Source organism: Microcaecilia unicolor, chromosome 12, assembly GCF_901765095.1.
Source record: "Microcaecilia unicolor chromosome 12, aMicUni1.1, whole genome shotgun sequence".
NCBI classification, from domain to species: Eukaryota; Metazoa; Chordata; class Amphibia; order Gymnophiona; family Siphonopidae; genus Microcaecilia; species Microcaecilia unicolor.
In genome coordinates, this window is record NC_044042.1 from 12,065,429 (window position 1) to 12,126,376 (window position 60,948).

Below are 60,948 nucleotides of genomic sequence, written 5' to 3' on the forward strand. Positions count from 1 at the left end.
AGAAGAATTCAAATCATAGTTACCTGCTGCTAGGGTCCACCTTAGGGGTCAGCACCCAAGAAAAAGATCTAGGTGTCATTGCAGACAATACACTGAAATATTATGTCGTGTGTGTGGCGTCAGCCAAAAAAGCAAATAGGATGCTAGGAATTCTTAGGAAAGGGATGTTAAATAGGAGCAAGAATATTACAATGCCTCTCTCGCTCCACGGTGTGACCTCACCTTGAGTATTGCATTCAATTCTGGTCACCGAATCTCAAAAAAACATAGAATTAGAAAAGGCTCAAAGATGAGTGACCAAAATGATAAAGGGACTGGAACTCCTCCCATATGAGGAAAGGCTAAAGCGATTAGGGCTCTTCAGCTTGGAAAAGTGATGGCTGAGGGGGGGATATGATTGAGGTTTATAAAATCCTGAGCGGAGCAGAATGGGTAAAAGGAATTGATTTTTTTTTTCATTCTTTCAAAAAACGTTTAGACAAGTTCCTGGAGGAACAGTCTTATAGTCTCCTATTGAGACAGAACTGGCGGAAACTACTGCTTGCCCTGGGATCAGCAGCAAGAAATGCTGCTACGATTTCGGATTTCCCCAGGTACTTGGCCACTACTGGTAGCAGGATACTGGGCTAGGTGAACCACTGGTCTGACCCAGTATGGCTATTCTTATGTAAGCCCTTGATACATGATGTGCATATCCAATTTCCCCTGAGGAAACACTGGAATGTCAAGACCTGCATGTCCGGGGTGGGTGGGGGGAAGAGACTAGGCCAGGATCTGCCTCCCCACAGGGGCGCTGACTGAGCACATAACAGCATGAAAAAAAAAAAAAAAAAAAAAAAAGCTGACTGCACAGGTCAGATTAAAAGATGCTCCACTTTCCCAAACCTGTCCATTTACCAGCTCTGATCGCTCCTTCACTTCCATTGCTCTGTCTGCAATTCATACTGCTGGAAGGTTGCAAAGGCAGTAGGGTAGGGAATCATTTAATTAATCATTGAGCCTGCAAAAAGGTAGGAAACTTCCTGAGCCCCTACGTCTTGCCCCATCCTTGGCCACCTTTAAATCTAGACTGAAAGCCCACCTCTTTAACATTGCTTTTGACTCGTAACCACTCGCCTCCACCTACCCTCCTCTCCTCCTTCCTGTACACATTAATTGATTTGATTACTTTATTTTTTTGTCTATTAGATTATAAGCTCTTTGAGCAGGGACTGTCTTTCTTCTATGTTTGTGCAGCGCTGCGTACGCCTTGTAGCGCTATAGAAATGCTAAATAGTAGTAGTAGTAGTCTGTTGTAACCAGAGCTAATATTGTGATGTCATAATGCCTCAGGCCACCAATAAGAGCCAACCTCATCAGTGATGTCACAATAACTTGATTGTCCTATACTTGGCTCACTTTTATTACATAGCTCTTTGAGCAGGGACTGTCTTTCTTCTATGTTTGTGCAGCGCTGCGTACGCCTTGTAGCGCTATAGAAATGCTAAATAGTAGTAGTAGTAGTAGGAATGAAGGATTCTAATTATGTTCAAATAAAAGTAATACAGTCTACAGGGAGCTGCTCTGTTTGTGCTGTTTGGAATCTCCACTAACTCCAAAGCATCTAATGATGATAGGTATATAAGTCCGAGCTCTTTAACCCTTTCTTGACTAGGATTTCTGGCTCTGTCCCAAAGAAAGGTTCTCTTAAACCCCTGCCAGGCAGGCTGTGCTTTGTGTTTTGCAGGAGCGTACAAGATTTCAATATTTGATTCCAGACCTCCTTATAAGTCTCACTTTTCCCAATGTTACACAAGGACAACTAAAGCAGACAGGGTACAGTACAGATAACATTTTAAGGAAAATCACATCGCTCTCTCTCTCACAGTGGTTCTGTCTTTCATAGCAGTAGGCAGCGCTGTTTCTTACGGTGTTTTCTGACTTGCAGTGCAGCCCGCGTTGCCATTTCGAATACTTCCCGAACTCCATCCTTGGTCTTCGCCGAGCACTCGAGGTAGCCGAAGGCATTAATTCTATTAGACATATCTCTGCCTTCCTCTGGTTTCACTGGCTCCTAGAATTAAAGCACATTATAAGTTTGGCTTATGACTGTCCTACTGCTTGGGGTTCGCAGTGACGCGATTGGTCCTGGTCCTGTTCTCAGGGCTACAGACTTCCATAGATCACAGCAGCCACCAAGTTTGTTTTTTTTTGTTACATTTGTACCCCGCGCTTTCCCACTCATGGCAGGCTCAATGCGGCTTACATGGGGCAATGGAGGGTTAAGTGACTTGCCCAGAGTCACAAGGAGCTGCCTGTGCCTGAAGTGGGAATCAAACTCAGTTCCTCAGGACCAAAGTCCACCACCCTAACCACTAGGCCACTCCTCCACTGTTGCTACTATTTGAGATTCTACATGGAATGTTGCTATTCCACTAGCAACATTCCATGTAGAAGTCAGCCCTTGCAGATCACCAATGTGGCCGCGCAGGCTTCTGCTTCTGTGAGTCTGACGTCCTGCACGTGCAGGACGTCAGACTCACAGAAAGAGAAGCCTGCGCAGCCTTCTACGTGGAATGTTGCTAGTGGAATAGCAACATTCCATGTAGAATCTCCAATAGTAGCAACATTCCATGTAGAAGTCGGCCCTTGCAGATCACCAATGTGGCCGCACAGGCTTCTACATGGAATGTTGCTAGTGGAATAGCAACATTCCATGTAGAATCTCCAATAGTATCTATTTTATTTTTGTTACATTTGTACCCTGTGCTTTCCCACTCATGGCAGGCTCAATGTGGCTTACATGGGGCAATGGAGGGTTAAGTGACTTGCCCAGAGTCACAAGGAGCTGCCTGTGCCTGAAGTGGGAATCCAACTCAGTTCCTCAGTTCCCCAGGACCAAAGTCCACCACCCTAACCACTAGGCCACTCCTCCACTCCAAGTTGACCTCCTTTGCTCATTACGCCCTCAAGAAGGAGGACCAAGATTGCATAAGCATGGAAACCAAATGACCCCCTTTACCTCGCAAAGTACCACAACTTTTGCTCCAGCTTTTACATTAGTCTCAAAGAATAAAAGGCCGAGGGATGCTGTTTTTGGCCTCTAACATTTTTACCTACACGTATTGAGGTCAATTTTCAGTAAAATGTGTTGGTAGTAATTGGAAATGTCAAATCAAGATGTTTCTGATTATTCTTATTATTATTTAGTGGTGTTATAGCCGTAGCTACTAACATAGTAAATGACGGCAGATAAAGACCTGTATGGTCCATCCACTCTGCCTAACAAGATAAACTCATTTTACATGGTATGTGATACTTTATATGTATACCCAAGTTTGATTTGTCCTTGCCATTCTCAGGGCACAGACCGTAGAAGTCTGCCCAGCACTGTTCTTGTACTAAAAGTTCTGAAGATTCTGGAATCCTAAAGAGTTACAAGGTTCCGGAATCCCAATTAGTAGCAACATTCCATGTAGAACCCCAAAGAGTAACATAGTAAATGATGGCAGATAAAGACCTGAACGGTCCATCCAGTCTGCCCAACAAGATAAACTCATTTACATGGTATGTGATACTTTATATGTATACCCGAGTTTGATTTGTCCCTGCCTTTCTCAGGGCACAGACCATAGAAGTCTGCCCAGCACTGTTCTTGTACTAAAAGTTCTGAAGATTCTGGAATCCTAAAGAGTTACAAGGTTCCGGAATCCCAATTAGTAGCAACATTCCATGTAGAACCCCAAAGAGTAACATAGTAAATGACGGCAGATAAAGACCTGAACGGTCCATCCAGTCTGCCCAACAAGATAAACTCATTTTACATGGTATGTGATACTTTATATGTATACCCGAGTTTGATTTGTCCCTGCCTTTCTCAGGGCACAGACCATAGAAGTCTGCCCAGCACTGTTCTTGTACTAAAAGTTCTGAAGATTCTGGAATCCTAAAGAGTTACAAGGTTCCGGAATCCCAATTAGTAGCAACATTCCATGTAGAACCCCAAAGAGTAACATAGTAAATGACGGCAGATAAAGACCTGAACGGTCCATCCAGTCTGCCCAACAAGATAAACTCATTTTACATGGTATGTGATACTTTATACCCGAGTTTGATTTGTCCTTGCCTTTCTCAGGGCACAGACCGTAGAAGTCTGGCCAGCACTCTTCTTGTACTAAGTTCTGAAGCTAACGTCGAAGCCTCTTAAAATTTACAGTCCAGCCCATCCATATCTATTCAGTCATGATCAGGGCGTAGACCGTAGAAGTCTGCCCAGCACCGGTTTCACTTCCCAATTACTGGCATTGAAGTGTTAGTAGAAATTAGACCCTTGATATTAAGCTGGCAGATATATATTTTTTTGAATGGCAGACACAAAAAGTGGCAGTACCAGAGAGTGGCTGCTGTGGAATTATCCAGACAGAGCAGCGAGGTGCTGGCGCTAGAGGGAGAGCAGGACTATTCAGCCACTGCGTGGAGCAGGCGTGCAACAGTCAGCTCTGCCGGTCCCCTGCCCCAGAACAGGAAGTAAAGTTAGAGGGGGAAGGGGGCCAGCAGAGTCGACAGCAGCGCGTCTGCTCCACACACTCCCTTGCTGACAGCCCTCACTGCCCCACCCTTGGTATGCTACTGTGAAGCAGTCGGCCTCAGTGTGATCCTGGATTGCAGAGTATCCACGGTAATAGATATGCAGGTGCAGACTGACCATTCGGGCAACCAGGCAGTGCCCGAGGGCCCAGAAGCTCTGTCCGGATGCCCACCGCACACTACAGCCCTTTCCGGTCCTACCTTTAAAGGTGCGGGGGGGGGGGACATGTTATTTTCTGCCTGTTGTGCTGCCCGCTATTCCCCCTGCCCGGCACCGCTGTACATTAAAACTAACGGCCGAGACTGTCGAGACCCGTGAGACTACCGCGGGAAGACTTGGCCATCATTTTGAAAACACGGCAGCGCCGGCAGGAAGGGGAATAGTGGCAGCACAGCGGGCAGGAAAAAACATGCTCTCCCCCCACCCACAGAGACCACTACCCTTCAGGTAGGACCGGAGCAGAGGGAGTGTCGGCTGCAGTGTGTTAATATATGGCCTGGCTTTAAGGCTACCACTGGAATAGTGATGGCCAAAGCTATGCAGCCTAAAACAACTGAAAAAGTACTGACTAGGCCAAACAACAAGTAAATGATTTAATATTTGAGAATCTGCAAAAAGCAGGTCTGAACAATGAGTCCTGCCACAAATTGGTACAATTTTTAAATCAAATACAGCACCTGTAATGAAAGAATGATGGATCAGATGAATAAAATGGAGCTTATAATTTTGGTATACAATGATACAGAGGTAATACAGAGTTCATGAGATGGTATGAAAAGTATGAAAGGTATGAAAAGTATTGCAGCCGGAAGATGTGAAACTGTTATCTCAACGCTTCCCAAAACATGTTGATAATTAGCAGTAGCTGAGAACGGAAGGAGGTGGGCACATCAGACAGCAGACCGCGTGGGAAAGTATGATCTCAGAAAGTGAGAAAGATTAGGAGCAAGGTTTCTCACCATTCACTTCTATGGAGAGGTTTGTGTATAAAAGAGGGGAGATTTTGCCTTAGTTTGGAACTCCTCCCCAACGCTTCTCTCAGACGGCAGGGCGCTGTGCAGATAAACCCAGAATCTGATGTCTGTATTTGTATCAACTTGAAGACTTGTGTTTGGGTAAGAAATAAAATGTACCTATCTATCTAAACCTATCTCTGTCTCTATTTTTATTGATTCTATCTTCTCTTTACCTAACATTTAGCCTACAAGGTAGATCACATACAAGTGACACTCAGTTTTGGACAGAAAGCAGTAGTTATGGGAATTAGTTTTCAATTACGGCTCCTAATGCCACCCCCTTGTGATTGGGTGACAATGGAGGTTAGAGAAACTATACAGAACCTGATATATGAAATAAGTACCTTTAGTCCCCCGTGTGACGGAGTCAGAAAGAGGTCTATAAGAGGAGGGAATTAAAACAAGTGGTAGGGGGGCAGCAGTGCAGCGGTAGTGGGTATTGGGCAGTGGCCGGGCGGAGGGCCCAGACCACCCTCAGTGCCCAGGGGCCCAGACCACCCTCAGTCCGCCCATGTAGATATGAGACATATTTACATATGAGAAGGGAGGTGTGGTAGCCATGTTAGTCCACTTTTAAAGGTAATCAATAGAAATAAAACATGGAAAAGAAAATAAGATGATACCTTTTTTATTGCACATAATACATTTCTTGATTAGCTTTCGAAGGCTGCCCTTCTTCGTCAGATCAGAAATAAGCAAATGTGGTAGATGACAGTATATATAAGTGAAACATCAAAGCATTTCAGTGACAGTCTAACAGGGTGGGAGTCAGTGGCGTTCCTAGGGTGGCTGACACCCGGGGCGGATCACCGATGCCCCCCCCCCACCCCCGGGTGCAGTGTGCCCCCCCCCCACCTCCGGCGAAAGGACACCCCCCCCCCCCCCGGTACATTTTTACCTGCTGGGGCAGTGCTGTGCGTCTGTCGGCTTCGCTCGTTCCCTGCTCCCTCTGCCCCGGAACAGGAAGTAACCTGTTCCGGGGCAGAGGGAGCAGGGAAAGAGCGGAGCCGACAGGCGCATGGCACCCCCCCCAGTGCCGTGCACCTGGGGCGGACCGCCCCTCCCCCCTTGGTACGCCACTGGTGGGAGTGGATAGGTGAGAGGAGGGTGACAAACAGAGCAATACAACTTTATGGTTTATAATGGGCTAGAAAACCCAGATCCTTGTTAAGTCCTGTCTGTTGGGTGTCATGAGAAGGGAAATGCCTGTAGGTATCTCACACATATTCCTTCGGGATAGTCTGCAAACCAGATTGGTTGAGGCAGCCCCCACCCAGCAGCTTGAGAAGAACCAATATGGACTTGGTCCTCGGCCCCTCCTGCTTGTTTCTATATATTTTATATAAACCAAACAAGCAAAAATTCACTAACATAGGCTGTCAGTGCAGCACAGCATCTCAAGGTCGTGGTTTTTACACGCAGTTTTTCTTGAGAGGATTCTGGCTTGTGCTTCACTTGCAAATTTTCTGGGAATAAGGTGTTTGTTTACCAACCTGAAAAAAAAAAAAAAGTTTCTTCCCTCTGATGCATTAGCCTAAGCCTCCTCTGCATGAAAACATTAACCCCTGATACTCAAAAACCATTTAACCGGCCAGGAACGGCACCTGGCTGGTTAAATGGTTCTTAGCCGGCTCTGTCGGCTGAATATTAGTGCTTTTGTCGTGTGACATAGCTGGTCTGCGCCAATATTCAGCGTGTGGCTGGCTATGTTTAGTGGCCAAAAATGGCCAATAGGTGGAATATCTTTGGTCGGTTTGAACTTAACCGGCCAGCGCTGAATATCGGCTTGGCCGGTTAAGTTCATTAAAAAAAAAAAACGGTCAAAACTAAACCGGATCCTCAACACTGGTCACTGGAAACGGACCGGAATTGAGTATCCGGGCTCAGCGTCAACCGCAGGAGTTAATTAGGAGAACTCCCGTGATCTGAATATCAGGCCATAAACATTCAAAGCACTGGGACTGCTACCCACCTGCTTCATCTTTGTCAGCTCCCGTCTGGTGTGTTCATCGTTCCTCAAATCCTTCTTGTTTCCAACCAGTATGATCGGCACATTGGGACAAAAGTGCTTCACCTCTGGAGTCCACTTTTCGGGAATGTTCTCTGCAAAAGACGAAGTGCAAGCGAAAGCCCATTACACTTTGGCAACAAATGTAGGGATGCTGCAGGGAAACGGTGGCATAGGAAGCGCAAGCTGGGAATGCCAGCATGCTCCAGCAGTGGCGTCGCGAGGGCAGCTGACACCCGGGGCGGGTCGCCGCTGCGCACCCCCACCCCGGGTGCAGCGCACCCTCCCCCCTCCGGAGCACAACCCCCCCCCCCCAAGAACATACCTGGAACGCGGTGAGGGGCGGGCGGGAGAGCCAATCCGCCGAGTGCACGCCGCTGGGGGGGTGTCGGCGCCTCGCTGGTTCCCTGCTCTCCCTGCTGGGGGGGAAATTAATAGGCTAGCGTAGACTCTTTTTTCTACACTTGGGAGGTTCCTGCTGGGCACATGGGACTCAGTTCTATAAATGGTGCCCAAATTCGGACGCCACAGAAAAAGCATGCTAAGCGTTATTCTACAAATGGTGCTCAAAGTTGGTCGTCGTTTAGAATAGCGCCAGTTTTAGGTGCGAGGATTTACACCGACTGAACCCTGGTATGAATCCTCACGCCGATCTCCCGAATTATATAACACTGCGCAAATCCTAGAAATGCCCCTGCCCCACCCATGCCCTTTCCATGGCCACGCCCCCTTTCCAGATCCACAGGGAAAAATTGACGCGAACATACTTGTAGGACAGTGACTATAAATATGTGCGCATAAATTCCAATTATTGCCAGTAATTGTTAGCGCCCAATTAGTTGTGTTAATTGACTTGTAAAGCAATTCTGCACGCAATTTTGAGTGCTATATATAGAATTGGTGGGGGGGGGGGGTAATTCTGTATAGTTGAGCGTTGGGATGATGTGCGTTGAGAATGAATTTTATTTCGACAAAAGTCCACACTCACATGCCTAGCAAGGCGCAAGCACTTATGCGAGTTAAATGGCTGGTGTAAATGCTCACGCCTAACTTCAAGGGGCATAACTGCAAGTATGTAAGTGCCAGGCAAGCCCCCGAGCCACCCATGCCCCCCAGGCCCATGCACCCTTGCAGTCTGCACTACAGAAGGTTTGCATCCATTTTGCAGAATACCGACTAAAAGCAATTATGTGAATAACTGCTAATTAGGATCAATTAGTACCAATTAGACACCAATTAGCCTCTAATTATTCAATTAAGTTATGCACGTAACTAACCTTATTTTATAACTTGGGAGTGCAAGTTTATAGAGGAGGGGGATATGCATTATTTTCTAGAGCGGGGTTCTCAACCCGGTCCTCAGAACACACCTAGCCAGTCAGGTTTTCAGGATATCCACAATGAATATGTATGAAAGATTTGCATATAATGGAGGCGGTGTATGCAAATCAAGTTCATGTATATTCATTACGGATATCCTGAAAACCTGACTGGCAAGGTGTGTTCTGAGGACCGGGTTGAGAACCCCGCTCTAGAAAATAATGCATATCCCCCTCCTCTATAAACTTCAAGGGGCATAACTGCAAGTATGTAAGTGCCAGGCAAGCCCCCGAGCCACCCATGCCCCCCAGGCCCACGCACCCTTGCAGTCTGCACTACAGAAGGTTTGCATCCATTTTGCAGAATACCGACTAAAAGCAATTATGTGAATAACTGCTAATTAGGATCAATTAGTACCAATTAGACACCAATTAGCCTCTAATTATTCAATTAAGTTATGCACGTAACTAACCTTATTTTATAACTTGGGAGTGCAAGTTTATAGAGGAGGGGGATATGCATTATTTTCTAGAGCGGGGTTCTCAACCCGGTCCTCAGAACACACCTTGCCAGTCAGGTTTTCAGGATATCCACAATGAATATGTATGAAAGATTTGCATATAATGGAGGCGGTGTATGCAAATCAAGTTCATGTATATTCATTGCGGATATCCTGAAAACCTGACTGGCAAGGGGTACTCCAGGACTGGACTTGGGAAACACTTTTCTAGAGAAAGCCTAGCGTGAGCAGAAGTTACCAGCTTCTTCTTCTTTTTTTTTTTTTGACACAGATTGAACAAGTCCTAGTTTTCTGCCCAGTGCATGCAGGGAACTGTAGTTCCCATTTCTCATAAGGCAATCACAAGTCTGTGTCATTAAAAAAACAAAAGAATGGATCCAATTGAAAATCCTATTCCAAAAGCATCTGAGGGGGACAAAATTTTTAAAAAACACACACATACTAGGGGCGTAGCCAGACCTCGATGGGGAGGGGGTCCAGAGACCAAAGTGGGGAGGGGGGGACATTTTGGCCCGCCTCTCCACCACTACTACTACTTAGCATTTCTATAGCGCTACTAGACGTACACAGCGCTGTACACTTGAACATGAAGAGTCCCTGCTCGACGGAGCTTACAATCTAATTAGGACAGACAAACAGGACAAATAAGAGATAGGGAATTACTAAGGTGGGGGTGATAAAATAAGGGTACTGAACAAGTGAGTAAGGGTTAGGAGTTAAAAGCAGCATCAAAAAGGTGGGTTTTTAGCCTAGATTTGAAGACGGCCAGAGATGGAGCTTGACGGACCGGCTCAGGAAGTCTATTCCAGGCATATGGTGCAGCAAGAGGAGTGGCCTAGTGGTTAGTGTGGTGGACTTTGGTCCTGGGGAACTGGGTTCGATTCCCACTTCAGGCACAGGCAGCTCCTTGTGACTCTGGGCAAGTCACTTAACCCTCCATTGCCCCATGTAAGCCGCATTGAGCCTGCCATGAGTGGGAAAGCGCAGGGTACAAATGTAACAAAAATAAAATAGATACTATTGGAGATTCTACATGGAATGTTGCTACTATTGGAGATTCTACATGGAATGTTGCTATTCCACTAGCAACATTCCATGTAGAAGGCTGCGCAGGCTTCTGTTTCTGTGAGTCTGACGTCCTGCACGTATGTGCAGGACGTCAGACTCACAGAAGCAGAAGCCTGTGCGGCCACATTGGTGATCTGCAAGGGCCGACTTCTACATGGAATGTTGCTAGTGGAATAGCAACATTCCATGTAGAATCTCAAATAGTAGCAACAGTGGAGGAGTGGCCTAGTGGTTAGGGTGGTGGACTTTGGTCCTGAGGAACTGAGTTCGATTCCCACTGCAGCTCCTTGTGACTCTGGGCAAGTCACTTAACCCTCCAGTGCCCCAGGTACAAATAAATACCTGTATATAATATGCAAGCCGCATTGAACCTGCTATGAGTGGGAAAGCGCGGGGTACAAATGTAACAAAAAAGATAAAAGGAACGGAGTCTGGAGTTAGCACATTGGAGGAGAAAGGGTGCAGATAAGAGAGATTTACCCAGTGAACACAGTGCCCGGGGAGGAGGGGTACCTTGGCTTGCAGGGGTCCCCAACCCCCACCAGCTGAAGTGTTTGTCCCACGCTGGTCTCACACTGCCTGCCCTGCTCTGTTCTCAGTCATACCGTGCACGCTCGTTTTAATGAAACTGAGGCTGCCATGAACTGTTGCACATGCTCAGTTTCACTAAAACGAGCGTGTACGGTGCGACTGAGAAGAGCAGAGCAGACGTGACGAGACCAGCGCAGGACAAACGCTTCAGCTAGCAGGGGTTGGGGACCCCCACCAGCCAAATCAGGGGCCGCAGACAATTTTGGGGGCCCAGTCCCCCTTAGCCCCCCATAGCTACGCCGCTGACACATACAACTCCCCCCCCCCCCCCCCAAAGAAACAGAAATGCGCTTTGCGAAGAAAAAGCAGGGTATTTCCTACTGTAATTTTTTTTTTTAAATACTGAACCTAAACTGTCTGGGCTGTCTATAGAGAAGCACATCAGGATCACATCTGTATCTGGGTAGGACAGTGGCCGCAGTCGGTCGTAGTCTTCTTGTCCTGCGGTATCCCAAAGGGCCAGTTCGACCTGGAAATACAGAACACAACAATTCACTTCCTGTCCCTCAAGAAACTCCATACCTCCAGGCTGCCTTAATAAAAAGTGTGCCTCTTTTAAACCTAGCTACGTTTCTGTGTTCCCACTACTTTAAACATTGGAGCCGACTCTGTGGGTATATTGAGAAAATTCCTTGTGTGTGTCCAGGGAGGGGTTATTTCCATTGGGCTTAGCACCCCCAATAATTTTGAAAAGGTGGCTCCTATGCTTTAAAACAAATCTTTTGAAGAGGTCCTGGCTCAGTCCTGGGTCCTGCAATTCCTGCTTTAATGTGTGCAGACACTGCTGGGGCAATATCTTTGTCACTGAGGACTGCCTGGACAAACAAGAGGACACAAAATACAATGTAGCCCCGCCCCTGCTCCACCCTACCCCACCCCTATGCCGCACAATCATCTTGACCTGTCCAAGAAAGCCAAATGCTATAAGCAGTGAAAATACTGGTAAAATAACAGAAAATGCATTTTCTTCCATACTCTGCTAAATACAAAATGAAAAGATGTACATTTCCCCAAAAAAGCAAACATCCATGAGCATGTCGGGCCAGTTTTTGCTGCGTCCTGGAAAAGGGGCCCTTTTTTTTTAAGAGGCTGGAAAATGGACGTGGGGCGGAATAAAAAAAACCCAGCGCACGTCCATTTTTGGCCTGAGACCTTACCGCCACCCACTGACTTAGCGGTAAGGTGTCACGCACTACCCAGGCGGTAGGCATGCAGTGCGTGCCCACTGCCGTTTACTGCTCGGTAAGCGCCAAACGCTAAAAAATATTTTCTACTGCATGTTTTCTGCGCACCAAATTCAAAATTACTGCCCGGGGCACGCGGTAAGCGGGCGGTAATGCTGATTTGGTACGCTGGACGCATTTAGGCCCCATAATGTGTACAGTACTGCATGTAGAAATGATTAGTAACAGCAGTAGACCAAATCTGGTCGCATCCATTTAGGCCGTGTTTTACTTAGCGTAAATCCCAAAGCCTAAATTAGGCGCAGGGTGGGTGAAAGAAATTATACACAAGGGGTCAAAAACATCTTTTGGAAAATTTAACGGAATGGAACCAAATTTGGGCTGAGAGAAGAAATGGTGAAAAGACACATCTAGCTCGAAAATAAGCCTGATCCGACTGGAGCTTCCAAAGAAATAAAACTGCCCCAAAAACGTGTCCTGAATGCATTTGAGTAGGAGAAGAGTTTCAGATTCTGCAGCATAGAAACACTGATACACTAAAACATTGTCTGTCCTTCCCTTATCCTTATTGATCCTGTCTGTCTGTCCTTATTTAGATTGTAAGCTCTTTTGAGCAGGGACTGTCTTTCTTCATGTTCAATTGTAAAGTGCTGCGTACGACTGGTAGCGCTATAGAAGTGATTTATAGTAGTAGTAGTAGTTCCCAAACCTGGTCCTAGAGGCACCCCAGCCAATCAGGTTTTCAGGATATCCACAATGAATATTCATGAGAGAGATTTGCTTGCAATGCCTCCACTGCATGTCAGTTTCTGTCATGAATATTCATTGTGGATATCCTGAAAACCTGACTGGATGAGATGCCTCCAGGATCAGGTTTGGGCAGGGCCGCCGAGAGACTGGCCCGGGGCAAGGCCGCCCCCGGGACCCCGCCACCGCCGCCGCTCCCCCCCCCCCCAAGGTCGTCATCATCACCGCCCCCCTCTGTCCACCACTGGGCTGGGTCCCCCTGAATTCAAATCATAGCACCTCACCTCGACCTCGTTCCGTGTGAAAGAAGCGCAGCAGCGGCAGTCTGCGGATCGCCTCCCTTCAGGACTTCCCTCCCTGTGTCCCGCCCTCGCGTAAGTTACGTCAGATGAGGGCGGGACACAGGGAGGGAAGGCCCGAAGGGAGGTGATCTGCAGACTGCCGCTGCTGCGCTTCTTTCACACGGAGCGAGGTCGAGGTGAGGCGCTATGATTTGAATTCAGGGGGGCTCGGCCCGGTGGTGGACGGAGGGGGGGCGGGTGGAGGGGACTGCGGCTCCGGGCCCCCTTTGGAGGCCCGGGCCCAGGGAATTTTGTCCCCCCCCCCCCCCCCCCCCTCTCGGCGGCCCTGGGTTTGGGAACCACTGCACTAAAACATAGCAGTTTAGAGCTGCAGCAATACAAAAGGAACAATTCCTTTCTTTAGTCTCTTGGTCACAAACGCACACACAGGGAGATTGGAAATAATTCCATAAGGCATGTTCCGCATGCTTCCTCCCCATGATTCTCCTCCCCCCCCCCCCCCCCCCCCCCCCCCCCCCACAACAGTACAGCTGTTCTCCTACATCTGCTGAGATGGCTATCAGCAATTCAGATGTATATTTAATTTTCTCTGTTGTAAATTCCACTTTGACACTTAGTGACTGAACCCTGTAGTCTGTGGAGAAGCACAGCAATGCCTGTTGCCATGACAGACAGTGGCACTTTGTGGTTAAACTGTAAAAGGCAACCTTTGAAACCTGTCGACAATGACATTTTATTCTCCTTTCCAAATCAATGGAATTTTCCAATACCGCTCTACAGTATGTAAACTACTTCCCCCTTCCTCCCCCGAGATAACAAAGATACAAAGCAGTTAGAAAGAATTCCAGGAGCCAGGCTGCACATGCTTTTCCCACCTGCTCTGGGAAAAATACTGCCTAAAATATTTAATACTTAAAACTATGCATGGGGTTTGCCTCCCCTTGCTTAATCCTGGCCCAGAATGCAGTGGCGTAGCTACGTGGGGCCTGAGGGGGCCGGGCCCCCCGCAGATTCACCCCAGGACCCCCCTCTCAGCGAACCCGCCCCCGCCGCCGCCTACCTTTACTTTTGCTGGCGGGGGATCCCACTCCCCGCCAGCCGACGTCTTCTCAGTCCTTCCTGCTCTTCAATTTGTTTGCTGACGTCCTGCACGTAATTGTACGTGCAGGACGTCAGAGTCAGAGAACAGTTCTGTTCTCTGAGTCTGACGTGAGAACAGTTCTGTTCTCTGAGTCTGACGTCCTGCACGTACAACGTGCAGGACGTCAGCAAACAAATTGAAGAGCAGGAAGCGACTGAGAAGAAGACGTCGGCTGGCGGGGAGTGGGATCCCCCGCCAGCAAAAGTAAAGGTAGGCTGCAGCGGCGGCGGGTTCGCGGCGGGAGGGGGGGCGGCAATGTCGGCGCCGGGGGAGGGCTAAAATGTGCCCCCTCCCCCCGGGCTCTGGACCCCTCCCCCACGGAAGGCTGGCTACGCCCCTGCCAGAATGTCAAAGCGAAAAAGGCCCATACTTTAACCCACCCTGCAGGTGAGTCACTTTCAGACTGTGTTAAGCGGCCACTCAAGGGTTAATTTTATAAGTGTCAAGTCAGTGTGTGGAACAGTGTATGAGGTCTGAAAGTACAGGGCCCCCGATATTCAGCCTTTATAAGTTGCTCATGGCCTCAGACTGAATTAGCCCCAGTTAACCGAGCACTGGCCATATTCAGACTGGTGCTCAGTTAACTTGGCGGATAAAGTTAGGACAGCCTGAACTCTGCCCGAACACCGCCCCCCGGACCTCCCCTAACCAAGGGGCCCTTTTACTAAACTGCATAGGCCCCTAGGTGCGCCAATTTGGAGTTAACGCCTGGCTACCGCATGGCCCTTGAGGTAATTTCATTCTTTGTCGGAGGGTGTGGAGTTAGCCTATCTGGTTTAAAAAAAAGGTTTGGACAAATTCCTGGAGAAAAGGTCCGTAGTCTGCTATTGAGACAGACATGGGAAGCAACTGCTTGCCCTGGGATTTGTAGTATGGAATGTTGCTACTCTGAGATTCTGCATGGAATCTTGTCACTCTTTAGGATTCCAGAATCTTGCTATTCTTTAGGGTTCTACATGGAATGTTGCTACTAATTTGGTTTCTGTCAGGTGTTTGTGACCTGGATTGGCCACTGTTGGAAGCAGGATACTGGGCTAGATGGACCATTGGTCTGACCCAGTATGGCTGTCCTTATTAGGGTTGTTATTTATTAGTTTTATTTATTATAATCTAATTTCATTCCGATTGGGATTTTAGGGATAATATTTGTTGCATCAGTTACTTACTATTGCTATTATTATTAGGCTAACTTATATGTAACATAGTAGATGACGGCAGAAAAAGACCTGCACGGTCCATCCAGTCTGCCCAACAAGATGAACTCATGTGTATACCTTACCTTGATTTGTACCTGTCTTTTTCAGGGCACAGACCGTATAAGTCTGCCCAGCACTAATTCCCCGCCTCCCAACCACCAGTCCCGCCTCCCAACCACCAGTCCCGCCTCCCACCACCGGATCTGGCACAGACCGTATAAGTCTGCCCACCACTATCTTCGCCTCCCAACCACCAACCCCTCTTCCCCCCACTGGCTCCGCCACCCAATTTCGGCTAATAGAAGTTCTTTATTTGAATTAAGACAGTCCTCCCTCTAGCTCTTCCAAAGCTGGGGGTTCACTTTTCCCCCTTTTCATGTCCTACCTGTTTTCCATCCACTTCGATGTCGGCAATGTAATTCTCGAAGACCGTAGGAACATACACCTCAGGGAACTGGTCTTTGCTGAAGACGATCAGCAGGCAGGTCTTCCCGCAGGCACCATCTCCCACTATCACCAGCTTCTTTCGGATCGCAGCCATCGCTGGGGGAATTAAGGAGCAGAATTAAACCCGTCCCCGAACTGCGTCACAACATCTCGTATGAAGTAAGGTTACACAGCTAACTCCTCAGTGGGCCGGTCCACTCCTAGAGAAGGTTTCGTTTATCCCACCACTGACTCAGTCCCTTTGCTGCTTCCCTGAAGAGAAAATCGGTCAGTATGACAAAACCAGGACTGGGCTCACCCGAGTAGCAGGGGGAAAAAATGGAGCCCACTGAAAGCTTAGTTTGGGCTGTCTGATCACACAAAATAGTACTGGATCCTGAAACCCAGGGTACAAAATCAACTGCAGACCAATTAATGATAAATTACATCTTTACAAATCGTTAAACACTTTATTTTCATTCCCCAGAGGTGTCATTTGTGACAAGACGCTGTCAGCTGTACACTATCCAGCTTATTTTCAAAGGCGATCGCCGGCCATCTTCCGACACAAATCGGGAGATGGCCGGTGATCTCCTGAAACCGGCCAAATCGGTATAATCGAAAGCCGATTTGGCCGGCGCCAACTGCTTTCCGTCGCGGAGCAGGCCAAACTTCAAGGGGGCGTTTCGGTAGGGTAGCGAAGGCGGGACTGGGGCGTGCTTTGAGATGGCCGGCTTCGCCCGATAATGGAAAAAAGAAAGCCGGCCTTGACGAGCATTTCGCCGGCTTCACTTGGTCCCTTATTTTTCACGACCAAGCTTCAAAAGGTGCCCCAACTGACCAAATGACCACCGGAGGGAATCGGGGATGACCTCCCCTTATTCCCCCAGTGGTCACCAACCCCCCCTCCCACCCACAAAAAAATAAAAATAAATATTTTTTTGCCAGCTTCTATGCTAGCCTTAAATGTCATACCCAGCTCCCTGACAGCAGTATGCAGGTCCCTGGAGCAGTATTTAGTGGGTGCAGTGCACTTCAGGCAGGTGGACCCAGGCCCATCCCCTCCTACCTGTTATACTTGTGGTGGTAAATGTTAAGCCCTCCAAAACCCCCCCAAAACCCACTGTACCCACATGTAGGTGCCCCCCTTCACCCCTTAGTGCTATGGTAATGGTGTACAATTGTGGAGAGTAGGTTTTGGGGGGATTTGGGGGGCTCAGCACCCAAGGTAAGGGAGGTATGCATCTGGGAGCAATTTTTGAAGTCCAATGCAGTGCCCCCTAGGGTGCCCGGTTAGTGTCCTGGCATGTGAGGGGGACCAGTGCACTACAAATGCTGGCCCCACCAACGACCAAATGCCTTGGATTTGGCCGGGTTTGAGATCGCCGGCCTCGGTTTCCATTATCGGCGAAAACCGATGCCGGCAATCTCTGACATTTAGCCGGCCCAAACCGTATTATCGAAACGAAAGATGGCCGGCCATCTTTTTCATAATACAGTTCGGGACCTCTGTTTGCAGCGCCGGCCATTTAGATTGCCGCCCATGTAGATGGCTGGAGCCGTTCGATTATGCCCCTCTATGTAACACATTGATTGGGTTAAAACAACAGATTAACATTTAAAATATTATAATCCACTGCAGATAAGAACTTAAACCAGGAGACTTGGTTCTAGCAGGAATTTTAGTTTAAGAGCGTTGTATTTTACACAGATATGTGCTGCAATGGCTCTCGGCCTTTCTGCTGACCATCGCACCACTAGCGGCCTCATTATGTGAAAATTATGGAGGAGTGGCCTAGTGGTTAGAGCACTGGTCTTGCAATCCAGAGGTGGTTGGTTCAAATCCCACTGCTGCTCCTTGTGATCTTGGGCAAGTCACTTAACCCTTCGTTGCCTCAGGTACAAACTTAGATTGTGAGCCCTCCTGGGACAGAGAAACATCCAGAGTACCTGAATGTAACTCACTTTGAGCTACTACTGAAAAAGGTGTGAGCAAAATCTAAATAAATATTCTTTGGGGTTCTACATGGAATGTTGCTACTATTTGAGATTCTATATGGAATGTTGATATTATCTGAGATTCTACATGGAATGTGCCTACTATATGAAATTCTGTTGCTACTATTTGAGATTCTACATGGAATGTTGCTATAGTGGAGAAGTGGCCTAGTGGTTAGAGCACCGGTCTTGCAATCCAGAAGTGGCCAGTTCAAATCCCACTGCTGCTCCTTGTGATCTTGGGCAAGTCACTTAACCCTCCATTGCCTCAGGTACAAACTTAGATTGTGAGCCCTCCTGGGACAGAGAAACATTCAGAGTACCTGAATGTAACTCACTTTGAGCTACTACTGAAAAAGGTGTGAGTAAATAATTAAATAAATAAAACAGTGGCCTGACTGTACAACACACAGATTTCCGTATTTCAGACCCATTAACAATAACAGTTGCATTGTCAGAATGAGCACTTTCGAAACTCTTGGGGTGATTCATTGATGACAACCGGGATAAGAGACATCCACATGTGCTCCCATACTGATGAGATGATCAGTAAAGGATTTTGAAGTTGACAGTCTGCAGGAAACCTGCAGCCAGAATTCCTTAAAAAGGAGGGGCTGGTTTTTGAGTCCCGAATCTCCAGATGAGCTAAGAATGGCTCAGCTGCCACTCCTGCAAGGGTTTTCTTTCCTCCTCTCAGACAGAAATAACTTTCTTTGCTATCATATTTCACTCTGGGTCAAAACAGGAACGATTTCTTCCGCCAAACAGAGGCACAAAATTTTGAAATGTTTTTACCAACAGACTTGCTTCAACCTCAAACAAAAAATGTTAGGGGGTGGGTAAAGTGGTCAAAAGGGGGTGAAACAGCTTTTAAAAACTAAAAAGGGAGATTGAACTACAGACTCTGTCACCTCTAAGACTGCAAGGCTGTGGGGATAAGTCAGGGGTACAGAGTCCCCTCACCTCTAGAACTGGAGGGCTCGGGGAATGGGCACAGATACATAGTCTGTCATCTTTAGGACTGGAGGGCTCAGGGGATGGACATAGGGACACAGAGCCTGTCACCTCTAGGACTGCAGGGAACAGGGGAGGGGCACAGGGACACAGAGCTTGTCACCCCTAGGACTGGAGGGGACATGGGAGGTTTATTGATATAGTGCTAGGCAGACTTATACGGTCTGTGCCAGAGCCGGTGGTGGGAGGCGGGGCTGGTGGTTGGGAGGCGGAAAATACTGCTGGGCAGACTTATATGGTCTGTGCCAGAGCTGGTGGTGGGAGGCGGGGCTGGTGGTTGGGAGGCGGGGATAGTGCTGGGCAGACTTATACGGTCTGTGCCAGAGCCGGTGGTGGGAGGCGGGGCTGGTGGTTGGGAGGCGGGGATAGTGCTGGGCAGACTTATACGGTCTGTGCCCTGAAAGACAGGTACAAATCAAGGTAAGGTATACACAAAAAGTGGCACATATGAGTTTATCTTGTTGGGCAGACTGGATGGACCGTGCAGGTCTTTTTCTGCCGTCATCTACTATGTTACTATGTGCAGGGACACAGAGCCTGTCACCTCTAGGACTAGAGGGCTCAGGGGATGGACACAGGGATACAGAGCATGTCATCAAGACACTGAATTACAAAGAGGTATTCCTGGTTCTGCCAATCACTAATCTGAACCAAAAATTAGTGAAAAGCAAGCTCTCAAAAGAATCCCCAAAAGAAGAGAATGACACACATCCCTTCAATATAAAAAGCTACAAATCGTGGCAGCCTATATCACAGGACCCCCTGCAAACATTCAGCATAAAGGGACCCTACTCATACTTTTCCTCAAGTGACGTACATTTCTTCAAAAGCAGAAAACGTGAAGAAGGGTGACAGGCCAGACGCTAAAGACAAGAATCAGCTCACACTGACACCACATTAAACACCACAAAGCAAACCAGAGACTATTCCGTCATTAGGCCTGGACAGACCAGCAGAAGGCGTGAGAGAAAAATCCGCCTGTAAGTACAGGAATGGAACCGCCAGAACGTACAAAGAAGAAGAAAAAGCTTTTAAAAGAAATAGGTCAGTAAACGAGGAAAAGCAATTATCAAGGTTGGTGTGAAGAAAAGAGCATCTGAACACAGCAGGGCCAAGTCACTTTAACACACAACAGGAGTGACTCTGCTTTCAACTACTTCACATAGCCAAGCACGGAAGAAAATATGATACAATTTGGAATTCTACTACTACTACTTATCATTTCTAAAGCGCTACTAGACGTACGCAGCGCTTGAACATGAAGAGACAGTCCCTGCTCCACAGAGCTTACAATCTAATTAGGACAGACAAAAGGACAAACAAGAGATAAGGGAATATTAAAGTGAGGATGATAAAACCCTCTGTAAACCAAATGTATACTCAATGCTACTTCCAGTATCCATGACAAAATGTAAGCCACATTGAGCCTGCAAAGAGGTGGGATAATGTGGGATACAAATGCCATAAAATAAATAAATAAATAAATAAATAAGGGTTCTGAACAAAGTGAATAAGGGTTAGGAGTTAAAAGCAGCATCAAAAAGGTGGGCTTTTAGCTTAGATTTGAAGACGGCCAGAGATGGAGCTTGACGTACCAGCGTAGAAAGTCTATTCCAGTCGTATGGTGTAGCAAGATAATAGGAACGGAGTCTGGAGTTAGCGGTGGAGGAGAAGGGTGCAGATAAGAGAGATTTAGCCAGTGAACGGAGTTCCCGGGGAGGAGTGTAGGGAGAGATGAGAGTGGAGAGGTGCTGAGGAGCTGCGGAGTGAATGCACTTATAGGTCAATAAGAGGAGTTTGAACTGTATGCGGAAACGGATAGGAAGCCAGTGAAGTGACTTGAGGAGAGGGCTAATTCCCTTAGGCTTCCAATCTTAGAGGTGACAGGCTCTCATTGATAATTAATCCCAGAAGGCAGAAACTGTTCTTCATATTCAGCTCTGAAGCTGGTGGTTCTACTTGTCATACGTTTTGTCTTCTTTAGATTTACTTTCCATCCCATTTTTTTTTTTAAATTTTGATCAAGAAGCCCACTAGGTCTTTGTCACTTTCTGCTCTAAGTGTGGGGTCATCAGCATATTAGAGGTTGTTGATGTTCCTTCCCAAAGAGGAAAGGCTAAGCAGCTCGGAGAAGAGATGGCTGTGGGGAGATAGGACAGAAGTCTATAAAATACTGAACAGAGTGGATCAGGTATTGCTTGTTTACTCTTTCCAAAAAAAAAGGTCTGGGGGGCTAGCAATGAAGCTACTAAGTAGTACATTTAAAACAAATTGGAAAAAATATTTCTTTGCTCAATGTGTACTTAAATTCTGGAATTCATTGCCAGAGAATGTGGTAAAAGCTGTTAGCTTAGCAGGGTTTAAAAAAGGTTTGGATAATTTCCTAAAAGTAATGTCCATAAGCCACTATTAATATGGACTTAGGAAAATCCACTGTTTATTCCTGGAATAAGCAGAATTACACTACATTAAGGTCTTATAGCCCACTACAACCAACAGGTTCTAAGCAGATAAAATCAAGAAGAAAGAGAATACTCCAGATAGTTCAGGGGTGTAGCCAGACCTTGAGATGGGAGGGGGACAGAGCCCAAAGTAAGGGGGCATATTTTGGTACACCTCCCTGCCGCCCCCCACCCACCCACTGCCACTGCTGATGCTGCTGCACATATCTTGGCTGGTGGGAGTCCCCAACCTCTGCCAGGTGAAGCGCATTTTCTAGCGCTGGTCTCCGGCGCTTCCGCATTTTCTGCCTTGCTCTCTCTTCCCCTCATTTCATGTCTGGCATGTTCGTTTTAATGAAATTGAGCCCCCTGGCAACTCTGGTTAGAAAGGAGGGTGAAGGGTTCCCCTTACATTGAACACTAGTTAGGCAGTTGTCCGAAGAAAAAAAATGAATGCAATTTATATTTCCAAGCTTTACTAAAAAAAAACTAAAAAAAAATAAAATTGTACGAGTTAAAATAAAATCATGTAGCCTGGAACTCTAATATATAAAATACAGACTCCTGGTTCTGCATTGTCACAGTGATAAATGCCAAAAATCCGGAACAACCACTTCAAAAAATGCAAAACAATCAAACAAACAAACAAACAAAAAAAAAGTGGCATAACCTCACTCTAAGATATCCACTCAGCTTTCCAATCCAATGAAAAATCCTTTAAAAAAATAATTTTTTTAAATTGAAAAGCTGAGTGGATATTTTAGAGTGAAGTTACGCCACTTTGGGGCCCTTTTACCAAGCTGCGGAATAAAAGGCCCTTTTACTGCAGTGGGTAAAAAAGCCCCCAGCACACGTGGCCATCAGTAAGAGAACTCTTACCGCATGGCCCTGCGACAGGGAGCCTTTACCGCTACCTACTCAGGTGGCGAGAAGGGCTCCTGTGCTAACCCAGCTGTAACCGGGCAGCGCACGGCAATGCCAGATTACTGCCAGGTTACCGTGGCGTGAGCCGTTTCCAGGAGTTTTCTTTTTCCCCGGGAAATGGGGCATGCTTGGAGGACTACCAGTGGCAGTCCCAAAATAGCGAGCGGGAAGCCCGGGTTGGGTTTACCGCCGGTCTGTAAAAGGGCCCCTTTGGTTTTTTGTTTGTTTGTTTCACAGAGTTAAATGCAAACATATATTTTGCATCCACAGAAGACTTTCACTATGCGAAAAAAAAAAAACCTGATTCCAATTTTATCTCAGTAGCAGCAACATAACCCCACTCCAGCAGCAGAACTATTATGAATGAAATACAAAAGCCTACAAAAGTCAAATCTATTATCCCATTTTTTTTTGTTACATTTGTACCTATTCCACTAGCAACATTCCATGTAGAAGTCGGCCCTTGCAGATCACCAATGTGGCCGCGCAGGCTTCTGCTTCTGTGAGTCTGACGTCCTGCACAGACTCACAGAAACAGAAGCCTGCGCAGCCTTCTACATGGAATGTTGGTAGTGGATTAGCAACATTCCATGTAGAATCTCCAATAGTAGCAACATTCCATGTAGAATCTCCAATAGTATCTATTTTATTTTTGTTACATTTGTACCCTGCGCTTTCCCACTCATGGCAGGCTCAATGCGGCTTACATGGGGCAATGGAGGGTTAAGTGACTTGCCCAGAGTCACAAGGAGCTGCCTCTGTGCCTGAAGTGGGAATCAAACTCAGTTCCTCAGTTCCCCAGGACCAAAGTCCACCACCCTAACCACTAGGCCACTCCTCCACTGTTGCTACTATTTGAGATTCTACATGGAATGTTGCTATTCCACTAGCAACATTCCATGTAGAAGTCGGCCCTTGCAGATCAGCAATGTGGCCGCGCAGGCTTCTGCTTCTGTGAGTCTGACGTTCTGCACGTACGTGCAGGACGTCAGACTCACAGAAACAGAAGCCTGCGCAGCCTTCTACATGGAATGTTGCTAGTGGAATAGCAACATTCCATGTAGAATCTCCAACAGTAGCAACATTCCATGTAGAATCTCCAATAGTATCTATTTTATTTTTGTTACATTTGTACCCCGCGCTTTCCCACTCATGGCAGGCTCAATGCGGCTTACATGGGGCAATGGAGGGTTAAGTGACTTGCCCAGAGTCATCAGCACTGACAAGGGCCTTCCTAGGAAAAGGCAGCACCAAAAATATCACAACGAGCCCTATTGAGAAAACTGAACGAGCTGGAATACTATATCAGAATAACTGACCTCAGTCACATATGCAGGACATAAATAGACCCTCTCCAAATACAGAATGTGACCACAAACTAACCCTCCTGTTTACTAGCGGCTGCTGTGCGGCAATGATGACATAGCCCATTCAAAGTGAATGGGCTGCGTCAGCATTAGTGGCTTAGTAAACAAGGAGGTAAAAGTAAAAATATTAACATGAAACTTCAAGCAGCCAGATTTTGCACGCAGCACAACACCAGAGAAACAGAAAGAGATATATTTGCTCCTGTAATGTGCAAAATATAAAGACAGAAAATGTCAATTCCCAAAACTGACACATTCCAATCAATAAATGGAAAATACAATTATTTTTTCCACCTGTTTTTTTTCTTCTTTTCTCTTAGTGTGCCATCCAGGGCCTCCACTCCATTTGCTATTTCTTTTCTGTCTTCCTATGTTCTTCATTTGTTCATTGATTTTTCACACTCAGCTTCCTCCAATTTATTTTCTGACTCTCATATCTCATGTCTCCTTCTCATCCTCTGGTCTTTTTACTGTTTCGGTCTAGCTCTCCATCTCTCCCCCACCCTTGTCAAACATCTCTCCTCTCTTCCCATCTTCTCCATCCATATCAGGCATCCCTCATGTCCAGTTATCTCTCCCTGATCTTCCCTGCTGCCTTCCTCCATGTTCAGTATAACCTCCCATCTCCCTTTCCACTATGTCCAGCATGCCCCTCTGATCTTCCTTTCTACTTTCCTTCCTGCCCAGCAAGCCCCCCTGATTTCCCATCTTCCTCCATTAACAGAATGTCCCTTTAATCTTCCCATCCACCTTCCTCTATGTCCAGTACATCCTCCTATCTACTTTTCCACCATATCCAGTGTCTCCCCAAGATCTCCCCTTCAACCCGGCCTCCACTCCAGCGTCTTCTCCTGATCTCTCCTTTCACACAGCCTCCTCTCCAGCATCTTCCACCAATCTCTCCTTCAATCCGCCTCCTCTCCAGCATCTTCCACCAATTTCTCCTTCCACCCACCTCCTCTCCAGCTTCTTCTACCAATCTCTCCTTCCTTCCTTCCATCCGCCTCTTCTCCAGCATCTTCCACCAATCTCTCCTTCTACCCATCTCCTCTCCAGGATCTTCCACCAATCTCTCCTTCCACCCCCCACCTCTCCAGCTTCTTCTATCAATCTCTCCTTCCACCCGCCTCCTCTCCAGCATCTTCCACCAATCTCTCCTTCCACCCACCTCCTCTCCAGCATCTTCCACCAATCTCTCCTTCCATCCACCTCCTCTCCAGCATCTTCCACCAATCTCTCCTTCCACCCACCTCCTCTCCAGCATCTTCCATCAATCTCTCCTTCCACCCGCCTCCTCTCCAGCATCTTCCACCAATCTCTCCTTCTACCCACCTCCTCTCCAGCTTCTTCTACCAATCTCTCCTTCCTTCCATCCGCCTCCTCTCCAGCATCTTCCACCAATCTCTCCTTCTACCCATCTCCTCTCCAGGATCTTCCACCAATCTCTCCTTCCACCCCCCCCCCCCTCCAGCTTCTTCTATCAATCTCTCCTTCCACCCGCCTCCTCTCCAGCATCTTCCACCAATCTCTCCTTCCACCCGCCTCCTCTCCAGCATCTTCCACCAATCTCTCCTTCCACCCACCTCCTCTCCAGCATCTTCCATCAATCTCTCCTTCCACCCGCCTCCTCTCCAACATCTTCCACCAATCTCTCCTTCTACCCACCTCCTCTCCAGCTTCTTCTACCAATCTCTCCTTCCTTCCATCCGCCTCCTCTCCAGCATCTTCCACCAATCTCTCCTTCTACCCATCTCCTCTCCAGGATCGTCCACCAATCTCTCCTTCCACCCCCCCCCCCCTCCAGCTTCTTCTATCAATCTCTCCTTCCACCCGCCTCCTCTCCAGCATCTTCCACCAATCTCTCCTTCCACCCGCCTCCTCTCCAGCATCTTCCACCAATCTCTCCTTCCACCCGCCTCCTCTCCAGCTTCTTCTAACAATCTCTCCTTCCACCCGCCTCCTCTCCAGCATCTTTCCCTGATCTCTCCTTTCACAAGCCCTCCTCTCCACAGTCTATGGTAGAAATTAAAAATTTTAGCATGAGGCCTGGAAGCTCCAGTGCACGTTCAGTTTCTTTTGGTCCTGCCCCCTCTGATGCAACTTCTGAAGTCACGGGGGGTGGCATCAGCAGACCACTGAGGAGGTGCGTGAGTCCCGAGTTCCAAGCTGCCATTTTCTTTATGCCACTGCTATCCCATTTGGGTAAAGAGTGGGATGAGGAAGGGAAGGAGGTGTTAGCTGCTTGTGTCCCAGATACTGGGGTGGGGGGGGGGGGGAACATGATGGCAACTGTGAAAAGGCAATCCAGTGAGGCAAGCTTCTGGTACCCCTACACTTGGGCACTCTGAGCCCATGTCTCGCTGGCCCATAAGCTGGACCTGGTTTCCCTATTCTTTTCTCCTCAGTGTCCAGCATATCCTCTCTCCCAACCCAAAACGGTCTGCCATTTTTCTTCTCTCTCTCCTTCCCCATGTTCCTGGATCTCTCTTCCTTTCCCATCCAAAATAGTCCCTTCTTGCCCCCTTTGGTCTGCCTCCTCCCTTCAAACCTGCCCTTTGTCTCTGCATTTCCTTCATCACAGTGTCCAGCATATCCCCTCTCCCAATTCAAAATGGTCTGCCATCTTTCTTGACCCACATGTTCCAGCATCTCCCTCTCTCTCTCTCCTTCCTTGTCCAACTTTGTCTATTCTTGCCTCCCCCCAATCTGCTCCCTTCCCTCAAGTCTGTTCTCATTCTCTGACTCCTTCCCAGTGCAGCGTGGCAGCAAGAATTAAAAACGGCAGGAAATGCGTCAGAGGGGGCGGTCTGGCAAAGCCTGGCTGAAAACACTACAGCCCAGGACTCTGCACCTGTTTTTAAGTTCCTGCTCACCGCAGCTGCACTGGGAAAGAGTCGTGGGACTAGAAATGGACTTTGACCAAAGCTGTCCTCTGAAAAAGAGTATTCACCAATTTAAAAAAGCGACTCAGGGCTGTGTTACTGACCCGGTTACATCAGGTACATCACAGTTTATTTAATGATAAGAACTTGTGCTCTTCCAGTTCCAAGTAAGGAGGGATTATTGGCTTTTAAATAAACCACTGATAATGTGTTTTGGTATATCTGACATAAGCATTTCTGCTGTCCGTGAGTATCTTCTGAGTCTCCTGCTAGTCGTTCAAAGCAACCAAGTATTTTGAACACAACGCAAATAGAGGGTGGCTGAAATCTGCGGCTGAAATTTTTTTTGGTTTTGGCCGAAACGGAAACTAGCCTTGCCCCCAAATTGTAGCAGCCCCTCCCTCTCCCCTCAAACATAGGTGGTCCCCTTCCCTCCACCACCACCACCACCACCACCACCCTGCCCTGAACAAAGCTGGCCCCCCCACTCCCCCCCCCCCCACCGTCAGACCTACCTGCAGCCCACTCCTGTTTGGATGGGGAGTAGAGCTCCTTCCTGTTTGGGTGGGAGGAAGGGGGAGGGGAGCTGAGAACGTGCTACAGGTACACAGCACTGAATTTCAGTGTCAGCCGAAAATGTACTGGCATTTTCAGCTGAAACCGAAACAGGGCCAATTTCAGTGCCGAAACTGAAACAAACTGAAACCGAAATTCAGTCAACCTCTAGCTGCAAATAATATTAAAACATAAGAAAAAAAGAAGCCCCAAACTAGGTCTGAGTAATTGTCCACCAAGCTCAGTATCTTCTACATAAGTACATAAGCATCGCCATGCTGGGACAGACCAAGAGTCCATCGAGCCCAGCACCCTGTCACCAACAGCGGCCAAAAGAACAAGCAATTTGTCCTGCCCATCCTAGAAATACTGTATTATTCCCTCATCCATTCAATAACATTCTATGGCTTTTTCCTCCAGGAAGCCGTCCAACCCTTTTTTGAAGTCCGCTAAGTTAACCGCCTTAACTACCTTTTCCGGCAGTGAATTCCAGAGTTTAACTACGCGTTGAGTGAAGAAAAATTTCCTCCAGTTCGTTTTGAAATTTACCACACTGCAGCTTCATCGCATGCCCCCTTGTCCTAGTATTTTTGGAAAGCGTAAACGGACGCTCCACATCGACCCGTTCCATTCCACTCATTATCTTATAGAGCTCTATCATATCTCCCCTCAGCCGCCTTTTTTCCAGGCTGAAGAGCCCCAGCCTCTTCAGCCTATCCTGATAGGGAAGCCGTCCCATCCCCTGTATCATCTTTGTCACCCTTCTCTTTAACAATGACCAATCTGGGTTACACAGAATTACCGAATGGATCTCAATAAGGTGTCGTCAATTCCCTGCTGCTGGTTCCCAGAAGTGAGAGGTGACAATCCCTTCGTCTGGCTGATAATTGTTCATAGACCAACCCTCCAGGAACGTATCCAAAGCTTTTTTAAACACAACAATACTGCAAACCTTGTTCCTCTGGCAACCATTTCTACAGCCTAATTGTACCTTGACTGAAAAAGCCCTTCTAAATTTTTTTTTTTTAATCTACTATCAATTACTTTCATGAAATGTCTGTTCCCTTAGCCCTGACTCCACTTGAAAAGATAAATAACTGTTCCCTACCACTCGTGGCGTGAAAACTTTCTATCACATCCTTTCTCGGCTCTCTCTTCTCCAAGCTTAAGAGCCTTAACCTCTTTGGTCTTTCTTCATAAGGGAGTTTTGCAGAGATCAAGCCGTACCTGAACCAAATTTTGAATACTTGCCTGGATGCGCTAGTTTTTATTTTTTTATTACCTTTGTACCCCACGCTTTCCCACTCATGGCAGGCTCAATGCGGCTTACATGGGGCAATGGAGGGTTAAGTTACTTGCCCAGAGTCACAAGGAGCTGCCTGTGCCTGAAGTGGGAATCAAACTCAGTTCCTCAGTTCCCCAGGACCAGAGTCCACCACCCTAACCAACTTAGGCGCCTGGATCCTGCTACACAACGAAACCAAAGCTCATAATGAACATAACTCTTCCTCTCCATGTTTCCAAATGTGTCTGTAACACATGAACCTTTCCTACCACACATCACACTGTATTTGTTCTTTACCAGACTGGGCGGACGCCTTTACAGTACTATGTAAGCCACACTGAGCCTGCAAATAGGTGGAAAAATGTGGGATACAAATGTAACAAATAAATAAATAAAATATCCAGGTCCTCGGTGGACCCAGAGCACCTACATACCTAACTGGGCAAACGTAGGACTGCTTTTTGTGTGGTCCTACCTTCCTGCTTAGATGTGTGACCATGAGTAGAGGAGTACTCTAGTGGTCAGGGCAGTAGGCCTTGATCCCGGTGACTTGGGTTCAATTCCCACTGCAGCTCCTTGCAACTCTCAGCTAGTCACTTAACCCTCCATCGCCCCAGGTACAAAATAAGTAACTGCATATAATATGTAAACCACTTTGATTGTAACCCACAGAAAGGTGGTATATCAAGTCTCATTCCCTCTCCATCAGCAATGAATATCAGGTGTGCATATCTTCCAGAACTGCCCTGGCACTAATCAGACAGAAAGGGCCATTTAGAGGTACTGCCCAGTTACGTACCACTAATTAAGGATTTGAGTGGGTGGGAACCTTTCCTGCCCACTTAAACCCCTTTAAATATCCACCCCTACGAATTTAGCCAAGAGCCTACTCTGGGACACTCGTCAGCTTCCAAGCATCATAAAACAGCCTCTGACAGGAATTAGAAACCTAGCTATTACAGCCAAGTCGCAAACTGATCATTTGTCAGCATTCACAAAGGATCACATTTTGTTTCTATGGCATGAAACATCGTTTATTTCCATACACCCTGAGACCTCTTCCAATTACTTGTTTAGCACCACAGCACCTGTTGAAGACAAAGCCGGCAAATTCCATTCCCCCTTTCTGCTGAAGCGTGATTCAGCACTGCAAACAGCCAGCTGGGGCTCTCAGCATCTCTTCATCTTAGTACCGCTTTGCTTTTCCTTCCTTCGCACTTGGCCAGCGCAATAGGAAATTAAATTACTCCTTATTCATAGATCTCTACATTCCTCTTTTCTTTTTCTGTCTTAGGGCTTAGATGAAGTGAGGTCATTAAATTTAAATTGTGGGATGCAAAGAACAAACATTAAAGAAACTTCAGACCGCTCAAAACACGGCAGCTAGGCTTATCTTCGGAAAAACGCGATTTGAAAGCGCAAAACCCCTCTGCGAAAACTACACTGGCTCCCAATCAAAGAACGCATTGCTTTCAAAATCTGCACCCTGGTCCACAAAATTATCTACGGCGAAACCCCGGGATACATGACAGACTTGATCGACCTACCAACCAGAAACACACCTGAATCAACACAAACGTACCTAAATCTGCACTACCCAAGCTGCAAAGGACTCAAATACAAATCAACTTACGCGTCCAATTTCTCCTACATAGGCACACAACTGTGGAATGCTTTACCAAAAGCCGTGAAAACCACGTACGACCACCTAAACTTCCGGGAAAAAACTAAAAACTAACCTACTTAAAAAGGCATACCCTACCAATCCAGCATAAATGCCTGATCTCTGCAACACAACAAAACTAAAGTATGTAATGGACATAACACAACTCTTCCGTTGTACGATTCCCTAGTGTGGCTGTGCCACATGAACTTTATCTTGCCACATCACTTTGTATTTGTTTACACCGGAGTCCGAAATGCCTCTCCGGTACTACGTAAGCCACATTGAGCCTACAAATAGGTGGGAAAATGTGGGATATGTTTAAATCTGTTTATTGACTTAACATACAGAATAAAATGCTTTCATCACCTTTCAGTCAATAACAGCACATCAATAACAGAACTAGTACAACAGACAACTATCGGTGTTTCTTCCGACGTCAAATAGTTTTCGGTTTTCTCCCCAGACAACCCCCCTCCCCTTCCCTCCCCACCCCTTTCAAGAAACATTTATACATACTGTATTACAACATGGGGTACAGACAAATTTATCTTATTTTTGTTACATTTGTACCCCGCGCTTTCCCACTCATGGCAGGCTCAATGCGGCTTACATGGGGCAATGGAGGGTTAAGTGACTTGCCCAGAGTCACAAGGAGCTGCCTGTGCCTGAAGTGGGAATCCAACTCAGTTCCTCAGGACCAAGGTCCACCACCCTAACCAGTAGGCCACTCCTCCACTGTTGCTACTATTTGAGATTCTACATGGAATGTTGCTATTCCACCAATGTGGCCGCGCAGGCTTCTGCTTCTGTGAGTCTGACGTCCTGCACGTACGTGCAGGACGTCAGACTCACAGAAACAGAAGCCTGCGCAGCCTTCTACATGGAATGTTGCTAGTGGAATAGCAACATTCCATGGAGAATCTCAAAGAGTAGCAACAGAACCTCAAATAGTAGCAACATTCCATGTAGAATATCCAATAGTAGCAACATTCCATGTAGAATCTCCAATAGTATCTATTTTATTTTTGTTACATTTGTACCCTGCGCTTTCCCACTCATGGCAGGCTCAATGTGGCTTACATGGGGCAATGGAGGGTTAAGTGACTTGCCCAGAGTCATAAGGAGCTGCCTGTGCCTGAAGTGGGAATCGAACTCAGTTCCTCAGGACCAAAGTCCACCACCCTAACCACTAGGCCACTCCTCCACTGTTGCTACTATTTGAGATTCTACATGGAATGTTGCTATTCCACTAGCAACATTCCATGTAGAAGTCGGCCCTTGCAGATCACCAATGTGGCCGTGCAGGCTTCTGCTTCTCACAGAAACAGAAGCCTGCGCAGCCTTCTACATGGAATGTTGCTAGTGGAATAGCAACATTCCATGTAGAATCTCCAATAGTAGCAACATTCCATGTAGAATCTCCAATAGTATCTATTTTATTTTTGTTACATTTGTACCCTGTGCTTTCCCACTCATGGCAGGCTCAATGCGGCTTACATGGGGCAATGGAGGGTTAAGTGACTTGCCCAGAGTCACAAGGAGCTGCCTGTGCCTGAAGTGGGAATTGAACTCAGTTCCTCAGTTCCCCAGGACCAAAGTCCACCACCCTAACCACTAGGCCACTCCTCCGGCTTACATGTGAATAATTAAGAATACATACCCCGTACCCCCCTGAATATCACCTTTTATCACTTAAAACTGTAACATGCCCAACCTACCCCCCCCCCCCCCCCCATTAAGACAAACTTCTCTGACAGGTACTTCACCCTACAAGCCCCCAAACCTTATCTTCCCAATCTACCCTCCCTCCCCCTCCCCCCGAACCACAAAGGATAAATAAGACAAAGTTGAGAAAGAAAAAACAAAAAAAACTTCAAAGGCGATTCAAAATGAAGCTGCGAGCTTTGGCCGACAGAGATTGAATATACTGCTCCCAAATCCTCAAAAACGCTTTCCGTCTTCTAGGGGAGCATCCCACCATCCTACGTTCCTGCATCATCAGCTCATGTGTGCGGTTCCTCCAGTGCCAATAGTCCGGCGGTTCCTCCTGCATCCACGCCTCCATAATAAGCTTCTTCCCTATAATTCCCGCCTTTCGAATGAACTGCCGAGCCCCCCCCCCCCTTATGCTGCCAGGCCCGTGCCAAGGGTCTATGCCGCCCCCCCCCCCGCAGACGAAATGTTGGCGCCCCCCCCCCCCCCGCAGAACAGTTGGCGCGCACGCGCCCCTCTCCCCCCCCCCTCGAAGATGATCGCTGCGCGCCCTGGGGGCCTTTAAATCTTTTCCTTGCGGTCGCAGCAGCGTCTGTGAACACGGAGCGCTGCCGACGTCTCCCTTCCCTTGCACTCGTTGGTTCCCTCAGTGTCCCGCCTTCTTCTGACGTCAGAAGAAGGCGGGACACTGAGGGAACCAAGAGCGCGAAGGGAAGGGAGACGTCGGCAGCGCTCCGTTTTCACAGACGCTGCTGCGACTGCAAGTAAAAGATTTAAAGGCCTCGGTGTCGCGGGGCGAGGGTAAGCACCGTGGCGGCGCCCTCCAGAGGTGGGCGCCCTCCTGCGGTGCTTACCCCGCTTACCGCATCGGCACGGGCCTGTATGCTGCCCAAAGACTTCGTATCTATCAAGCAGAAATCCCTCTGGGGAAGAGAGAACCCTTCCCTGTAACACTGATTCCAAATACTTGATTATGTCCCCCCAATAACGTCTTATTTTTGGGCACTCCCAAAATGTGGGATAAAAATGTAACAAATAAATAAATGAATTTGTTGATGACACAGTTATTCAAGTTGTTAAATTGTGAACAATTGCTAAATTGGAAGACTGGGCATTCAAATGGCAGATGATGTTTAATATGAGCTGGTCTCCCGCTTAGCCACCTATCCCCCCTCCAATCTGTCCAAAATTCCGCCGCACGTCTTATCTACCGCGTGAACCGATACTCTCATATCACCCCTCTCCTCAAGTCGCTTCACTGGCTCCCGATCCGCTACCGTATACAGGTCAAGCTTCTCCTACTGACCTTCAAGTGCACTCAATCTGCAGCCCCCCATTACCTCTCCACCCTCCTTTCCCCGTATGTCCCCACCCGTAACCTCCGCTCTCAGGACAAATCACTCCTATCTGTACCCTTCTCCACCACCGCTAACTCCAGACTCCGCCCCTTCTGCCTCGCATCACCTTATGCCTGGAACAGACTCCCCGAGCCCATACGCCATGCGCCCTCCCTGCCCATCTTCAAGTCCTTACTCAAAGCCCATCTCTTCTCCCTTGCTTTTGGCGCCTAATCACCTTCCCCATTCATGATACCTACACTGACTACATAGTTTTACTACCTTTAGATTGTAAGCTCTCTTGAGTAGGGACTGTCCTTCCCCTTGTTTAAAATTGTACAGCGCTGCGTAACCCTAGCAGCGCTATAGAAATGCTAAGTAGTAGTAGTAGTAATATGAGGAAGTGCAAAGTGATGCATGTGGGAAAGAGGAACCCAAACTATAGCTACGTGATGCAAAGTTCTACATTAGGAGCCACCGTCCAGGAAAAGGATCTAGGTGTCATTGTTGATGATACGTTGAAACCCTCTGCTCAGTGTGCGGTGGCGGCTATGCCTTTGCATCGCACCATAGTACGACTGCACCTCGAATACTGTGTGCAATTCTGGTCACCGCATCTCAAAAAATGATATAGCGGAATTAGAAAAGGTACAGAGAAGGGTGATGAAAATGATATGAGGAAAGGCTAAAGAGGCTAGGGCTCTTAAGCTTGGAGAAGAGATAGCCGATAGGGATATGATAGAGGATTATAAAATACTGAGTGGAATAGAACGGGTAGATGTGAATCACTTGTTTACTCTTTCCAAAAATACACGGACTAGTGGGCACACAATGAAGCTACTAAGTAATACATTTAGAACAAATCAGAGAAAATATTTCTTCACTCAATGTATAATTCAACTCTGGAATTCATTGCCAGAGAATGTGGTAAAAGCAATTAGCTTAGCAGGGTTTAAAATAGGTTTGAATCCTTTCCTCAAAGAAAAGTCCATAAGCTGTTAATAAGATGGACTTGGGAAAATTTACTACTTTTTTCTAACATAAGCAACATAAAATCTGTTTTACTCTTTCGTTATATTGCCAGGTTCTTGTGAACAGGATTGGCCAATGTCGGAAACAGGATACTGGGCTTGATGGACCTTTGGTCTGTCCTACTATGGCAATGCTTATGTTCTTATGTGTGCACTTTTCAACTTGCAAATCCTGAGATGAAGTTTACTTGAAAAACTGTCAGTGTTTTTTCAGCGTAGCCGCCGTCATCCTTATAAATCAAGTAAATTAGGCCTGCTGCTCTGCTCATCACAAATTGGAAATCTTTGCTAATTGGATTTGCTCTGATGTCCTGGAGTCATTGCCTTTAATGGTTGTCACTCAGCAGCACTGATTTTGTAACATTATCTAATAACAAATTAATTCCAACTGATGCAGTGTTTCCCACAGTGAAAGAGACAATAGTAAGATCAAAACAAATATGCAGATTAAGGGCCTGATATTGAAATCAAAGCTGGACTCCTAAATTTGTGCCCTGCTTTAAGCCAAAGTTAGGAGCCTATGGGGGTCAATATTTAAAGTAATTTAATTGGGCAGAGCCGCTGAATATCAGTTCTAACCAGCCAAACTGAAACCGGGCAACATTTTGCAATAACAACCGCAAACCTGCACCGAATGAATGAAAATGTTACACGCACAAAGCGACATCTATTTCAAACAATGTTGTGTGGTTTCATAAAAATCCACCTTAAATGTTACCGAGATGCCAAATTTTAAACAGCATTACCCAAAGTTAGAGTTTCCAACAGAGTTAATGTCAACCTGAACAGTCCGAATGATTAAATCTTATCCTTTCTCAGCTCCAGTGGCATTCCGAGGGGCGCTGACACCCTGGGCGGATCGCCGATACGCCCCACACCCCGGGTGCAGCGCCCCCCTCCGTGCAGCGCAACCCCTCCCCCCAGCGAAGGGACACCCGCCACCCTGGTGAAAGAACCCCCCCTGGGTGCAAGCCGCTGGGGGGGTGCCGCGCGCCGGTCAGCGTCGTTGGTTTCCATGCTCCCTCTGCCCCGGAACAGAGGGAGCATGGAAACCAACGACGCTGACCGGCGTGGCACCTCCCCCAGCGGCGTGCACCCGGGGCGGACCGCCCCCACCGCCCCCCCTTGGTACACCACTGCTCGGCTCTGAGGGGTCCTTTTACCAAGCTGCAGGAAAAAGGGCCATGAGCTAGTGACGGGGGCCGTTTTTCCCGTGTGGGTAAAAAGCCCCCAGACAAACATGGCCATGCGGTAAGGGCATGTTAAGGGGTTTCTTGTCCCTGTGTGCCCCTGTTGCCGGGGGGTGGAGAGCCTGGGGTCCTGCTTTACCTTGAGATGGTGGTGTTTGATGGGGGTTTTCACCTGCATCCTTGAAACGTGTAGCCAGATAAGCCTGAAATGGCTTCATCTCATCTTTATTGTGTGTGCTGCTACTATTTTTGTTGTTATGGGTTCAAAGTTTGTTTTAGATCTTTTTTTGGAGTGATGTAATATGCTGTTTGCTCAGTTGTGAGTCAGCTCTCCACACCTGTTTATTCCTGGTACACACTAATCCATTCCTGTAATTGTGGTTGCCTGATTTGTTTACTTCCACTGACCTCCCTTGCCTGCCAGATACCCATCTCAGTACACCCTAGTTCATTTAGTTCCCATTCGCCATAAAATTCTGCAGGGACCAGTCTGACCTGGGATGGGAACCAAAGGACTGTGTCTGGGCTACAACAGAAATGGAGTTAGATTGGTAAAATCTCTGAAAACATTCTTCTTCAACAAGGCCTACAATGAGAACCTATAACCTCACTAAGCCACCTCACCAACCCACTCAAATATGAACGCCCACCTTCTATAACTACCCTAACAACTCTCCGCCTTCTTCCCTCTTCCCTTCCTTAATCGCTACACATTACTAACTGTATCTGATATCCTGATATGACAATGTTAACAAATCTATGTAAGCTACATTGAGCCTGCAAATAGGTGGGGGAATGTGGGATACAAATGCAATAAAATAAATAAATAAAAATAAATTGGATTAAGATGGTGGTTTTATCTGGCCTGGATTAGAAAGCAGATGATCCGGACTCTCTCAGCTTCTATCGTCCCTTTCTAAACAAGGAGGCTTGAACACAGGAGATGGCATGAACCTAGCTGGCCTATTATGTGGGCTGAAGCCAGTAGGCGGATCTTGTCACCCTATCGAGTACATTGTTTTGGGTGTACCAAGATGGTGGCAGCTGCATTGGGGAGAATAGAGTGCAGGAGTGCTTAACGGTTAGTGCAGTGGGTTGCAGACCTGGGGAACAGGTTCAATTCCTGCTGCTGCCTAACGGTCCTCATGTGCAACTTTCTTTAAATCAATCACCTTACTTTCTAACTCAAGTAGCCTAGTGGTTAGTGCAGTGGACTTTGATCCTGGGGAACTGAGTTCAATTCCCACTGTAGCTCCTTGTGACTCTGGGCAAGTCACTTAACCCTCCGTTGCCCCTGGTACAAAATAAGTACCTGAATATATATAAACTGCTTTGAATGTAGTTGCAAAAACCTCAGAAAGGTGGTATATCAAGTCCCATTTCCCGTTCCCTATTTGAGATTCTACATGGAATGTTTCTATTCCACTAGCAACATTCCATGTAGAAGCCTGCCCTTGAAGATCAGCAACGCGGCCGCACAGGCTTCTGTTTCTGTGAGTCTGACGTCCTGCATGTACGTCAGACTCACAGAAACAGAAGACTGCGCGGCCGCATTGGTGATCTGCAAGGGCAGGCTTCTACATGGAATGTTGCTAGTGGAGGAGTAGCCTAGTGGTTAGTTCAGCGGACTCTGATTCTGGGGAACTGGGTTTGATTCCCACTGCAGCTCCTTGTGACTCTGGGCAAGTCACTTAACCCTCCATTGGCCCTGGTACAAAATAAGTACCTGAATATATGTAAACCGCTTTGAATATAGTTGCAAAAACCTCAGAAAGGCGGTATATCAAGTCCCATTTTCCCTTTCGTTACATCGCAAGTTGCTCTAAGCAGCCATGCCAACCACATTATCAGAGAGAACCCCCCTGTCGCAGGGCACAATTCATGCTGTCCAGTGATAGTCCTGGCTCTCAGTCTGGAGTTTCATATTGCCCTGTTTGAAAATAGTGAAGTTCCCTGGTGAAAGGAGAAGTGCCCACTTTGCCATGGGGTGGAGTGGCAAAATTCATGGCATAATTGGAAATCACTTTAACCTTGCTGGGATGAGAACTGTGATGAGTGTCAGGAAATGAAGGGTGAGGATCCGTAGGGATTAAACCCTGATCAGAGCTGGAAAGAAACTTGGTTCATCCAATCCAAACCAGGTGCCCTTTGCAGTGGACTCAGCAGGAGGCTGAAGGCCTGTTAGGGTCTGACTGGGTGCCTGTGACCCAGACCGGCCACTGTCAGAGACAGGATAGGCAGTGCGTTTTTTCTAGCAAAAAAGGTGCCGGTACTCAAATGCTAGGGACACCCTTCAGGGGTGGGGTAATCACTGAGGGACCCACCCCACAATAGCCAGGCCCCCTACAAAATCCACAATTCCAGGAATAACATGTATAGAATGTTTGTACGTTTGGGAAGCTCGCCAGGTGCCCTTGGCCTGGATTGGCCGCTGTCGTGGACAGGATGCTGGGCTCGATGGACCCTTGGTCTTTTCCCAGTGTGGCATTACTTATGTACTTATGTCCTCTACTTGGCTCACTTTTATTACATAGAGCAGTGATTTAAGCTATTGTGATATCATAGTGGCTCATTCCACCAATAAGAGCCAACCTCATTAGTGATGTCACAATGGCTTGATTGTATAGAATGTTTGTACGTTTGGGAAGCTTGCCAGGTGCCCTTGGCCTGGATTGGCCGCTGTCGTGGACAGGATGCTGGGCTCGATGGACCTTTGGTCTTTTCCCAGTGTGGCATTACTTATGTACAACCAGTCTCAGAATCTACAGCAAGGCAGAGCTGGTGTGTACAGCCTGAGCTCTTTCATTTAAAACTTGGGGTTAATGTGTCAATTTTAGCAGACAATGGAAAAGGTGCTGGTACTCAGTACCCCCAAGTACCCCCTCAAAAAAGGCCCCGAGGATAGGGCTCCATGGACTTTGGTCTGACTCAGCATGACTTGTGTTCTTATATTTTCAAAATCTTAAAATCTGTGCCTTGAAATACTTTTTAAAAAAATGAATGCAACTTAACATTTCCTAACTAAAATTTGCAGCTAATCCTTTTTTTTTCCCTACTTTAATTCCATGAGCAGCATTCCTGCAACTTCCAGGACACCCTTCACCTCACAGAGGGGTCCTTTTACAAAGCCGCGGTAAAAAAGTGGCCTGCAGTAGTGTGGGCGCATCTTTTAGGCGTGTGCTGGGCCATTTTTTTTACCGCGACTGGGGAAAAGGCTATTTTTTTTAACTGGCCCGGGAAATGGGCCTGCGCTAATATTAGAACTAGCGCACGCCTATTTACGGCCTGAGCCCTTACTGCCACCCACTGACCTAGTGGTAAGGGCTCATGCGCTACCCATGCGGTAACCATGCAGCACGCGCCAACGTGGCCATACTGCCGGTTACCGCCGCAAACGCCCCCGCAGTAGAAAATAGAGAGTATAACTGCCCCACCTTCACCCGGATTGCCAGGAATTATCAATGCGTGAAGAACCTTCCTCATAACCAACCACTGCCATGTTTAATTGATTGTCAAATTCTAAACAGGATATAAAAATTGCTATTTTTTGACCTAGTAAGCTGGCTTTAGTAGTCAAAATTAGGTATGACAGAAATCTAAGTTCAGCTTTTACAAGCTCTTTGGCTTCTTGGCTTTTTTTACACCTCTCCCCCTCCCCCTCACCCCCCCCCCCCCCCCCCCCCCCCCCACATCTTCCTGGCTGCATTTCACCTGACATAAAACTGTCATAAGGGAAAAGTACACAGTATACCACTACCTGCAAAACTGGTCAGACTGCTGTGAGAAACAGATCCTTGCACTACAAAAAGCCACTTAATATAAAGAAATTATCCTGTACACGAGTGGCACACCCAAAAGGCAGGAACAAGGAACGAACCTTTAATCAAACCCAGTGGCGTTCCTAGGGCGGCTGACACCCGGGGTGGATCGCCAATGCGCCCCCCCCCCCCCGGCGAAATGATACCTCCCCCCCCCCCCGGCGAAACGACACCTCCACCTGGCGAAACGACATACTCCCCCCCCCCCGGTGCATTTTTACCTGCTGGGGGAGTGCCGTGTGCCTGTCGGCTTCGCTCGTTCCATGCTCCCTCTGCCCCGGAACAGGTTACTTCCTGTTCTGGGGCAGAGGGAACACGGAACAAGCAGCGCCGACAGGCGCGTGGCACCCCCCCCAGCGGCATGCACCCGGGGCGGACCGCACCTACCGCCCTCCCCCTAGGAACAGAAACAGAAGCCTGCGCGGGTGATGAAAGAACTGAAAGAAATCTTGGTGAACCTGGAAGACATACTGAGCCACATCAATAAATTAAAGAGTAGTAAATCACCTGGACCAGATGGCATACATCCAAGGGTACTCAAAGAACTGAAGCATGAAATTGCTGATCTGCTGTTAGTAACATGTAACCTGTCATTAAAGTCATCCGTAGTACCTGAAGATTGGAGGGTGGAAAATGTAATGCTGATTTTTTAAAAGGGTTCCAGGGGTGATCCGGGAAATTACAGACAGATTAGCCTGACATCAGTGTTGGGTAAAATAATGGAAACTATTATAAAGAATAAAATTACAGAACACATAAATAAATATGGTTTAATGGGACAGAGTCAACATGGGTTCAGCCAAGAGAAGTCTTGCCTCACCAATTTGCTTCATTTCTTTGAAGGCGTGAATAAACATGTGGATAAAGGTGAGCCAGTTGATGTAGTGTATCTGGATTTCCAGAAAGGTTTTAACAAAGGTCCTCATGAGAGACTCTTGAGAAATTAAAGAGTCATAGGCTAGGAGGCAATGTTCTGGTGTGGATTAGGAATTGGTTATTGGACAGAAAACAGCGGATAGGATTAAATGGTCATTTCTCTCAATGGAGGAGGGTGAATAGTATTGTGCCAGAGGGATCAGTACTGGGACCAGTGTTATTTAACATATTTATAAATGATACAGAAATCGGAATGAGTGAGGTGATTAAATTTGCAGGTGGCACAAAACTTATTCAAGGTTGTTAAAACACATGTGGACTGTGAAAAAATTGGCAGATGAAATTTAATGTGGACAAATGCAAAGCAATGCACATTGGAAAGAATAATCCAAATCATAGTTACTTGATGCTAGGGTCCACCTCGGGGGTCATCACCCAAGAAAAAGATCTAGGTATCGTTGTAGATAATACACTGAAATCTTCTGCTCAGTGTGCGGCGGCGGCGGCCAAAAAAGCAAACAGGATGCTAGAAATTATTAGAAAAAAGGATGGTAAATAAGGCCAAGAATATTCAAATGCTTCTGTATTGCTCCATGGTGCGACCTCACCTTGAGTATTGCATTCAGTTCTCATCACCGTATCTCAAAAAGGATATAGCAGAATTACAAAAGATTCAAAGAAGAGCAACCAAAATGATAAAGGGGGTAGAACTCCTCTCATATGAGGAAAGGCTAAAAAGGTTAGGGCTCTTCAGTTTGGAAAAGAGATAGATGAGGGGAGATATGAGTGAGGTCTACAAAATCCTGAGTGTTGTAGAATGAGTAGAAGTAAATCGATTTTTTACTCATTCCAAAACTACGACGACTAGGGGACACTCAAGGAAGTTACATGGAAATACTTTTAAAAGAAAAAGGAGGAAATATTTTTCACTCAAGGAATAGTTAAGCTCTGGAACTCTTTGCCAGAGGATGTAGTAACAGCAGTTAGCGTATCTGGGTTTAAAAAAGGTTTGGACAAGTTTCTGGAGGAAAAGTTCATAGTCTGCTATTGAGACAGGCATGGGGAAGCTACTGCTTGCCCTGGGATTGGTAGCTTGGAATGTTGCCACTATTTGGGATTCTGCCAAGTACTTGTGGCCTGGATTGGCCACTGTTGAAAACAGGATACTGGGCTAGATGGACCATTGGTCTGACCCCGTATGGCTACTCTTATATTCTTATGAGCATTGGGGAGGAATACAAAATGACCTGATTTACACGCGTTTGAATACAAAAGCACGCTACTTGGGATGTTCGTCTACACGCTCATTTGTTCCCGTGCTCTGGGCCTCTGAACATTCTGCACAGGTAAATGCAGGAGCCAGTACGGCGCTAATGGACTCTAGCTCCTGCATTTGTTTTTGAGCATCGAGGCTCCAGTTTGTAAAATGGTAGTGCTGATGTGCACAATAACTGGCAATTAAGTACGTAAACACCAGACGCTATTCTATAAATAGTGACCTAAATCACTCAGCCCCGGATTCTATATATGGACCGCAGATTTGGGCACGCTGCCGAGACGCATGCAACCTAATTGACCAACAAGCTGTTAATGCTGGGCACCTAAATCCCACAGCGTAACCCAAAAGGAGGCATGAGCGGGTCACGGGTGTTCCAAAAAGTTGAGCATAGTGTTATAGGATAATGGGTCTCCACGCTCGGGCACCAAGATTTACAGCAGGTTTCAGCAGGCGTAAGTCTGGAGCCCAGAGTTGGAAATGGAAACCAGCGCTAAGCGGTATCCTATAAAGGGTACGAGCACTTACCGTCAAACTTTTCTGGAGCCCATGTTTGAGCGTAATTTATAGAATTTCTCCCTGAGTGTGCAACCGTCATATAGCCAAACCTGAAATTTTTAAGGGTGGGGACTAGCCCAAAGTAGGGAAGCATAACATTTTTGCACCACCTTTTCTCGCTCTCCACCCCTGCCCTTGCCCTGCTCTCCATGCTTCCCCCCCCCCACAATCCTACTACTACTACTAACTAACATTTCTAAAGCGCTACTAGGGTTATGCAGCGCTGTACAATTTAAACATAGAAGGACAGTCCCTGCTCAAAGAGCTTACAATCTAAAAGACAAGAGAACAATCTAAAGACAAGTGAACAATCTAGAGGACAAGTGAACAGTAAATCTGATAGGGTGGATAGATTGGAGGACGAGTGAACAGTTTATCTGATAGGGTGGATAGATTGGGCCATTTCATATTTCTAGAGCGGTTAGGCGCCGAAGGCAGCATTGAAAAGGTGAGTTTTAAGCAGAGATTTGAAGATGGGTAGGGAGGGGGCATGGCGTATGGGTAAAGGAAGATTGTTCCAGGCATAGGGTGAGGCAAGGCAGAATGAGCGGAGCCTGGAGTTGGCAGTAGTGGAGAAGGGTACTGAGATCCTCAAGTGCTTGAACTGGTGGAGATCCCCAGGCCCCACCAGCAGAAAAGGTCCTCTATTGGTGGCCTGGCAGTCAGCAGTTCTTTCCATCGGCCACCACCATGCCGCCCACTCCCATGAATGCTCAGTTTTTGCTCATGTGTGAAAACTGATGTATGTGGGGGAAGGGAAGCGGAGCGGAGTAGCTGTGGTGGTACATGGAAAGTGCCACTGAGTGCAGACTGCCATTGAAGGACCTTTTATGCTGGCAGGGCTTGTGGATCCCAGCCAGCCTCAGCAGATGGAGCTGCAATTTTGAGGGGAGCCTGAACCCACAGTGAGGGGGCCAAGCCCCCCCCCCCCAATGCCTATGCCACTGAGGTGCATACATTAGGTGATATCAAGGGAGTATCACCAAACGACACATGCAACTTATAGAATAGGCCAGCCACTGACCTATCATAAGTGGATGCTCCTATGTTTTGCTATAACGGTGTGGCTTTGCCCTAGTATAACAGCTTGGCGTGCCCCTTTATGGTTCCTAAAATGAGGAGCCATTTATAGAATTATCGCTTTAGTGATACCAGCAGATAGTTGTCGTGAGGGATACCTTTTACATTTTAAGTGACAATCCAATCTGGTCCTGAACTAACCTGCCAGCTACGCCCTCTCTCATGATTTCTCTTGCATTTCTTCTGAAAGCGTGGCTGCCTGTCACAGAGCAGTCACAGAACCAGTCTGCCAACTACACCCTCTCTCATGGTTTCTCTTGCTTTTCTTCAGAAAGAGTGGCTGCCTGTCACAGAGCAGTCACAGAACCAGTCTGCCAACTACGCCCTCTCTCATGGTTTCTCTTGCATTTCTCCTGAAAGAGTGGCTGCCTGTCACAGAGCAGTCACAGAACCAGTCTGCCAACTACACCCTCTCTCATGGTTTCTCTTGCTTTTCTTCAGAAAGAGTGGCTGCCTGTCACAGAGCAGTCACAGAACCAGTCTGCCAACTACGCCCTCTCTCATGGTTTCTCTTGCATTTCTCCTGAAAGAGTGGCTGCCTGTCACAGAGCAGTCACAGAACCAGTCTGCCAACTACACCCTCTCTCATGGTTTCTCTTGCATTTCTTCTGAGAGAGTGGCTGGCTGTCAGAGAGCAGTCACACACTGACATACTTCTTGCAGTCTGCCAGGAGTTACAGATGGACTCGAGGGGGGAACAGACTCTATAATTCCCCCTATTTCTGTCTGGTCCTGAGACCACTGTCTCTTCCCAGGAACAGCAGTTACCTAACACTTTGTACAAGAAGCTGCATACTGGAGAACAAGGGATTTGGAAACAGCACCTGTAACTATGGTTACTGCATGATGATTATTGGAGGGGGGGGGGGGGGGGTCAAACCTGGGGAAAAATAAGTTCAGTTCCAAAGGGGATCACCTCTCCATAACTCTACATCTGGGCAGCTGTCAGCAGCTGGAAACCAGGGAAGACTTCACCTTATTTTATTTTTTATTTATGTTAATTTATATACCGTATCTTATTGCAACTGCAAAACAGAACGGTTTACATAACTAATGTATACAAACAAACGAACATAGGAACTCCATTCATGACAGGAAAGCACAGCAAATCAGAATAAACTGCACAATAAAATCAATATAAACTAAAAATCTAATATACAGTTAAGCTACCCTTTTTTTTGGCCTTATCTCTTATGCTAAGTTCTGTTCTACATAGCTTGTAAAGGAGAAGGTTTTCAAAAGTTTTGGGAAATGGATATAGCTACTGAATAGTTAAACACAAAGCAATAACATGTCTACTACTCTCTCTTCTGTGGCAGGTTACAACTTAAAAACTAAGGACTTCTCTCTCTCTCTCGTTTCAAAAAAATGGGCTCACTTAGGGTTACCAGATGGCTCCGGGTTATGGAGGGCAGATTGGACCAATCCAGGTTTTACTTTCATAATCTCTTGGTCTTCCACTGGCTTCTCGTTAACCAGCAGCAATACAGAAGTAAAAAAAAAAAAGCCAAGTATCTCTGTTACTTGAAAATACACCCTTTGGAAGAATGTGTCTTGAGCAGGGCTGGACCAACCTGCAATATGCCCACCTAAGGCTGCAGGTCTGTAACTACAAGAACAAGGGAAAGAGCACACCTCATAGCAAGCTGCCTGTCAGAAAAAGGTTTTCTTCCAGCCTCTACGTAATTAGGGTGAAGATTAGTGTAATTAATGCTGACCACGGGGCCCAGAGGAGACACCCTAGTTGTGCCATTACGAGGAAGGGTGGGGATGTCACTGTGGAGTATTCTTCTAGGACAGTGTTTTACTCATCAGGGACCGAGGGGGCACTCCCTAGTTCTCTCTCTCTCTCTCTCTCTCTCTCTCCCTCCATCTGGGCTATGGCAGGGAGCCAGGATGGAGGCACTGCTCCCTGCAAACTTCAGCCAACTCGTTTCCATGGAAACTGTAACCTGGGAGAGGTCCTGAGCTTGCCTCGGCCACCCTCCTCCCTGGGCTCCACCTGCCGTCATCTACCCCACCCCCCCTCGCCTGGGGGCCGGGCTGCCTCCTGACCGGCCAAAGTAGGAGCCAAAGACAGAAAGCAGAAGATTAGAGTCTGGTGCCCTCCCTGCACTGCCACGAAAGGTGACACCCTGCACCTGTGTGCACGGCATGTGCAAAAAAATAGGTGCACATTGCACACGCACACACACACACACACACACACACACACACACACACTTGTCCCGCTATGAAGCTCTTTCTAAAGCCAGAGCGTAAGGATTTTAGCATTAATTACAAAAAAAAATCAAAACATACAATCATTGCCCAGAAAGCCAATCGTCACCCCCCACCCTCGAACTAGGAGTCTCAGATGTTAGACTGGAGAAAAGAGGGGGGGGGGGGGGGTGACTGAAGTTCTTGTTATCAACTAAAAGAAAGTCTCCGGGGCCCTGCCCAGTCCTTTCTTGCTCAAAAGCGACTCGACCCCCCCCCCCCCTAAACAGGATCGTTTCCAATAAAGCTCCCGCTTTACCTGACTCGCGGGGATCTTGTGCCTTGTTGCCCCCGTGACTTCCACTGGCCCCCGGGCCACTCTCTTAAGTGCCGTCTCTTCTTGCCCCACTGCAGCGTGTGCGGGAGATTTCTCAGCAGTGAAGCTGTCACTTGGCCGTTCCCTCCTCCTCCTCCTCCTCTCCTACTTGTATCACTGCAAGGCAAGGCGAAAGGAGGGGCAGATCCGTGGCTGGAGCCAGCAGCACTCGCAAGGGTTAAACATGACATCATGGTTAAAGGATTGTGGGAGCAGCAGGGCTGGAGCAATCTTTGAGCAGCACAGTTCGGACTATACCTTCCTTATTGTTGGGTTGTTTTCCTTACCTCCTGGCTTTGCTGCACATGCAGATTTAAAAAAAACATCAGTGCTAATTAAAGTTTGACCTGGGTCTTCTTTTTGTTCTCGATCCATTTGGGCCCCCCCCCCCCCCCCCCCACAACATGCGATTCCTCGGCTGTATTATTCATCTGTAAGGAATGCTATTCTTTTTAGCTCGATTGCAAACGTTTTGCGCCGGGCTGGGGGAGGGGAGGGGACAAGGGGGGGGGGGGAATTAAAGAGCTGCAGTGGCGCGGTGCGAGCCTATGCGGCAGGAAAGGGGGTTGTCCGTACATTTCCAAGCAGAAGTTCCTTAAAATGATGAGCATTAGTCGTAATGATGAAGCATGTTGGGGGGGGGGGGTGAGGGGCTGCTGCAACACACCCTGAAAGGGTGGCTTGTTTTCACTTGCATAGGAGCCAACTTTTTTTTCCAAATGACGGGGAGGGGCATGCCCAAAGGAAATGACCCTTCCCTGGAAACAGTCAAAAGAATTTTTATTTGCTCACTATTGGGGGGGGGGGGGGGGGGGGGGGTGAGAGAGCTGGCTCCTATGTTCACTTATGTCACATTTTTAATACTGTTGAGTAATAAGGCGGCTGCCTGAGGACTAGGGAACGGAGGGTCCAAATCCCACTGCGGCCTTTTCTGATGTTGGGCAAGTCACTTAACCCTCCGTTGCATCAGGTACAAATTTAGGGGCCGATGCAAAAAAAAAAAAAAACAGCACAGCTTTAACCTCACTGGCAGAGCAATGCTCATCTGGTGTCAGCCAGGTATTGCCCTGAAGCCATTACCACAGACCACAGTAAAATACATTTAAATGTGGTCATTTGTTTTTTTCCCCTGCCAGACTCAAAAAAACTCCCATTTCTTTCTCCTACGTTTTGTGTGTGGGATACTTTTTGCCAGGTCTGCGGTAGTGTAGAAAGGTTGGTTGAGAGGAGTGGTGTCTACCCCACCCCTTCTCTCTCTTCAGCCCGACCACCTTGCCCCAGTGCTGTTTCATGCACCAGCCCAGACCCTATCCAGCCTGCCTCTGCGGGTCCCCACTTCTGACCCAACCCAACCCTTCCCCTACTATTAAAAAAAATGCCCTGGTGGTCTAGTGGTCCCCCTCCGTCCCACCCAAATTTCATGGGAGGTTTTTTTTATATTAGGAGGAGGGGGTTCGGGTATGTGGGGGTAGGGTGCGTGTTGCAAAACACCAGGCATATGTTTGGGGGATGGGGACAGGAAGAGGCGCCAGGTTGGGGATAAGGGGCTGATGCAGGCCAGGGCATGGTTGTGGGTTGTTGTTTTTTTTTTTTTTTTTAAGCCAATCACCACTCAGGCACTGACAGGAAATTTTACATTTACCCTCTAATTCTATAAAACGCTAAAAATTTCACGCACAAATTTGGACATATGTCTAGTTTGCGCACACATTTTACTTGAATAACATGATAAGAAGTAGTAGTAGTAATTATTACCAATAATTGGCTTTATAACAAGAAATTATTGGCACTAATTAGATTCGATTAACATGTACATGTGAGTCAGAAAAGGGGCACGGATATGGGAGGGCACTGGTCAGGTTGGGGTAGATTGGGGGCATGACTTTTAGGGCCCCTTTTACCAAGCTGCGGCATAAGGGGGCCAGCATTGGCGTTGGTTCGTGTTTTACATGCGTGCCGAGGGCCCCTTTTACCGCAGCTGGTAAAAAGGAAGTCTTGCCTTCCTGCAGGAAATGGCCACGCGGCAAGTAAAGCACTTGCCGTGCGGCCATTTTGGAGGGGAGCCCTTACTGCCACCCATTGAGGTGGCAGTAAGGGCTCTTGTGTTAACCCAGCAGTAAAAGGGCCAGATTACGGGTACACTCCGGCGCTACAAAAATAAATAAAGTGCTGGAAATGACGGCGCACTAGGGATGGGAAGTACCGCCAGGTAGCCCGGTGGTACTTCCTGTTTAGCAAGCGGTAAGCCCACGCCACTTAGTAAAAGGAGTCCTTAGTTACATGCGTAATTATAGAATAAGGAGGCTGCAGCCTCTATTTACTACTACTAATACTTATCATTTCTATAGCGCTACTAGACATACGCAGCGCTGTACACTTGAACATGAAGAGACAGGCCCTGCTCGACAGAACTTACAATCTAATTAGGACAAACAGAACAAATAAGGGATAAAGACAAAGAGTAGCAAGATTCCGTGCAGAATCCTAAAGAGTAGCAAGATTCCGGAATCTCATAGTAGCAAGATTCTGTGTAGAATCCCAAAGAGTAGCAACATTCTGGAATCCCAAGACTACTACTACTACTTATCATTTCTATAGCGCTACTAGACATACGCAGCGCTGTACACTTGAACATGAAGAGACAGGCCCTGCTCGACAGAGCTTACAATCTAATTAGGAAAGACAAACAGGACAAATAAGAGATAAGGACAAAGAGTAGAAAGATTCCGGAATCCCATAGTAGCAAGATTCTGTGCAGAATCCTAAAGAGTAGCAAGATTCCGGAATTCCAAGACTACTACTACTACTTATCATTTCTATAGCGCTACTAGACGTACGCAGCGCTGTACACTTGAACATGAAGAGACAGTCCCTGCTCGACAGAGCTTACAATCTAATTAGGACAGACAAACAGGACAAACAAGAGATAAGGGAATATTAAAGTGAGGATGATAAAATAAGGGTTCTGAATGAGTGAACAAGGGTTAGGATCAAACAGGTGGGCTTTTAGCTTAGATTTGAAGACGGCCAGAGATGGAGTTTGCACTACATTTTCATTGATGCAAACAGCCGTGCCTAAACGTAGGCACGATCCCGAGGCTTAAGCGGTTTTTTTTCGACACTGACTTTTTAGGCACCATTTACAGAATTCCCCCTTTCTGCCTTCCAATCAGCACACGGAGCCTTGGCGGGAAAGACCACTCATCCTTAAACCGGGCAACCCCTCAAGGCTCCAATTCCACCTCCCCTTCCCTGCCGGTATTAGCTGTATTCCTTCCCATCCCCAGCGGCGCCACGAACGTTGCTGGAGTGGGGAGCCCAACCCCCAGTTACTCTCGCTCCTGTGAGACTGGGCTCTTGGGCTCGTCTTACTCGATAACTGCATCGTGATGCAGGACAGCGCAAACACAAACCACTGTGTGTGAAAAAAAAAAGGAACCACATCCACTTAAAAAATATTGCTCTGCTAAGCTCTAGCCATCATTCTTTTTAAAACCTTTCTGTCATAGCTGCCACAGTGACTAACAGGTTTAAGGATGTCTAAAATACGGTTGCTGGATCACCTGGTTGTTATTAAAATTTGTGGCACTTAAAACTAATTTTCTACAGTGACAATTCTTCTAAGGGAAATGAGATTTATACAAAGCAAAACTAGCCAGTGGCGATCCTAGGTCGGCTGCCACCCGGGGCGGATCGCCACTGCGCACCCCCCCCCCGGGTGCAGCGGTGTCCGTCCCCCCAGGGTGCAGCACGACACCCTACTACTACTACTTGACATTTCTAAAGCGCTACTAGGGTTATGCAGCGCTGTACAATTTAACATGGAAGGACAGTCCCTGCTCAAGGAGCTTACAATCTAAAAGACAGGTGTACAATCTAAAGACAAGTGTAGAGTCCGTCTGATAGGGAATACTATATTTCACGAAAGGTTAGGTGCCAAAAGCAGCATTGAAGAGGTGAGTTTTAAGCAGTGATTTGAACATGGGAAGGGAGGGGGCTTGGCGTAGGGGTTGAGGAAGATTGTTCCAGGCAAAGGGTGAGGCAAGGCAGAATGAGCGGAGCCTGGAGTTGGCAGTGGTGGAGAAGGGAACTGAGAGGAGGGATTTGTCCTGTGAGCGGAGGTTACGGGTGGGAACATAGGGGGAGATGAGGGAGGAGAGGTAGTGAGGAGCCGCAGACCGGGTGCATTTGTAGGTAAGGAGGAGAATCTTGAATTGTATGCGGTATCTGATCGGAAGCCAGTGAAGTGACTTGAGGAGAGGGGTGATGTGAGTATATCCCCCCGGCGCAATGACACCCCCTCCCTGGCGCATCAAGCCCCCCCTCCCGGTGCAATGACACCCCTCCCCAGCACATCAAGCCCCCCCCCCAGGTGCATTCTTGGCTGCTGGAGGGTGCAGAGAGCAGCCTGTCGGCTCCACTGGCTCCCTGCTCCCTCTGCCCCGGAACAAGAAGTAACCTGTTCTGGGGCAGATGGAGCAGAGAACCAGTAGAGCCGACAGATGTGCGGCTGCTCTCTGCATCCTCCAGCAGCGTGCACCCGTGGCGGACCGCCCCCACCGCCCCGCCCTTCCTACGCCACTGAAACAAGCACCAAATAATGATGCCCATGTACTAATTAATGTGCAAAAACCGCTTTCCATGCCATTTCATTTCTTGATACACCACAGTGCCCGCTAAGCGGCGGTAAGCCCAATGCGGGCTTACCGCTCGCTAAACAGGAAGTACCGCCGGGCTACCGCAGCAGCCTGGTGGTACTTCCCACCCCTAGTGCACCGTCATATCCAGCGCTACAAATATATATTTATTTTTGTAGCGCCAGAGTGTACCAAGCGGTAATCGGGCACTGCCGTGTGCTGCCCAGTTACCTCCGGGTTAGCATGGGAGCCCTTGCCGCCCCCTCAATAGGCAACATGGTATCATGTCAAACAGTGGCACTGCTCCTGTGGTGATTTGAAATGGCCATTGCAAGTGTTTCTATATTGATAAGTGTTTGCATTTTTTAAAAAGGCTATTCTAATTATGATAAACAAGCAAAAAAAAAGCCCATTTCGCTACAAAATGAAAGGGGCACTAGCAAGGCTATCGATGTAGACCACGTTGGAGTGTGCCTCTGCTTCTCCTCTCTCCCCTGCCCTCCCCTCCATGCCCAGCGATTCTTCCCTCCTCTCCTCTCCCATCCCCTCCCATCCCATCCATGTCCAGCGATTCTCCTCTGCCCTTAGGTTGCAACTACATAGAATTTGGATGTTTGTGCTTAATGCATCTATCTTGTTGGACCATTTTCAGAAAAAAAATAATCCAAGTGAAAAACGCACAAAATCAAGCCATTGGGAGGTAGGAGGAGCCAGCATTCTTAGTAGACCAGCCACAAAGACATCCCAGCAGTGGGACACCCTAGGGGCATAGCTGCTGAGAGGGTGGGGGGGGGGGGCAGGGGGGAAAGAGAGGAGAAGAGAGGAAGGGAGTGGGGCCAGGGCAGCTTAAAGTTTTGATTTTTGGAAAGCGGGGAGCAGCGGCGACCTCGAGCGGGCGGGGGCAAGGACGTCCATAAAGGACGTGTTTAAAAAAAAAATTCTTACGCACATTAGCCACGCCGATAACGTGTGCTTTCTGTGCGCATGCGTTTCCTACTCCGCTACGGGGGATTGCACCAGATTAGCGAAACTTTCATGCATCTGACTTTTGAATACTGCACCGAACATTTCTGAGGTGTGTTTTTAGTGCATTCTTCGTTTTTTTTCAAATTCGGTAAGCACTTTTACGTTTTAGATTCTTTTACGTTTGGTTGATGCATCTTGCCCTGAAAGTTAAATAATTACTGAAAACAATAAATAAACAAAAAAACAGCCTTCTATTTCTGGTAATTTTTTTTCCCTTTTCCAAGGGACCTCATTGGTGACCTCCTGTCCAATTAGATTATCACACCAGTTCCTACCCTCGCTGTGCTCATTGGAATAACACTAGCTAATCAATGCAAACTATTTAAATTAGCACACACCAATTTACACATGCTAATTAATGCATGCTATCACCAATTAGCATTTGAAATGTGTAATGAACACATGCTAATTACAAATAGTATGCACTATAGCACACATGAATTACTGCTTGGCATTTAGCACATGCTATTTAATGCACACATTAGTATGTGCTAATTAAGAAGTGTTAATTACTGCATGTTAATTAATATGTGCTTTTTTACGATCAGAAAACTATACAATATAAATTAATTAGTATATGCTAATTAATTCAATGGCTGGCTACCACCAACCCCATTTGGCTCCACCCATGGGGTAAGCGCTGGTGTGATGTGGGGAAAAGGACGGTAGACATTAGAGTGTGGTTTGTGGTGGAGATGTCTGAGAGACTGCTATTTTAAAAATGTTGGTAGAACAGGGGGGGTTGAAACCAAATCAAATAGTGTTAAAAAATTGAGGCTAGAGGAGTGTGATAGCCGTGTTAGTCCACTCTTAAGGTTATCAATAGAAATCAAACAAAATAAAACATGGAAAAGAAAATAAGATGATACCTTTTTTATTGGACATAACTTAATACATTTCTTGATTAGCTTTCGAAGGTTGCCCTTCTTCCTCAGATCGGAAATAAGCAAATGTGCTAGCTGACAGTGTATATAAGTGAAAACATTCAAGCATTACTATGACAGTCTGACAGGGTGGGAGGATGGGGGTGGGTAGGAGGTATGCATGGGGACATCAAAGCATATCATTGATATTCTAACAGGATGGATATGGATAGGTGAGGGGAGGGTGATCAACAGAGACATACAGCTTTATGGTTTATAATGGGCTAGGAACCCCAGATCCTTGTTGGGTGTTAAAATATTCAATCATTCTGACTTCAAGGGTCTTACGTTCTTGTATGGTTTTAAAGTTACCTTTGAGGATTCTCACTGTGAAGTCACTGGTACAGTGTCCTGGTCCTGTAAAATGTTGACCAACAGGCGTGGGAACCCTGCTGGCACCAGTATTGTTCATATGATGTCTATGCAAATTGAACCTTGGCTTAAGCATCTGGCCTGTTTCTCCAATATAGCATCCTTCGTTACATTTTTTACACTGAATGATATATACCACATTGGAAGATGAGCAAGTGAAAGATCCCTTTATGTTGAATATCTTTCCTTTGTGGATGACTTTGGGGTCCTGTGAAATATTTTGGCATAGTTTGCAACTGGATAAATTACAGGGAAGTGTGCCCTTCTGTTCCTTTTCAGTCTGTGAAGGAAGTTTACTTCTGATTAGCTGATTGAGGCTGAAATTTCCTATTTCATTTTGGAGGGGACACCACTGAGACAATTCGTACAAACACCGGCTAGCTGCCTTTTCTGCAGAAACGACGAGAAGCCTGTTTCAACAAGGACCACCACTGGAAAAACAAATAAGCGAAATAGTTTTGAGAATCAGGACGCTGGACACTGACTCTTCCAGGCTACCGTAGTTCTCTCGACTGCCCGCGCCCGGTTTTTCTCGAGGACGGTGGCGGTGCAGGACAGGACAAGTTAAGGGAAGATCGGATCTGGATTTTTTTGATTCTTCTGAGTCCTTGGACCAGCACCCAGAGGCTTAAGCGGATATATAAATACAAAAGAGGTGTGGGGGCTGCAGGAGTCTTCTGTTTGCTGGTTGCATTAAGCGAAGGGAAGCTGCACTGATAAAGGATTGTAGTTGCAAGATTAGAAATGGATTTTGCTGCTTAGTTCCAGGGCTGCCTTTGCAGTAAACTGCCTGTGGGGGTAGGAAAGCCGTGCAGCAGCAGATAAGATGTTTTTTCCCCCTACAAGCGGGACAGAGCAGTGCGCCCTTTTACTAATTTATAGCCCAGATTTTTCAGTGGGTTTAATGATTTAATGTTTTTTTGTTATTGCATGCTTTTTTTAAATGTGCGGATAAAGCACGTTTTACTGCGCGCCGCGTCCCTGTTTCTGGATGATTGCACACGTTGCTTTGAAGCGTATTTTCGAAAATTGCCTTGATTTAAAAACGCCCTTATGATATATCAGGTTAAGCCAATGATGAGCAAAAGATGCCTTGTATGACAATGAAAAGTTCTGCATGTTTGGAGGCTCGGTATTAAACAAAAACGTGAAGCTATCAGATCTACTTCTACTGTATAAGGGACCCTTCCGCCGTTTTGAGCTTTCGTTTCTAGAAGTTTTCGCATCATCACAGTACAACAGATTTTTGGTATTGTGCACCTTCACACTTTTTTTGTTTTGTGTTTTGTTATATTTATTTGGTTTTAATTCGCATAGCGATTGAGCTTTTGTAAATAGGTCCGGCACCTGGCAGCGCATACAATAGTGTTGCCCGGTATATTTTTCTTTCATCTTATCTTTTTTTTTGTTTTACTGTTTTTAGATCCTGGGTTTTTAAATTAAGTTGTATAGTATGTCATTTTTAACTCCCCCCTTTTTAAAAATGAAGTTCTATTTTATTTTGTTGACTGCTAGCGTGGCATGGCTTGTTGCCATCTAGCCAGTGGCCCACCCTATTTTGCTAATAATTTGGCTGGGAACCTGGATTTCAATGAGTTTGAGACCTGCGTGAAAGTCATTCAGTTTACGGGGGGGGGGGGGGGGGGGGGGGGGGTGCAAGAAGAGAACTAAAAAGTTATTGTCTTTATTGATCGATAAGCTGGTCAGTATTGAAGGAGGCAGAAGCAGTGTATCGTGTGCAGAAGATCGGGTGCAAAAGCGGCGTGCCGTGCGCAGTAATGAAAATGAACTGTGTGATAAGTTTCGATTTCCTGACTTCTGTGTAATCTTTTGTGAACTCAATGCGCATGACTGCTGATAAAACCTATAAATGTTAGTGGCAAATAATACAGGGCACGCAGTGTTACTGAGCCACTCAGCTGCGTCACTGCTAGCAATAAAGTTTTCTTGATTCGGATCCCTTGCCTCGAGCCTCTTGATTTACTTGTTAATATCTGGTTACATTTCTGGCGAGCCAGCCAGGAGGCTCAGGGAACAAGGATATTCCTCCCCTTTGGCAAACGGTCACGTCAGGACGGGCGGCCCCTCTCCGGCGGATCGGTGAGTGCGCACCACTGAGTTCAGTGTCCGACTGCCCAGAAGAGGGGCTGCACAGGACCGGGTGACCTGCACCAGGGCTGCGGGATCTGACCAAGACAAGCTTTCATCTCCGGAGTATCCTGAAGCCAGGCGAGTATAGTTGGGAATTTGCCCTGTCCGTTAAAGGACCGAAGGGGGGCCTGATCAACCCCCACCGGGCGCCGTGTAGGAACTAGGTTCCGAAACCTGCCCGAGACCGGGAGGAACGGGAGGTCGGGTTTCTTGTTGTGTGAAAGAGTGTGACTAGCACCGCGGTTCTGGGCTGGGCGACCCTCACGTGTCCGGTGGAACGGGACCCCTTACCCCTCCACCAACCGTCCAGGATATAACGAACTGTATGGTAAAGATGGCACATGTCCCCGTGCAGACGTGGAGAAGTGGGTAGGATTGGACTAAGAACCTGGGGGACTGATTCTCGGGAGTGGGTGGCCTGAAGGGAATGTTTGCCATCATCTCAGGCATACTGTTACTTTGCTTAATTATACGTTGCATTGCACCTCTCCTGATAAACGACCTACGGGGGGCAATGGAAGGTATAGCAGACCGCAACTGACTGCTATTCTCCTTTCTTCTTACAGGAGTGGCTGGACGGCCATCACCCCAGCTGCGACTAGTCCGGCTACAAGGGGGGGGGGGGGGAGCTCAATAGGAGCCCCTCGTCTCAAACCGGTGAAGCCACCATCTGCGGAGCAGGGGTTTAGGGCCACTAGGCCGGATCCTTCAAGTAACTGTGTTCTTTATGTTTCAGAGTCAAGACAGGTGGTGATACTCATAAGCCTGTGAAGAAGCTGATGAAGTATCAAAGGGGGGAATGAAGGAGGCAGAAGCAGTGTATCGTGTGCAGAAGATCAGGTGCAAAAGTGGCGTGCCATGCGCAGTAATGAAAATGAATTGTGTGATAAATTTCGATTTCCTGACTTCTGTGTAATCTTTTGTAAACTCAATGCGCATGACTGCTGATAAAACCTATAAATGTTAGTGGCAAATGATACAGGGCACGCAGTGTTACTGAGCCAAGCAGCTGCGTCACTGCTAGCAATAAAGTTTTCTTGATTCGGATCCGTTGCCTCGAGCCTCTTGATTTACTTGCTAAAATCCGGTTACAGTATGACATCTTCACTGTTCATGATGAAGTGAAAGCCTCTTGTCAATATATTTGACTGAGTAGTTTTTGAAAATGTTTCATGTGCTTTTTCCCTAAAAAAACAAAGCTTAAAGTAGTGATCACGAGCTGCCTTAACGAGTTTATAATCTAAAGCATGTAATGTTTAGGGTGTATGTTATACGCAAGTGTGTAGATATGAATTGGACGGCTGTGCATTGTAAATATTGCTACAGAATTTACTTTAAAGGGTGATAGAATGGCAAAAACTCTGTGTTGATCAAGATGTGTCTTTATGGGAAAGATAGCTCGGTCCCTGAATTAACCACTAAGCAAAATAAGCACGTGCCAAGGGTGGTTTCCCCTAGCGGTCATTACCCATTACTTTTCATCACCTGTATCTGTTTTGTCTGTCTGTATTATTTAGATTGTAAGCTCTTTTGAGCAGGGACTGTCTCTTTGTGTCAGATGTTCAGCGCTGCGTGCGTCTGGTAGCGCTATACAAATGCTAATAATAATAACTCTTTCACTGCTGTCTGCTACATCTATTATCCAACATTATTTCATTGTTTGTCCTAATCGTTATAAATAGATATGATGTTTTGTTTCATAGGGCAGCAGGTGCACTTAATCTGGCCCTGGGATAGCGATGTATACTTATAGTTGTGTTTAAGATGTGGCCCCACAGTAGGCCGTGTAGATGATGGCTACAGACCACTGAAGCAGAGAGAAGGTTTAAAGATGTGGGATCATGCTGTAATCCAGGTTTAGCATTTTCTGGGTCCAGTTTCTTTAACTTGCATGTTGTGTCTTGAGTATAAGCTCTGTGGATAAGGATTGGCTGTTGCATGGATTTGTACAGCACTATGTACACATCCAATAGCGCTACAGATGAGTAGGTAGTAGGTTATCCACCTGCATAATCCATATTTATTGCTTGTATTTTGCTTATGCCCGCAGTATTTGGTCAAACAGGAGAAGACGTATTGGATTAAATTCAATAAATGATGCCCGAAGTTAGGGATGATCCTTGCTAAGTTCGTATGTTGTAAAGGGTGCACTGTGTTGAACATTTATAGAATACCATCTTAGCGTGCATTTCACTAACTTAGGGTGCGAGCAAATACCTGTCAAAGATTGGTGTCAAGGCTGGCGCCCGGCTGAGGACAGTTAGGCACAGAAATGTAGGTATTCTAACATTGTGTCTAATTTCTGGGAACGCCTGACCTGCCCATTCCCCCTCCTGTGGCCACACCCCCTTTGGAGTGGCACGCTATGAAATGTAGGTGCGCATATTATAGAATAGGGCGTAGGGCACATCCGCTCATAACTCCTAATTACTGCCAATTAACTCCAATAATTGATAGCGCCTAAGTGACTAGTTTACACACGGATCTGGGATCTGCCCCTAAATCAGACTGGGGATAATACATACATTAGATGTTCATAAATTATTTAATATGGCAGATAATCTCGTCAATACTACTAATTTGACATCTGACAGCGGTACCATCTCTCCTTCCGCTACTGCCTTAGCCTCTTATTTTGAAGAAAAGGTGGCAACTGTTTGTAGACAATTGAATGTTAATATTTTGGAAGAGCCCATGGTAATAGAGTCTACGCACGGTGTTCCCGTGGCTAGGACGAGGAGCGATTTTCTACCTATGACTTCCGTAGAAGTGAAATTGTTATTAAGTAGATTTACCAAGTCTAACTGTAGTTTAAATCCACGTCCAGGGTACTTAATGAACGATATGAATGATGAGTTTCTGACTGTCTTAACTACCTGGTTAAATTGTTGCTTGTCCGGGGATAGATTTCCACATAATGGCGGACGAATCATTTTGATGCCCATTCCGAAGAATCCGAATGGAAATTTTATCACTACTCATCTATTATCGCCCGGTGGTATCCATTCCATTAATCACAAAAATCATGGAGGGTTTTGTTTCTAAACAGCTTGATAATTATCAGAAAAAAACATTTTGCATTTGTCTCAGTCGGGGTTTCTGAAGAATCATAGTAGACTGTGGTAGCCTCCGTTATCACTCACGCTAAAGCTTTATTAAGTCATTGGCTTTCGATCTGGTTGATCACAGTATTTTATTGACCAGGTTCTGTGGAACTATCTCAACATTTTTCCATTGGTTCTAATACCGTTACCTTTGAGTCTTGTTCAGAGATTCTGGGTGTTCTATGACATTTCTAATCAAGTAAAGTCACTTGTTACAAAGTCTTTTTATATGTTAAAGTAGTTGACATCGATCCGTAAATAACTTTCAGTTGGATAAGTTTTGATTGCTGGTGCAGGCGTTGATATTGTCTAGATTCGACTATCATAACGTTGTTTATATAAGTTGCTCTAAAACTCTGATAAAGCTTCTGGAACGTACAAAATACGGGCTGCCGGGCTGATATTCTGCTAAAAGATTGGATTCTTTTTCTTTATTACTTAACAAATTACACTGGCTACCTGTACATGCCAGAGTACAATTTAAACTTAAATTTTAAATTTAAAAATTGGCTCCTGTGTTGGTCTGTTATTTTCTGGCATTTGAGTGTGCCTTTTTTCTTGTGGAAGACTTGATTATTGACAGGATAGTTCAACACTTCTCAAAGCTCCCTCTCCTTTGGCTGTGGTAAGGTGTATTTTATCACTGCTTTCTTAAACTGTGCAGAAGTGAGCAGTGGTTTATCACCCTTTACAAAAATACTAGGACTAGAGGGCAAGCATTGAAGCTATTAAGAAGTAAATTTAAAATAAATCAGAGAAAATATTTCTTCACTCAGTGTGTAATTAAACTCTGGAATTCATGCCCACAGAATGTGGTAAAAGCAGTTAGCTTGGCAGGGTTAAAAAATGTTTTTGATAACATCCTAAACACCATTATTAAAATGGACTTGGGGAAAATCCACTGCTTGTTTCTAGGATAAGCAGCATAAAATCTATTTTACTGTTGCCAGATACTTGTAACCTGGATTAGCCACTGTTGGAAACAGGATACTGGGCTTGATGACCTTCGGTCTGTCCCAGTATTTCAACACTTACGTTCTTAAACTCTGCACCTTAGTTTTTCAGATTATATATGGTGATTCTTTGTTATATTTAGCTGATAGGTTAATTCTTCTTTCTAATGGAGTTAAGAGCAGGATTCGCAATCAAGTGCTACTTAGTTTTCCATCTCCTGAACAGGTTAAAGAATTTAAATGTGTGAGTCTTCTTTGTATTATTAAGCTGCTTCTGTGTGGAATTTGTTACCATTACAGATTTGTGTTTTATCAAATTATTTAATCTTTCGTAAGTGACTTATTTAGTGAATGTTTTTATTATTGGTTTATGGGTAAATTGTACAGTAATTTCCTGGATTATTTTTCCAGTTATCTTGATTTTGTGATGCGCATAGAACTATTTCTGGTTATTGTGGAGTAGAAAAGTCGTGTTACATAACCTGTGGGCGACCTATACAGAATCCGGGGGATTGTCCTGCCATTCTAAACCTTTATTTGTAAATCTGCCCTTTCCCCACACCTCAGTGTATTTACCTGTTACCATGTGGTTCACAGCCTCTGTAAAGCTGCTTTTAACTATGGGACAGCACCTGCGTATCCCAGCAGAACATTTTAAAGATTAAGCATGAGCCCACAATTTAACTGTTGGAAAGCCATTGGTACTGCTAACTTTCTCTGCAGTTTTCCTCCTCTGAAGGCAAATCCTAAAATCTAGTGTCAGAGCATCATCTCCAACCTTTGGATTTAATGATAAGACAACTATGAGGAAAGACTACCAGGAAAGTTAGTTAAAAAAAGAAAAAAGACGACAAAATAGCAGCAGCTGGAAGGGACCCTTAGAATCTATAAAATGGGCAGCCAATTTGTTTTATTGATATCCAATAATAAACATAGACTCAATACAGTACTGATAACATTGAAAGAACAACGTGGTGAACAATCATCCCATCCCCCGAAATCCCTCCCGTTCCTCTACCCCAAAGCAGCTGTAACCAGTTACAATAAGAACAAACTTGGGCTTGAGGTCTGGACTCTTATGACCTCAAGCCACTGATAGAACACGTACCCTCCCCCCCCCCCCCCCCCCCCCCCCCCGACCTTGACGGACCCCATTAAAAAAATGTTAACATAACATAGTAACATAGTAGATGACGGCAGAAAAAGACCTGCACGGTCCATCCAGTCTGCCCAAAACTCATACGTGCTACTTTTTGTGTATACCTTACCTTGATTTGTACCTGTGCTCTTCAGGGCACAGACCGTATAAGTCTGCCCAGCACTATCCCCGCCTCCCAACCACCAGCCCCGCCTCCCACTACCGGCTCTGGCACAGACCATATAAGTCTGCCCAGCACTATCCCCACCTCCCAACCACCAGCCCTGCCTCCCACCACCGGCTAAGCTTCTGGGGATCCCTTCCTTCTGAGCATATTTCAGGGCTCAAAGATTATCCAGGTAAGAAAGGGTTGTGGAGCTTTGTCTTGTTTCCAATCTGGGGAGATGGGGTAAAGACAGATAGAATATTCCAGCAAAATGCTGTGCCAAATATTTAGGGGCCCTTTTTTACTAAGACGCGTGGGCACCTACATGTGCCAAATTGGAGTTACCGCCCGGTTACTGCATGGCCCTTGCGGTAATTTCAATTTTGGCGTGCGTCCGAAAAAAATGTTTATTTTCTAGCGCGTGTAACGTATATTTGCCAAGTGGCATTTGATGCACGTAGGTCATTACCACCTAGATTTTTTACCGCTAGGTTTATGGCTGGCGGTAAGGTCTCAGACCCAAAATGGACGCACGGCAATATCGATTTTGCCGCACATCCATTTTCAACAACAACAAAAAAAAGAGGCCTTTTTTTACAGGCGTGCTAAAAAATGGATCAGCGCACACCCAAAACCCGCTCCTACACTACCACAAACCATTTTTCAGCACGCCTTTATAAAAGGACCCCTAGTTTGGCAGTGTGGGTAAGGAGGGATTTTTGTTGGGGGGGGGGGGGGAGGGGTTCACCTCCACCTACAATAATGATAATTGACTTGGTTGGTGCTGTTTGAAGGAAGAGTTACAG

At 46.7% G+C, this 60,948-nt stretch overlaps 1 protein-coding gene across 1 annotated transcript; it reads right to left on the reverse strand.

Annotated features, from left to right (window-relative positions):
• Nucleotides 1–1,816: 1,816 nt before the first annotated feature.
• Nucleotides 1,817–45,788, reverse strand: RHOC (ras homolog family member C). Its single transcript, XM_030220435.1, has 5 exons — nucleotides 45,616–45,788; nucleotides 16,046–16,203; nucleotides 11,439–11,559; nucleotides 7,556–7,686; nucleotides 1,817–2,053 (listed from the first exon to the last, which is right to left on the reverse strand). The coding sequence occupies exons 2-5, from the start codon at nucleotides 16,199–16,201 to the stop codon at nucleotides 1,880–1,882; spliced, it is 582 nt and encodes a 193-aa protein (XP_030076295.1). The 5' UTR covers nucleotides 16,202–16,203; nucleotides 45,616–45,788; the 3' UTR covers nucleotides 1,817–1,879.
• Between the last annotated feature and the right edge of the window lie 15,160 nt (nucleotides 45,789–60,948).

Excerpts from the sequence above, each read along its gene's own strand:
- RHOC (XM_030220435.1), bottom strand. The coding sequence starts at position 16,201 with ATGGCTGCGATCCGAAAGAAGCTGGTGATAGTGGGAGATGGTGCCTGC. Across the intron at positions 11,560-16,045 it reads TCGAAGTGGATGGAAAACAG|GTCGAACTGGCCCTTTGGGA; the intron begins GTAGGACATGAA and ends CTGTATTTCCAG. Across the intron at positions 7,687-11,438 it reads AGACAGCCCAGACAGTTTAG|AGAACATTCCCGAAAAGTGG; the intron begins GTTCAGTATTTA and ends CGTCTTTTGCAG.